Below are 72,089 nucleotides of genomic sequence, written 5' to 3' on the forward strand. Positions count from 1 at the left end.
TGATTGAATTATGTTTTTATATTTAATTTTCAGCTGCTGCCATGTTCTTTTAATGCCTGCAGGATTGCACCTACATGAAAATTAAAATTAGGTTGAATAACATATACTGTTCTTCCAGTTTCACCTCTGATATTATAACAGTTGAGCAAGTTACTTGTATTACTAACTACAAATGACATCTTCAACAGTGTAATTAGATTAATGTCTACTTATTACTAATTACTAAATCCCATATCAACCTCAACCACTTGAACAATACAAGGAGAGACAAGAAACAGCACTTTTAATGCTTTCAAATAAACAATATACAATTGCATGAATTATTTATGAGAATTAAATAAATATGAGAAGGTTATATTAAAAATATACCTTTTAAAAATGTATGTTAAATATACAGAATTGTTCTATAGTCTAATGAAATTACATCAGATTTGACTTTAAATTACAGAAGAATTAAGAGTAATCCCTTTAATTAAAATTACAGTATTAATGTTCTAATACTGTAAAATTACAGTAATAATGTTCGCACTGGTGAGAAATATGAAGAACCTTTTTTTTGTCTGGCGCTGTTGATTGGTGACTCGTAATATCTGTGCTCCATTGATAATGGCTTTTTATAGTTGTGGTGCACGCGCTAAATTCAGAGTCAGTCAACTCAGAGTTGATTGAACTAACTCAATTCAGCTGTTCTGTAACCGAAAACTCAGAGTTTCCCATCTCAGGGTAAGTCAACTCAGAGTTCAAGTTTTAACTCAGAGTTGGTTGAACCTTTTTTTCAAAACAGGCCCCAGATCGAATCCAGTTTGTTCTGATCGACACCCTACTGAGGAAAGCTAGAAATAAACCATCACCTATTACAGTCCAACCTTTTCAATTCTAATATCGAACATGTATAGTTGACCTAAAACCGAATTAAATAGTGCTAACTAAATTAATATTAATGGCTAAATGATGATGTAAACATTCATGTAAGAGTATAAAGTATTGAACTGATTTTCTAAAATGGGCCTCAAAGTATATACAGTTTACAGACCACAGTGTCTATTTTTATATCCCCAAAAGGCGATGTATCCTGGGGGATACAAACATTTACAGGCAGATTATGAAAAAAGTAAAAATTAAATTAATAAAATTTTGACATAAGTGTAATTGTCACACCTGCTGCTGGCTGATCAGTTAAATAGTATTCATTTGAAAAGAAACAAACAGAAACAATCCAGCAAACAAACAAAGATCACTTTCAGGTAGCAACATTAACACAAGACAAAGTACAGAAGCTAACTGAGGGTATAAATACACAGTGGTAAAGAGGGACAGGTGAGACTCTAATCAATTAGGCAATGCCGAATGACAATGGCAACCAAGGAAACAAGAACACACCAGGGCCTGGTTTTTCAAAAGGTTTAATCCGGATAAAGGTTTAATCGCGGTGAGTACATAAAGACATTTTCAATGGATCGCCGATTTCATGAGTCACCATGGAAACCCAGGGAGAAAAAAAGCGAGCTACATACTTAGGTTAAACTGAGTTGGAGGTTTTAATGCTTGCTTATGGAGACTATAAGCCCATTATAAAAAAACAATAAAAAAAAACAATACTGCTGCATCAGCAAAAGAAAGAGAGTTGGCTTGGCAAAAAATAACGGACAGAGTAAATGCACGAGTTTATAAAATTATAAATGGGCTATTTTCCCCTTTCATTGTGACACAAAAATTATTTGGGGCATGTAGTAAAAATAGACAAGTATTTACTTGTTGGCCTCCATACATTTCTTAATATTACAGTAGTAATGCACATAATTGGCTAGTAATATGTTGGCTTATTGTTTTATCAGGTGTAATCCTTCTGGAGCCAGAAGAAGTGTGAGCCAAGTCAAAATGAAACACAAAAACATTCTCCAGCAAGGTAATATTTTCTAAACTTGTTACTGACACCATGTAATTTAGTTTTCTATGTAGCCAATAGAAAGAAGGCTGAGGCCCGTAAAACAGGTGGGGGTCCACCTTTACCTTCCCTCACCCCAGCTGAGGAGCTGGCACTGTCCCTTAATAAAGGGCGACCTGTGGTCGATGGGATTCCAGGGGCAGTTCATCGGACTCAGCTACCAAGACAAGTGGCTTAGTAAAATGTAGGTGTACCATATTAATACTTATGATTTATTGATGTTTTCACTGTTTTTGTCAGAAAATCATCAACATTGTCACCATTTTAAATAGGCATTTTGAATGCATTTTACAGTCATTGATTCACTTGTGCAGTAAGCATGCTGCTTTGACTGCATATTAGATGTTCCTAATGTCCTTCTTTATTAGTTGTATTTGTTTAAGAATATACATTGAGTATTGAATATGCATGATTATCTTATTGGTTTAATTATCTTGCAGTTGCTGATGGCCACATTGTATTATTGGATCCTCCTGCAACACCACACTCTGTCACAGTTGTAAGTGATTTTTGTCTTTAGGTTTCTGTTTGCTAGACCAAGCATCCTTCCTTATTTTCACTGTAGGATGACGATGAAGAGACCACTTCTGCTGTGACAGAAACAGAAAATGTGGGGAGGCCCATGGGTATGGTGCATAGAATGCATTCCCCCTTTTTTACATAAGAGAATAAATAAATTGTCATTGTCATTTTACAGAATATGGCAGGAGATTTGAATACAGATGAGGGTCCATCTACCTCCACACAGAATCTTAGCAGTGTAAGAAATGTTCTGCAGTTCTCCTTCCTCATTTAAATATTTGGTCTGTGTTTGTATTACAGACTTTATCAGTCATGTTTAATTATTCTGTCTTTCTAGTTGCCTGCCAAAGAGCTGTATAAGGTCCACCTTCAAAAGCAAACCAGAAAAAGTGACATGGAGATGGACCTTATACAGCTTCAAATGGAGGAGAAAAGGCTTAACCTAAAAAAAAAGGCCAGACTTGAATTTCTGGAGCACCAGCTTAAGGTGGGAAAAAGTATGTGAACATTAATCTGTCATTGGTTGATGAATGAAATCTAAAGCAATAAATACAAATGTCTTTTGTTACAGGAAATAAAGAAACAATGAACAACACTTGACTGTTAACTGGTTTTAATTAAAATGATTTTGGCAAATCATGTCTCGTACCACCCTGCCATCTCTTTGGTCTACTGGGTTCACTGGGGGTTCCTCTTGGCCATCTTCAAGAGAAGGGGGGGCCCTCTCACCTCTCAGTGTGGCAATGTTGTGAAGAACAACACAAGCAGCTGTGATGTCACATGACCTTTCTGGGTTGACCCTGAACCCACGCAGAAACTGAAACCTTGCCTTCAGGATGCCTATGGTCCATGTTCTGCTGTGGGCCAGGCTCAGGTTCAGGGTAGGGTGTCATCATATATGGCAGACAGGGGTACCCTCTGTCCCCCAGCAAGTAACCACTGAAGTGTCATATAAAGGTAGTTAAAGTGTATAATTGCATAAAAACAAAAAAACAAACAAAAAAAAAAACATTGTGAAAGGCAAAACATACCCTGTTGAAATTTGTGGCACAATGATGACTCCCTAAACATTCTGGCATCATGTACAGACCCTGGCCATTTGGCTTCAACATTAGTGATGAGGTGGGTTGCATCACATATTACCTAGTTAGTGGGGACCAGTACTGAGGGTGATTTAATGGTTTAAACACCCAAACATTTAGCACCCAAAATATCTATTGTCACCTGCACATTGATGCTATGGATTGACTTCCTATTAACATGTATACATCAACATTCATTGACTGAAGGAGCTTTAATGGGAATGTGGGTTCCATCAATGCACCCAATCACATTTGGGAACCCCGAAATTGAAAGTTATATAATTAGAAACTTTTAAAATTATTGTGACTGTCACTGTATACAGTATGGATAGATTAAGTATAGTGCTATGTAACTAAAATGGTCTTTCATAGAATATCATAGAATGGACAAACCTGCCACTCTGTGGAATTCCTCTTTAATGACCCTCAGTGGTTTATGGCCAGGGAACTGCACAAAAGTGTGTAGGAACCGTTTGAGTGCAATGCATACTGTACGAACAGCCCTACACACAGTTGCCTTTCCCACATGCTCTGCATCGCCTATTGTATACAAAAAACTCACCGTCGCAAAAAAGTTAAATAAATGGAGTTAAATATTTAACTCAGTTATCTTCGTTTAATAAATTAACGATTCTTTTGAAAAACGGCAACGCTCCCGCAAATATTCATTTGGATTAGAAAACACATTGATACGTGGTCGTATCACCCTCTCACGGCGGAAAAGAATTCGTATTATCTGTGCTTCCACATCCACTGGATCGTCTTTAAAACGGCACGCCATGCTCAGTAACCTTCTGAAACAAACTAACCGTGGAACATATCCTGCTACCGAGCAGGTTATCTTCAGAGAGTAAGTTCCAATGGTTACATACATACCCAGAAAGTTACCTCCGTTTTTGGAACCGAAAGTTGAGGTTCCCTTACGAGAACGTTCTCTCGTACTGCGTTGAAAACGCTGTGGGAAAACTCCTTTTCTTGAGAATATTGAAGCCTTTATTTTAAAACGCATTGCTGCAGCACATGCGAGAGCTAGAAGCTCGCGAGAGCGTGCTGATTGGCTTGTGCAAAGCAACTGCACGAACCAATGGCGGATCAGCAGAGGAGCGCGGACCAATCGGGGCGCTTGGCACTCTGCCAGAGTCAAGCGCGCGAAACCGCACGTGACTGAAGAGTATAAATACACAGAGAATCCGCCATTTGACAGATTTTATCTCCTTCAGCTTTCGACTCACCTCGTCGCTGATTCTCTCCAGAGTGAAGCCGCTCGTCGTCGAACAGCCTTCCAGCGGAACTGCTTCGCATCTCGGCATCTGCCAAGCTGAGCGTTTCCCTGTGGCATCCGACGAGTATCCTTTTTTCTAACTCAAAAAGAGCATTCTAAGAGAGCAAATCGCTGTTTTCACAGCGCGCGGCGTTGTTTCAAATGCCGCTCACCGTGTGTGACTCATGCGGGGTCTCCCTGCACGCCTCTGACACAAACTCTCCCCGCACGCTTCGCCCGCGCCTTCATCTCCAGTCCTGTTCTCCCAGAGCGACCAACGCCCCTCTTCTGAAGCGGCAGGTCTCGTCTCTTTCGGTCTGTCAGCAGAAGAACTGGACGACGCTGTTTCTATGGCGGCATCTGAAAGTGAGGAATGGTCAGGCTCCGCGGACCCCGCCCCCCTCTCTCAGCTGGATCCCACTGACACTCGAGCGAGCATTGACGCCGAACTCTTCCGTGTCATGTCTCGCGCTGTCGAAGAACTGGGACTCGACTGGCTTTCCCCAGCTGAGCCTACCAAAAGCCGCCTCGACGAATGGTACCTGCCGGGGCGCCAACAGGCCCCTCGTCAACGTGCCGCCCCCTTTATGCCCGAGGTCCATGATGAGCTCACTAAAAGCTGGCGCGCGCCCTTTTCAGCGCGAACGCGCTCTTCAGCTTCTTCAACGCTCTCCTCTGTCGACGGCGCTGAAGAGAAGGGGTATGTTTCTCTCCCTCCATTAGAGGAAGCGGTCGCTGCACACTTATGCCCCCCCACTGCTGGGAGTTGGAGGGCTAAAACCGTGCACCCCTCTAAGCCGTGCAGGACCACTTCGGCTCTCGCCAGCCGCGCTTATGCTGCCGCCGGTCAAGCCGCCTCTGCACTCCACGCTATGGCGACCCTGCAGGTGTTTCAAGCTAAGCTCCTCCGCACTATGGACGAGTCTGGCCCGGACCCAGACACCTTCAAAGACCTCAGGAGTGCTACAGATTTGGCGCTGAGGGCCACAAAGACCACCGCGCAAGCACTGGGCCGCAATATGTCTAGCCTGGTTGTCTTAGAGCGCCACCTGTGGCTTACTTTAACGGAGATCAGGGACGCTGACAAAACTGCCTTCCTCGACTCTCCAGTCTCTCCATCCGGTCTATTCGGCCCTTCTGTAAATGGCTTCGCTGATCGCTTCACGGAGGCTCAGAAAGCTTCAAGTGCTATGAGGCACTTCCTTCCCAAGCGCTCTAGCTCGGTCCAACGGCGCCCCTTTAGAGCACGCCGCGACCGGAAAAGCCCGCGTCTCAAGTTCTCCAGCCCCGCCCCGCGGCTGACACCACTCGACGCCTGAAGCGTGCAAAACGATTCCCGTTTCCCAGGCGCCAGGGCCCTCGACCGAAGCTGACGCTCGACCATGAGCCCAAGAAGCCGTCCTAACCGGCAGAAAAAGGGGTCTATGTCCCACCGCGGCCGGACCAGCCCAGAAGATAGCTCAAGTGCTTCTCACAGCCCCCTCTTCAGTTCAGGCGGCTGGAGCAGCTGTATATGCAGACAATGGGCCCGTCACGTGTTACGCACCCCTGCACCCAAACCCTGTTTTAACAGCGACCCACACAGAGCACAAAACGAGCAAAATTTCTCCCCTGACTTCATATCAGTTCGAGCCCCCGTCTCTGGGCGTTCCAGATATGATGATGCCTCTGGCTCTTCGGACTCTAGCCTGGCATGCTATCCCAGGAGTTTCAGAATGGGTGATAAACATCATAAAGCACGGCTACTCGCTTCAGTTTGGCGCGCTTTCGCGCTGTGGTTCAAACCTCGGTCAGCAGCACACTGTGTCATGTCCTCCGCACCGAAGTACTAAGTCTGCTAGCAAAAGGGGCTATCAAGAGGGTTCCCCCTTCCCTAAGCGTGTCAGGCTTTTACAGCCGTTACTTTCTCGTTCTGAAGAAAGACGGCGGCCTGAGGCCCATTTTAGATCTCAGACATCTGAACAAGGCTCTCATGTCACGGCCGTTCAGGATGCTCACGACCAGACATATACTGGCGCAAATTCGCCCAGGCGACTGGTTTTTCTCAGTAGATCTGAAAGACGCTTACTTTCACATTCAAGTGAATCCCCACCACAGGCCATTCTTGACATTCGCCTTCGAGGGGCAGACATACCAGTACACGATTCTACCGTTTGGACTGGCTCTGGCACCTCGTACATTCACGAAGTGCATGGATGCAGCTCTCTCCCCCCTGAGACAGCGGGGAATGTGCATTCTAAACTACCTCGACGACTGGCTCATTCTGACTCAGTCAGAGGCGGAGTCACATACTCACAAAGCCTGGCTCCTCAGCCATCTAGAATGTCTAGGGCTCAGGGTGAACTTTTCAAAGAGTATTCTGTCACCCAGCCAACGTATCATGTTCCTGGGGACAGTATTCGACTCCGTTCTTATGAGAGCATGGCCCTCCCCGGCCTGTGCTCTATCGATTCAGCGGCTCGCCGCATCGTTCACGGAGGGCTCTCATGCACCCCTCAGAACGTTTCAGAGGATCCTTGGCCTTATGGCCTCAGCATCATCAGTACTCCAACTAGGCCTACTGCGCATGCGTCCTCTTCAGCTATGGCTAGCACCTCGGGTGCCACCCCACGCCTGGCACTCAGGCCGATTGATTATCAAGGTGGATCAGCGCTGTGTTCAAGCCCTGGCCCCTTGGACGAACGCCAGCTGGTTTCAGCAGGGCGTGAGTATGGGGGTGGTCTCCAAGAGGAGGTTGATTTCAACAGACGCTTCCAACTTAGGTTGGGGAGCCCTGTACGAGGGCAGGCCTGCCTCCGGCCTCTGGTCGAGCTCGGAGAAACGCCTACACATCAACTGCCTCGAAATGAGGGCAGTTTTTCTGGCCCTGAAAACCTTCCTCCCATACCTGGCTGGACACCACGTATTGGTCCGGACGGACAACATGTCAGTGGTATCTTACATAAATCGCCAGGGCGGCCTCAGGTCCCGCAACCTGCTTGCCATAGCCACACAGCTACTGTTATGGGCTCACACCAATCTGCGCTCGCTCAGGGCAGCTCACGTGCCGGGCACGTTGAACACAGGAGCAGACATGCTCTCTCGGGGCAGGGTTCCCCCAGAGGAATGGTCTCTCCACCCTCAGACGATTCTCCTACTTTGGGAGGTCTTCAGGAAGGCAGAAGTAGATCTCTTCGCCTCAGAAGACAATCGTCACTGCCCAATCTTCTTTTCAAAGAGCAGGGATGCGTTGGCCCACGACTGGCCCAGCCTTCCCCTCTATGCTTTTCCTCCGGTCTCGATGCTCCCTCAGGTCATCGAACGGATCAGAGACACGAAATGCGCAGTGCTCCTGATAGCTCCTCTATGGCAAACCCAGTCTTGGTTCCCGGAGCTGATACGGCTGTCTGTGACAGACCCTTGGCCAATCCCAGTGAGGCGCGACCTCCTGGCTCAGGCCAGCAGGACTATATGGCATCCCCGTCCCGATTTGTGGGCCCTACACGCTTGGCCACTCAACGGGTACCCCAGGACCTCCCAGAGGGCGTCCTGAACACGATCAGGGAAGCTAGAGCTCCGTCTACCAGACGCCTCTACCACCATAAATGGTCAGTGTTTTCCAGCTGGTGTTTAGCTCGAAACCTCGACCCACACACTTGTGAAATTCCAAGAGTGCTATCCTTTCTCCAGGAGATGCTGGATGCGGGTCGCTCCCCCTCCACTCTCAAGGTATACGTAGCAGCCATTGCTGCACAGCATGTATTGGAAGCCGGAGCCTCCTTAGGAAAATGCGACCTTATAGTTCGCTTCCTTAAGGGCGCCAGAAGGCTTAAACCGCCTCGGCCGCCATCTGTCCCAGCATGGGACCTTTCTTTGGTTCTGCGGGCTCTTAAGGGACCTCCCTTTGAACCACTTCGGTCAGCCGACCTAAAACCTCTCTCCCTGAAAACCGCCCTGCTGTTGGCACTGGCGTCAGTCAAGAGAGTAAGTGACTTACAGGCGCTCTCTACTAGCGCTTCCTGTCTGGAATTCGGCCCCAATGACTCTAAGATCATCCTTAGGCCAAGACATGGATATATTCCTAAGGTGCTCTCAACTCCGTTCAGAGCCCAGGTTATTTCTCTGTCAGCTCTTCCCAGCTCAGAAGAGTTCAGTGATGTTCTCACACTCTGCCCTGTCAGAGCTTTGAGGATTTATTTAGAGTGTTCAGCCTCTTTCAGACAGTCTGAACAGCTTTTTGTTTGCTTCGGGGGCCGAACCAAAGGTCTTCCTGTCACGAAGCTCACGCTGTCCAGGTGGATAGTGGATGCCATTGCTCCGGCCTACACCTCACTGGGCCTTACATGTCCCATAGGTGTTAGAGCTCACTCCACGAGAGGCGTCGCCTCTTCGTGGGCCTGGTCAAGTGGTGTTCCTATCGAAGACATTTGTGCGGCGGCCGGATGGTCCGTCCCGTCCACATTTGTGAGATTTTACAACCTGGAAGTTCCTGCTCTGCAGGCACGAGTTCTCTCTATCTAAGCTCTAGCTCTGCGGACCCAGGCTAGTTTTGACATTCCTTCTGTCACATTTGTGCGATGACCGGCTAGTCTGTTTCGTCCACATTTGTGAAACGTTACAACCCAAAAGTCCCTGCTCCGCAGGTACGAATTCTCTCTAGCTAGGCCCTGGCTCTATGGATCCAGACTAGTTATGAAAATGCCTATGTAGGACGTTATGCGGCGGCCGGCTGGTCTGTTCCGTCCGCATCTTAAACCTCTATGGTACCTGCCTTATAGGCATGAGTAGTCTCTATCTAACGTATGCGGCGGCCGGCTGGTCCGTTCCGTCCGCATCTTAAACCTCTATGGTACCTGCCTTATAGGCATGAGTAGTCTCTATCTAACGCTGGCTCTGTGGACCCAGACTAGTTTTTGACTCAGACACTGGTTGTCATCTCGAGTTGTGGGATTCTTAAGACTGGCCCTTGGCCCAGCTTTATCTGTTTGGATATCTAAGGGCCCGAAGATTCGGTCTCTTTATCCTAGGCTATTCTGTACTTCCTGGAGCTCTCGGTGAGTCAGATTGGCCAAAGACGACAAGCACGGCGTTTTAAATAGTGTTCCCAAAGCGTTTTCTACGCAGTACGAGAGAACGTTCTCGTAAGGGAACGTACTTGGTTACTTACGTAACCTCGGTTCCCTTAGAGATAAGGGAACGAGTACTGCGTTGCCTTGCCGTGCTATTGTCTCTTATGGCAGGTGTCTTTTCGCTTCAGTCGATTTAAACCTGTCAAATGGCGGATTCTCTGTGTATTTATACTCTTCAGTCACGTGCGGTTTCGCGCGCTTGACTCTGGCAGAGTGCCAAGCGCCCCGATTGGTCCGCGCTCCTCTGCTGATCCGCCATTGGTTCGTGCAGTTGCTTTGCACAAGCCAATCAGCACGCTCACGCGAGCTTCTACCTCTCGCATGTGCTGCAGCAATGCGTTTTAAAATAAAGGCTTCAATATTCTCGAGAAAAGGAGTTTTCCCACAGCGTTTTCAACGCAGTACTCGTTCCCTTATCTCTAAGGGAACCGAGGTTACGTAAGTAACCAAGTACGTTATCCACTAACTTACCCTTAAACTTACCCGGGTATGTCACATAACCTGCTTTCTGGAATACCCCCCAGGATCACCAAATCCTGTTTACTAGTGCCTTAAATGGAACCAACAGTGTAGCCTACTGGCTTAGCAAAGAACAACAGCTGGCAAAATACCGGTGGGCACAAATAACCATAGTTTATTTTAATTTTAAGAAACAGAAACACTGTAATAAACAGAAAAAATTTACTTTACTTATTTTGTTATAATGTTAAATTGCAGATTTTGTTGTTTTACCATATCTCATTAGATGTGACATGCTTCATATATGCTTCAAATATGAAGAAATGTATATATCATCAGTAAACATTGATTTTGTGATCATTCACAAAAAAAAAACTCTCTAGTTTTATTTGGTTCGAAAAATCACAACTGAATCCACCCTTCTGATGGGATCAGGATAATCCTGTTTTTTTTTTTTTTGGATCAAATAGATCCCAAACTGAGTTCAAAGTTCTGAAAAACCCAAAGGGCAGGTTTGATCCATCAAATTTAAGATCGGATTACATGTAATGAACTCTAATCTAATCTAACTCTAATCCTGTAACTCTAATCTACTACTGTATTTTCAGTTGTCAGTTAAGGAGTTATATAGACTTCATTTTATTAAAAATAAATAAATAAATAAATAAATAAACAGTAAAAATAGGAATCTTTTATTTATTAATAAAATATTAATTTTATTAATAAAAAGGTACAGAAAGAAAGAATGAGGTGTTTAAACACTGCTTCCTCTTTAAAAAATGGGAGGAGACCGAAAGAAACTCTGGGTTTACCGAAGAAAACCTGCTCCCGACAAGGTTAGGTTCACAGAGTAAGTTACCATGGTAACTGACTCTGAGTATAAGTTACCTCTCTTTCAGAAACGGGCTTGACTTACTCTGCTTTCTCAGGTTTAACATACCTCCCATTCTGAAACAGAAAACTCAGAGTTTCCCTCATTTCAGGGTTAACATACTCAGAGTTTTCACTTAACCTCCTTTCTGAAACAGGCCCCAGTACTGAACACAGGTAAAATAAAAATGAAAGTCTGTAGACACAGAAACAGAGAATACATAAGCTGATGCTTAACAACAACTTTTTAAACACGCAAGTCCCCTCCAAATATGTGAAATATATCAATTTTATTGGAAGGTGACTAGATGTCCCACTACAGGGGGTCATGTTGTATTTAAATGTGTTCTACGAGCTAAACAATGAATGTATGAACAAAGTCACCAGAACTAAATATTCACATCAAACACCCTTTCAATATGAAACAAACTACACTTTTCCTGCCTCTCCCCACAGCCTCTCAAATTCCCTTTTTAACTTTTAGTCTTTCACTTTCATTTCATGAGAAAAGTTTTAATAAGTGTTCAGTTTTGTTTTGTTATAAAAAAGAAAAGAAAAGGAAATGAAATCTTTTTTTTTTTTTGAAAACAGAAATATTCATTGGGAACTACATAGTCCGTGCCAGGTGGTGTAGAATTGAGGAACGTGATGTGTGCCAACTGCTGTTAAACCAATTTCACAAGCACACAAGTGTCCAGCATCTACACTTGAAAATTTTACTTGGAAAAGAAAATGAATGAAAGCATCACAATGCATAGAATTGAACATAAAAGCAAATCTCTAACATAGTCAGCTTATTGCAGATTGCACAGTATGCGGAATTGGTTTAACATCCAAGCCATCCAATACTACGGAATATGAATATATCAAAGCAGTATTAACGTCTTACTGTATTATTTCAGTTTACAGGCATTTCAAATATTGTACTACTGGAATTCTTGTATTTGTTTCAGTTTGATGGCATCTAAACTTAATTGATACTATTATGCATATAAACATATTTTGGCTTATAGCCTACAGTTCATTCTTTATATATTAAAAGCTTTTAAATATGATATTAACACATAGACATTTTTTTTTTTTTTTTAGTTGCAAGGCCTTTTTAGCACATTATAAGTCAACATATTTGTTAGCCTTTTTTGGTCTTTCTCAGTCTCTGTCATTTCTGGTAGGGAAGCATGTGTTTTTCATCAAACGTTTGCATAGATGGATTCATCTTTCAAGGAGCTTTCAGATGACAATGGTCCCACATAATCCTAATTAAAAAGAAGCAAAATATGTTACAGACATTTAAACAAAAAAGATTAGGTTCACTAAATATTACCTTTTAATTATAAATGTAAAGGCCCATGCAGTGTTGTTTTAAAGTCATAGCTTTTGCATATTAGTGTCTGCTTGCAGGATTCTTAAATGTGTTGTTGTCAGTTCTAACAGTTAGCTGATGTGCAAAGAGTTTAGTCGAGTAGATTTTCACACAAACACATTCAGATCACAACAAAATCAACACTCTTATAAATGTCTAATGAATTGTTGCAGTCAAACAGACTTCTTAGTTGTAAAACAGTGTTTTCTTACTGATGTAAATTCGTACTTACCCCCCAGTTGTCATGACCGCCCGGGCAGTTTGTGTAAATATCTTCATCATAGCCTTTCTCTTCTTTAATGCTTTGCATAAAATGTTAGATAAAAAAAATCATTGGTTTAAGTTCTGAAATGGGTATAGGGAACAAACTATATAGAATGATTCCAAAGGTGAGAGAGAGAGAGAGAGAGAGAGAGAGAGAGAGAGAGAGAGAGAGAGAGAGAGAGAGAGAGAGAGAGAGAGAGAGAGAGAGACTTACTTTTTAAAATCGGACCTCTTTGGACTTGTCTTCATTTCATTCTGTTCATTCTTCATTGCAGGCTGTTGTGTAGCTCTGTTCCCACTGCAAGAATGTTTTTTAAATATATATATAAAAAAAATTAAAGTTATTTTAAGGTATTTTAAAGTTGCCAGAGAACAAATGAGAGATAAAAAAGACCCTTACCGGTGCCTTCTCACAACATACACCAAAACGCCAACTAAAACAACTAAAATAGCTGATGCAACAGCAATGTATATTATTATGCCTGTGAAAAGAAACAAACAAATATTTGAATGATTTTTCCCCTCTGCATTAAAACAATGATAGAGTTCTTTAAAAAGACTGGATGTAAATTCTCACCATTTTGAGGAGCTTCCAAAGTGATATAAGAGCCTCCCAAACTGTTATTGGCAAAGCACTGGACAGTCTCGGGTAAACCCTGCCAACTTTGTACTGTGAATGTGGTCAGAGACTCGTTTTGTTTGATGCTGGAGCTGGGGAAGGTTTTCGAGAAATCTGGACCAAACCACTTGACTTCGCTGGGAGGGTTGGAGTCCACAATACAGACACAGACTGTCAACATCGCTCCCTGGCAAGTCGATTCGTTTTTAATTTCAGGAGGATCTAAATTAGATAGATGATAGATATATCTTAAATCAAAACCAGCAATCTTCTTTCACTAACAATACCAATTTAAACATTGATTGTTGAACCTTCACACATACTTACACAATATATTAAGTTTCCTTGGACTAGAACTGTTTCTTCCCACTGTGTTAATGGCTGTACAGGAAATAGTCTCAGTATGACGAGACACTTTCTCCAGTTTATAAGTGGGTCGATTTCCTAGCAACGTCCCATTTAAGCTGAACCACTGGTAACTGTTAGCAGGAGGGTTGCTGTTACTGGAGCACGTCAGTTCTGCAGAGTCATTCTCCTTCACTGAGGGTTTAGTCACCACGGTTACTTCATATGGAGGATCTGATTTAAATAAAATGTTGGTAAAATGTCTTTTTTTGTCAACAAAGGCCTGTCTTTATCAAACATTCATTTTATTTAAAACGCTTTTTTCAAAGCAAAGTTGGTATGTACATAGAAGTTTATGCCACCTTCTGATACAGTTGGATAATGTAAATGTAAGTGTAATCGTGTAGGGACTGTCAATGAACACACCTTAAAGGACTAGATTCAGTGCAAATTAAGCTCCATCATTTCACGATATGCCAGTTGTGTTCAGTTACTGTCAGTTTTCATTGACTTTTAGGGGCTATTTACACCACACCATTATATATATCATCTCACACATCGTTCATCTGCGTTCAGATGTTTCATTTTGCAACAGGACATTTTCTATGCTATAATTTATTTGAAAAAAAAAACATTTATGATATATCTTACATTTCAAACAATGCAGAAGCAAAATGACTAAACTTTTACAGCCATGTTATCTTTGCAAGCACAAAATGTTATTTAGTCTAATTTAATATTAATAATTTAATAGTCTAATTTAATATAAAGTAAATATTTTATAATTAGCATCAAACAAATAATATAGTTCTTATTCACAGTGATTAAAGATTATTAAACTAAAAGATTAAAAAAATTATTGCACAACCACCAAATAGGTGGAGATATTCACAAAGTAGGCCTATGTAAATTGACATGAAGAAATTGGCAATTGGAAATTGACAAGAAGAAGAAAGAGGTAGTATGGCATGCTTTTTCTTAGCGTCTGTGACTCGTCGATTGATCGTTCTTTTAAGAATTTCTTGTGTGTTAATCGTTGACAAACTCTGTGTTGACTGAACTTACTTTCGGACACGTTTTTGGAACCATACCTCGAGTAAGGTTTGGGTTTACCAACCAAGAGTTAAGGGTATGTTTGACGGTAAGATAACCTTGCTTTCTGGAATAACTCCCAGTGCCCACTACTGGCGGAACCCTTATTGCAATATGTTTAAATGGAACATCCTAAGACCTTGATCACTTGGAATCCGCAATGGAGCTATTTTTTTTTATTATTTGCAGTTTTTTTCCTTATGAATTTGTTTTACACACCATATAGGCCTGTATGTACACTTGGGCTTTTGGAGGAATTATAAAAAATGACAAATTATAAATTATAAGAAATTATAACAATACAATAAACTATAACTGTGTTGTGACTAAACGGCTGCCTCTCCCTAATCGCCACTTTTTGCCAGGTTTCCGACTGGAGTGGGTGTGAGAGAGGGGAGGGGCGCTGAAACAACAAGAACTGGAGGTGAGGCGACCTGCAGATAATGAAGCCTCATCACCGCCGCTGTTAAATGCCTCCTCGAGAGACCGGCCTCTTTTCTTTGTGCATGCACGCTGATGTCCTTGCAGGCCCAGGAGGGGAGCAGGCAGGTGAAAAAAATCTAATCTAATCATTCCACAATGACGTAGAGCCACTGGACCTGTTTGCCTATGCAAGGATGCACGCGTCGCCGCCGTCGGGCTGAGAATGGCCGGGCATGCTTTTGACCTCAGCTCCGTGGCCCAGGTTAGATGAGCCAGCCCGATCTCACGGGAAAACGTACAAATTCTACGAGGTGGCTTATTCGTACAAATTCATACGACCTGACTCGTACGAATTAGATTTTTGCAAAATCGTACATATTTTACGAATTGGCCAATTCGTATGAATTCATACGAATGACCTACCCATGACCCCGCCCCTAAACCTACCCATCACGTGGGTTTAGACAAATCGTACAAATTCGTACGAGTGAGGTCGTACGAATTAGTACGAATTAGCCAACTTTTTATCATTCGTACGAATTCGTACGAATTGGTCGTGAGATAGCGTTGGATGAGCCGCTAAAGAAGTGTGCGGCTGCTAGGACCTTTTACCTGGACCATCCTGTCTAAACACTCCCTTTCCTTCACGTGCCTCAGCACAGCGAGGACACCAGATTCCCCATTTATTTGGACACTTTTATCCCCTTTTATCCCCAAGTCGATTCGTTTTTAATTTCAGGAGGATCTAAATTAGATAGATGATAGATATCGTAAATCAAAACCAGCAAACTTCTTTCACTAACAATACCAATTTAAACATTGATTGTTGAACCTTACTTACACAATATATTAAGTTTCCTTGGACTAGAACTGTTTCTTCCCTCTGTGTTAATGGCTGTACAGGAAATAGCCTCAGTATGACGAGACACTTTCTCCAGTTTATAAGTGGGTCGATTTCCTAGCAACGTCCCATTTAAGCTGAACCACTGGTAGCTGTTAGCAGGAGGGTTGCTGTTACTGGAGCACGTCAGTTCTGCAGAGTCATTCTCCTTCACTGAGGGTTTAGTCACCACGTTTACATCATATGGAGGATCTGATTGAGATAAATGTTGAACAAATGTTATGTCAACAACTGTCTGTTCCTTAATTTCTTTTAATTTTATTCAGAGGCACAAACTGACCAAAAATATGCAATTTGGTGCATTTTACAATTTGCTTATGTTTATATGGCCAAAAAAGTAAGATAAAATTCTGAAAATGTAAGGTATATTAAAGAGAACTTTTTAAAAGCAGACTAATTAGATAAAATGCATACAAATATAATTTGTCATTGTAACTTTTTTACATTGTAACACTGTGTGTATGTAGGCCTATGTATACGTATGTGTATTTCACAAGTTCACTCTTACAAATAATCAGAAAGAGTAAAAAGTATGCTTATTTGGTGTGCTGTATGAGGGGAGGGCTCTGAACCCAGTGTACTTCCCCCATATAGGATACTGTTAGGATAGTAACCAGGAAAGAGTGTGGAATCTGGGTGTTGTAGAGATGTGAAAAACTGTTGAGGAACATATAGGTGAGTCAGCTATGTATGTATATATATATATATATATATATATATATATATATATATATATATATATATATGTGTAAGGGTTAATACCCGACGAGGTGTCCATTAATCCGCTTTTACCATGGTCACTTACGGAAGAAAGAAATATTTAATCAATTAATAATACTTTAATGTGTTTTAGAGTAAAAATCGTGAGGGTTTTTATTTATTAATTTGAGCGCACTATTTAATATCTCCCGTATAAAGGCGTTGCCAAGCAACGTGGCCACAGTGACCCGACCGCAGCAGTTGATCAGTGAGTTTGAGCCAGCGCAATCATTTAGAGCTGTCATCAGGCAAATTGACGGGACGCCTTTCCTAGGTGTCCATTATCACTTTTTAATGGACACCCTGCAGCCAATCAGAATCGAGTATTCACCCAGACCATGGTATATATATATATATATATATATATATATATATATATATATATATATATATATATATATATATACACTCACCTAAAGGATTATTAGGAACACCTGTACAATTTCTCATTAATGCAACTATCTAATCAACCAATCACATGGCAGTTGCTTCAATGCATTTAGGGGTGTGGTCCTGGTCAAGACAATCTCCTGAACTCCAAACTGAATGTCAGAATGGGAAAGAAAGGTGATTTAAGCAATTTTGAGCATGGCATGGTTGTTGGTGCCAGACGGGCCGGTCTGAGTATTTCACAATCTGCTCAGTTACTGGTATTTTCACGCACAACCATTTCTAGGGTTTACAAAGAATGGTGTGAAAAGGGAAAAACATCCAGTATGCGGCAGTCCTGTGGGCGAAAATGCCTTGTTGATGCTAGAGGTCAGAGGAGAATGGGCCGACTGATTTAAGCTGATAGAAGAGCAACTTTGACTGAAATAACCACTCGTTACAACCGAGGTATGCAGCAAAGCATTTGTGAAGCCACAACACGCAGAACCTTGAGGCGGATGGGCTACAACAGCAGAAGACCCCACCGGGTACCACTCATCTCCACTAAAAATAGGAAAAAGAGGCTACAATTTGCACGAGCTCAACAAAATTGGACAGTTGAAGACTGGAAAAATGTTGCCTGGTCTGATGAGTCTCGATTTCTGTTGAGACATTCAGATGGTAGAGTCAGAATTTGGCGTAAACAGAATGAGAACATGGATCCATCATGCCTTGTTACCACTGTGCAGGCTGGTGGTGGTGGTGTAATGGTGTGGGGGATGTTTTCTTGGCACACTTTAGGCCCCTTAGTGCCAATTGGGCATCGTTTAAATGCCACGGCCTACCTGAGCATTGTTTCTGACCATGTCCATCCCTTTATGACCACCATGTACCCATCCTCTGATGGCTACTTCCAGCTGGATAATGCACCATGCCACAAAGCTTGAATCATTTTATTTGGTTTCTTGAACATGACAATGAGTTCACTGTACTAAAATGGCCCCCACAGTCACCAGATCTCAACCCAATAGAGCATCTTTGGGATGTGGTGGAACGGGAGCTTCGTGCCCTGGAAGTGCATCCCACAAATCTCCATCAACTGCAAGATGCTATCCTATCAATATGGGCCAACAACATTTTTAAAGAATGCTTTCAGGACCTTGTTGAATCAATGCCACGTAGAATTAAGGCAGTTCTGAAGGCGAAAGGGGGTCAAACACAGTATTAGTATGGTGTTCCTAATAATCCTTTAGGTGAGTGTATATATATGGACCTCCTTTTGTACTGACTGGACAGGCAATTTGAACGTGTTCCTCCTGAACTTTGTTAATAAAACATCATATGTTAGATGTGATAAATCGATCTGACAGCACTACTATTAACAGCAAACAAAAACAAACACACATTTCTATTAGCATCTGATCATTTATTTTTCCTAAACTCACTTAAAGCAGACTTACATTTAACTTTGAGCAATTTGTAGCCTGTCACTGTCTTCCCTTTAAACTCTGCAGAACAGCTGAGCTTTTTATTGTGATCTTCTCTAGAAGGAGTGAAGGTAAGGTTGTAAGATGTAACCTTCCATTGACCGTGACTTTGCGGCTGTGATGGACTCGAGCGATTGCCATCATGGCTCCAGGTGATATGAGGAAGGTCTGATGGACAGGAATGTAACACAGTGCAGGTAGCAGTCACCGGATTCCCTGATGTCACTTCATCTTTCACAGAGACGGTAGGTTGTTCTGGTGACTCTGGTAAAGACACACAGAAGGACATGTGCCATTACTGTAATACGATATATCACAATAATGAGCATGCACGAAATTGATGTCGTAGGCACTTTAAAATACAGCGGAAAGTTATGAATTATTTAGATCTTTAGAATGGATTTTTAAAATAATTTTCCATCAAAATATACAAAAACTGCACGTATGCTACGTCAGAGGCATGCACACTCTGGTGCAGGCTAAACAATGCAAACAACACAGATGCATGACAAGTGAAGGACACGGCTGCATAAAAAACGCACATTGACTCTCTGACAGCAGATAGCGCTTACGAATGTCACGTTTCAGTATGTGTGTGGACTTTCTGTTTGTATTTTTGACCTGTTTATTTGTTCTGTTTCCCTCCACTCCTTTGTCTCTAGAGTTACTGCCATTATGAGTTAATTTGTCCCAGCTGTGTCTGATTAATTATCTCGTTTCTGTTTGTTATTTAAGATGCACCCTTGCTTTCAGTCTTGGTCTGGCCTCTGTTGCATTAATGTGTGTTTACCCTGCATGTCAGCTTGTTCTAGAGTAGGCTATTTGTAAAGTTTGAGTTTGTATCTTTAATAAGAGTCTTCAGTCTGTTCCTGAGATAACCACAGTGTGACAACGGAACCGCAGTAATGCAGCCATTACACCGGTAAACAAGTAAACAAAACAGGCTGTGCTATTTTCTGTTTCTGAATATGTTTTAAACAATCATTTAGATGTTAATCACATCACATTATCAAACACTTAATATTTAAAGACTGTAACGGAAAGCAGATGATCAGGTCTGCCTTTTTGTTGATTAATCAAATCTAATCAACAAACAAAAGGTACTGATTAACCCCTCAAAACAAAACAACAGTGTAAGCAGATGCTCGGTCAGGTCCCCTGAGTTAATCTCATCAACTCAAGAAGATATTCACACTGAAAAGGAAGGACAAAGTTCGCCACGCGGTTCCACGTGTGCACGACTCTGCATACACACACACAAAACACAGACTCCTTATCATGCCCGACCACTTGTGGTCAAAATTACCTTTGTAAAATGTTTAAAATGTATTTCTTGCTGTGCTTATGATCCTTATACCCGAAATACGATATCTATAAGCTTTATTGATATGTAATCAGTTTAATATGCATGTAATCACGAGAAATCCTGTTTCTTTGTGTTGTTGACTAACAGAATTGTCATTCGCGGTATTGTTTTGTTCAGAAGAACACAATGGTGTTGAATATTTAGCACAGAATATTAGAGGATGCATTATTTGATTAATACCAGTTTTATAAATGTTTATGAACGAAGTTTATTCCGCCAGCATTAGTTAGAAGAGGCGTGTACCTTTCCAAATGAAAGGACATGACCACAATACGTCCTCCCAGGCGATTGGGTCACGCACGCAAGGGGGCGTGACTTGAGCTCCTTCAAAACACAGCGGGCTCTCTCACCTCTCTCTCTCTCACCTCGCTCTCATCCTTCCTCCTCTTCTACCGGCGCGACGCTTCCCCGAGGAACATCCCGGAAGGCCTCGGACAAACACATGTTCGAGTCGTAGCAGCCGTTCCTTTGCAACTAAGTTATATTTGCCTCTTCCTTCACGGAAGATGAAGACGAACTTTCTCGGTAACGTTACATTTCAGTGAGCCTTTTCAAGCTTCCCGCGACACCGGAAGACGCAGTCGAAACAGGACCTCGTCCGCGCTTTCAGCATCAACCAAACAGAGAACAGACGTGCAAGTATATTTATCTGATAAAAGCTGCTTTTCTGGGGTCCGACTTTTAGGTTTCTGTATGTAACAATTACTAGCTTTTCCCTTCTCTCTATTTCTCTCTTTATTTCTTTCATTTCATTTTATTCTTATCACGTATGTTATTATTGTTTAAATGTTTGTTTGTGTTTATTGTTTGCATTTTTACGTACGTTTCTATTCGTAGCTCATATAATCTTTAGTCACATTTATTAAAATCCATTTATACTTTTCACTGTCTCTGTGTTTGAAAACCCACCATTCTAAAGTCAATGAAACAAAAGATCTTAAGCTACAAGCTCGATATTAGACTACATTCAGTAGATTTAATTAATAAACTCAGAAGGTTTGATGTCCGTGGCCAGGAGATCAAACTTTCTTGGAGTTTGTAAAGAGATAACCCTTCTTAACTGTGATAATCTCACCGTTATTCGCTGGACGAATAACGATTAGATCAGTTACAGAACCAGTTAATCTCTATAATTGATAAAATAAATGTATATGCGACTTATGAATTATGACCATGAGTCATAATTATTAATATTTCCAAAATTCCCTATATTCTTGAGCTAATTCAAATTTACCCAAAGTCGTATTCGCTACATTTTGGTGGAGAATGCGGGCAGTTTCAAACTTTATTTGGTGGGCAAAATTCAGTTTCAGTGAATGTGTATTATTGGTATTAATAATTGTAACGTTACACGCGCGTTTTGAATTGTGAGGTAAGTCGCTATAAAGCGAACTCACTCAGCTGACGTTAGGCACAAAGGCAGCTCAGCTCTTCAAATTAACAGTTTCAAAAATGTCTAAGCATTTTTAATCACTGTTAAGTGCTAAAACTGCAGTTCATGATATTACATTTGTCTCTGTAAAGACGAAGCAAAACTCTTTACAGTTAGTTCATGTAATACGATTTAAACCGACTAAATGAAGACGAAAGGATCTCTTTTAGGACGAAGACGTAAATCTGACCTGAGCAGTGACTCAGTTTTTCAGTCGTAATAGGCCTTATTATATACAATACGTTAACGATAAGCTCCTGGTCAGAAATTGGCCTCGCGATCCAATTTCGTAAACCTACGCATTATCATAAAGTGCTATTTTGATTAATGCTTATGGGAGAGGAGCAGATGCAATAATTCCTGTTCCTGTAATGAGCAGATGTTTAATTCCTGTTCATAGCTGTAAGTAAACAGAAGAAAAAATTCCTGTTCACAGCTGAAATAAACAGAAGATAATCCCTGTTTATTCAAACCGTTTCATGTGTAATGTGTAAGTAAACCGAAGTCTAATGCCTGTTTACTCACAGCTCGATTAATTAAAAACGGAAGTTTTAATGCCTGTTTTATTTAAACCGTTTCAAATATAATATGTAATTAAATAGATGTGTAATTCCTGTTAGTCACATGTTATGAAACTCGTGTAATTTTCCGCATGCAACAGAGCGCGAAATACTCGTGATTTCCACAGATAAAAAAAATCTGCTGTCTAAATTGCTGAATCACGTCACCGACACTAGAGGGCAGCCTCTAGGTGTGTGGCAGTTCTCAAATCACGCGCGCCCCACCGACGTCATCCTGCGTGAGTGTCGCCTCCCACTGACGTCAGCCTGCGCGAGCACAATTACGCCCTCTGGTGGCGTCCTCAGATAATACCTGCTTTCAATTTCTTTCCCTCTCTCTGCATTCATTTTCTCTCTCAAATACTTAACTGCATTCAAAGCTTAGCTTATGCTGATATTATTTGGAGTTAGACATTTCCTTTTTTTTCCCTGTTTTTGACTGTCACACTTTAAGTGAAGTTCGAAAAAAAAAAACTTTTTCGAATTAAAGCTTAGACTTGATTCACTCAGTTATTGATAGTCCACCCAGTCCCAGTCTGCATGGAAGTGCTTTATTGCTACCCTTTTCGTTTGATTATTTTTATAAGCAATACTAATAACTTCAGTGTTATTGTAAGGATTATAGGAAGTCATTCTGAATTTCAGTTTAATTAATTTTAGTATTGATACATCACTGTCATCATTCTAATTTTCTTTCCTTCCTTATTTTTATTATTTTGAACCTCCCCTTGCATGCTTAGTTGAATTCCAATTCAAACTAGTTTGAATTTTAATTCAAAATTGTCTAATCAGCCAGGGAAGACCACTGAGAAGACATACGGCCCTCACCCTAGTGGCACAAACCCACTGCCGGGGCCTATCCCTCTGCCTGCGTCTCAAGCCTGTGTTGTTATTCACATTTTCTTTCATTGATAATTTTCTCTTTTTTTCTCTTTCTTCCCTCTTTTCTCCAAGGGGGAGGGGGGGGGGGGTAGGTTATTCTGATAAATCACCATCAGTTATCATAATTTCCCTTTTGTTGTATCACTATTTTAGTAAAGCCTTTGCCTCGGACTCCTGCATACATATGTACTCAATTTGATGAAACCAGAAAGCCTTAATTTACATTGAGTCTAACATCTTAATCCCTTATTGTGTATCTATTGGCAGGACTCAGTCAGTGTTTATAGGCTTAGGCCTCTTTATTTTTATTTTATAACACTCCCCTTGTTATTGCTTGTGACATTTCATTGCAGACCAATTCACTTCCTTGGGTTGTGTTTCCCTTTGATCTTCCCTACCTTCAACTTTGTTTTTATTTTAATTTTTCTCCATTTCTGTTGTGATTTGTTTCTCTCATTTCACTGACAGACAGAACCTAAGAGAGACCCCAGGAAAGTGAATAGAGTAACGATCAGAGCCGGCGTCATTAGACGACCCCCAGGCTACCGCCTGTCAAAATCTCTATTGTGGGCTTTATCCATACCCACGAAATTGGCTCCGCTAACTGTCGGCATCAGTTAGCCCCAAAATTCTCATAAACAGCCTAGCCCATATGAGTATAGCTCATTTGACCCTAAAACAAACTTGCATTTTGTCTCTTTTTGTGTGTGCTGTGCTTCTCTCGCCAACAGTGAGCCGAGATGTCGAGCTCACCCTGTCCTGCAGTCCGCTGGGACGACCTTGAGGCATGGCTGAGAGACATAACAAAGACCGTGCTGCCCCAGGACTCACATCGCTCGAGCCAAGAGCAACGGGACACAGACCTGAGCCAGTTCGAGTCCCATGATCCAGCCCAGACATACAGCCACGAGCAGCTGTCCAGAATCTTCGGAAACCTCGCACTCAAACTCGTCGTCAAGACCCGGGTCAGCGAACGAACCACCCTCGAACTGGAGCAGAAGGTAGCCGCACTACAGCTCCAGGCCACGGAGGCCCTGGAGGACCGAGCACACACACAGAGCCGTCTAGACCAGCTACTCTTCCTGACCGAGGAAGAGGACGAGACGGACACGACGCTGCAACAGGAAGTTGAAAGACTTCAAAATGCCCTAGACGATCTTCATCGACACACAGACCAAAGAGAACAGTTGGAGAGAAAAACCAGAAAAGAACTCAACGAAAGGCTCCAACAGGCTGAAGCTCTCCTTGAGAGAGCAGAGACTAAAATCCATCAGCTCACTCAGCAGGGACACGAGCTCCAAGAGGAACTTGACACTGTTCATGCAGAACTAAAACATGCTTACAGATTGCAGAGTGTCTGGAACGGAGAAACACGCATCACAGAGTTTCTCCCGGTCAGCCAAACACCAAAAGCTGAAGGGGGCGGAGCTGTAAAGGGTCAGACTCCTCTCCAGACGGATTGGGCCCCCAGCAACAGCTCTCCTCCCAAAAGCCTTGACAAGCTAGCCCGCAACATTCCTACGTTCAACCCAGATCCTGCAGGAAACCATGACATTTTTGCTTACTTACAAGACATTGATTTTCACTTGCAAACTGTCGCCAACGTGACCGCTTGGGACGCATTGTATCTGCTACGAATAACTGCAAATAGAGATGTGCGTAAATTCCTGGATCGCCAACCAAACCCTGTCAAGGCAGATTACAAGCAACTGCGACAAGCTTTGATCATTGCAACATCGAACCTGGAACCACTCTCCCCAGAACACTGATGAGCCAGAGTATTTTTACACAACAGATGAAGACAGTGCAGCCACGTCTGACACAGACACAGAAAACGAACACTGACACCTGCTGCTTCAAGGTCCTGGACTGAACTGCAGTTGAGTAACCAGACCAATGTCTGCGCCACACACAGACCAACCACCCTCACGATTGCAGTGACTACACAGCCCAAAACGAACTTTACCAACTACACTGCACGCCTCAGAGCTGCTTACGCTACCTCCGCTGTGTTAAAAAGGTCATGCGGGCCTCTGACGAACAGACTTTTTCTATGCCGCCACTTACCCCTCCACCACCCTCGCAAGCCATCTGAGCTCACTGGCAGCCAGTGCCTCAGACAACTGTCTGCCACCACGCACAAGCTGCGTTCACAGGACTTCAGTACGCATTGTGCACCTGTGCCATCACAGCGCCACAGCTTGTAAGGCCACAGCGCACAAAGGGGGGTCAGGCGTGCCGAGAACACATCATGTGCTGAACACCGCAGCACCAAACCCACGCATGGCACACCAAAGCATGTGGCATACCAACCTCAGCGAAGCAACAAGATGCCCTAGCCAACCAAGGACATCCATCTCTGAAGTTTATCCTCCCTTTCTCTCTCTCTCTCTTTTTCCTCCAACAGGATGCTGTGGTGGTTCGTTAGAAAGCAGCCACAATCGGACATCACCAGATCCGGCATCCGGCATCGCATGGGGAGAGAGCAACCCCGAGTCCTGATTACCAAAGCAGGACTCACACTCCGAAAGTGTACATTCGACTTAAACCCAGCAACGTCGAAAGAGCACATTACCTCAACGAAATGTGAACATCCACAGCCAAGCTCACAAAGCCGTGTCCGGCGGTTTCCTATGGAACCCCGAAAAGGGGGGATCCCACACTATCGACCCCCCTCAACCTCATGTGAGCTGAGTCATCAGCCTAGCAACCACCTGCCATCTGACCATTGTTACCGTGATGAGTCAACTAGGCCCATACACGCCCTATCAACTCATCAAGGGGGGACTGTAACGGAAAGCAGATGATCAGGTCTGCCTTTTTGTTGATTAATCAAATCTAATCAACAAACAAAAGGTACTGATTAACCCCTCAAAACAAAACAACAGTGTTAGCAGATGCTCGGTCAGGTCCCCTGAGTTAATCTCATCAACTCAAGAAGATATTCACACTGAAAAGGAAGGACAAAGTTCGCCACGCGGTTCCACGTGTGCACGACTCTGCATACACACACACAAAACACAGACTCCTTATCATGCCCGACCACTTGTGGTCAAAATTACCTTTGTAAAATGTTTAAAATGTATTTCTTGCTGTGCTTATGATCCTTATACCCGAAATACGATATCTATAAGCTTTATTGATATGTAATCAGTTTAATATGCATGTAATCACGAGAAATCCTGTTTCTTTGTGTTGTTGACTAACAGAATTGTCATTCGCGGTATTGTTTTGTTCAGAAGAACACAATGGTGTTGAATATTTAGCACAGAATATTAGAGGATGCATTATTTGATTAATACCAGTTTTATAAATGTTTATGAACGAAGTTTATTCCGCCAGCATTAGTTAGAAGAGGCGTGTACCTTTCCAAATGAAAGGACATGACCACAATACGTCCTCCCAGGCGATTGGGTCACGCACGCAAGGGGGCGTGACTTGAGCTCCTTCAAAACACAGCGGGCTCTCTCACCTCTCTCTCTCTCACCTCGCTCTCATCCTTCCTCCTCTTCTACCGGCGCGACGCTTCCCCGAGGAACATCCCGGAAGGCCTCGGACAAACACATGTTCGAGTCGTAGCAGCCGTTCCTTTGCAACTAAGTTATATTTGCCTCTTCCTTCACGGAAGATGAAGACGAACTTTCTCGGTAACGTTACATTTCAGTGAGCCTTTTCAAGCTTCCCGCGACACCGGAAGACGCAGTCGAAACAGGACCTCGTCCGCGCTTTCAGCATCAACCAAACAGAGAACAGACGTGCAAGTATATTTATCTGATAAAAGCTGCTTTTCTGGGGTCCGACTTTTAGGTTTCTGTATGTAACAATTACTAGCTTTTCCCTTCTCTCTATTTCTCTCGTTCTTTCTTTCATTTCATTTTATTCTTATCACGTGTTATTATTGTTTAAATGTTTGTTTGTGTTTATTGTTTGCATTTTTACGTACGTTTCTATTCGTAGCTCATATAATCTTTAGTCACATTTATTAAAATCCATTTATACTTTTCACTGTCTCTGTGTTTGAAAACCCACCATTCTAAAGTCAATGAAACAAAAGATCTTAAAGGTCCCATGACATGAAATTTTCACTTTCTGAGTTTTTTTTAACATTAATATGAGTTCCCCTAGCCTGTATATGGTCCCCAAGTTTCTAGAAATTTTAATCGGTGTAAATCGAGCTTTTGCTATCTTTCTCTGCCTTTGAGAAAATGGACGCTCAACCGCGCTGATCTTGAATCTCCTCCTTATGACGTTATAAGGAGGAATGTTACCTCCCCTTTCTTTGCTTTGCCCGCCCAGATAATATTTTCCGCCCATGAGAAAATGAGCTAGGAAGTAGGAACGCGCGCGCGCGATTTTAGTTTGTCCACGAGAGATATAATGGCTTTTGAGCGAGCGAAGCATAATAATTGCTCAATAATTGGATGTACAAATGAACACCGAAGGGTTAATACAGAGCTGGGCTTGCTGAACGTCTGAAACTAAAGTTTGGATCAGTACCAACTCTCTTTGGCTCAGCTAACGTTACACACCTCGGACAAGTAAGTCAACTAATGATACAAGTTGTTGCTTTACTGTTTATGGTTACCTAGCTTGTTACATGTAGAATGTGGCTTTAACATTAGCTATGCAGTTACTTGCGCTAATGTAAAGGTAGATAGCATCAAGTATGTGTGTGAATACACACACTGTAACGCGAGTGTTGTACACTTCTTTGTTATTTGGATAGCGTTTTCCTGTTGGTTATACGGCGAGCGCGATATCCGCATTTCAAGATCGCAGAGCTTGATGTAATTGTAATAAGATAAACTACAGACGTTACAGATCTCTCGTGAAAAGGCAACAGTAGGTTAGCGTTAGCTACATGATAATAACTAAACCATCCGAATAAAGTACCGTATCCAGACATAATATTTTAAACTAACCATTCGGAAACGTCCTGATGGAGCGGCTGAGTTGCAACTTGTTCATCCGTTGCTTCTCCATCCGGATCAGATTCTGGGTCAAACTGAAATGCTTGAACGACTGCGTGTCTCCGTGCCATTGCAATATATCCAATGTAAACATGCATGGTCTACCGTTGCGCAAGATGTTCAAGGCCACACCCACCCTCCACCTTACGCCGCCTTTCTCCTCCTCATTAACATTTAAAGCTACAGACACCGAAACAGCCCGTCTGAAGGAAGCTCATTCTGGGACTGGCTTATAGTGGCTATAATTCTGCACCGAGACTGAATTTTTGGAAAGAGATTTCAGATACAGTACTAGGGACCACTAAGGCCTATATTAAAGCCTACAAAAAGTAGCATGTCATGGGACCTTTAAGCTACAAGCTCGATATTAGACTACATTCAGTAGATTTAATTAATAAACTCAGAAGGTTTGATGTCCGTGGCCAGGAGATCAAACTTTCTTGGAGTTTGTAAAGAGATAACCCTTCTTAACTGTGATAATCTCACCGTTATTCGCTGGACGAATAACGATTAGATCAGTTACAGAACCAGTTAATCTCTATAATTGATAAAATAAATGTAGATGCGACTTATGAATTATGACCATGAGTCATAATTATTAATATTTCCAAAATTCCCTATATTCTTGAGCTAATTCAAATTTACCCAAAGTCGTATTCGCTACAAGACTTAAAGGGTTAGTTCACCCAAAAATGAAAATTCTGTCAGTAATTACTCACCCTCATGTTGTTCCAACCCCGTAAGACCTTCGTTCATCTTCGGAACACAAATTAAGATATTTTTGATTAAATCTGAGAGCTGGATCACTCCTCCATAGGCTTCTAAGGCATTATAACTTGCTGGCCCAGAAAATGTTTTAAAGACATTGTTAATATAGTCCAAGTGACTACAGTGGCTCAATCTTAAGTTTATAAAGCGACGAGAATACTTTTTGTGCGCAAAAAAAAAACAAAAATAACGACTTTATTCCACTATTCATTTCCTTCTCTCTGGGCCTCGAGTCTTTTCACGTAGTATAACTGCACAGCGCTTCTGGGTTGTACGTCACACGTAGGCTCACTATTGGCCGACACTGGTCATGTGTGGGATGTGTGTGACGTACAACACAGAAGCGCTGCGCTGTTACACTACGTGAATTCATTCAGGCCCACACAGACGAAAATGTATAGTTGAATAAAGTCGTTATTTTTTTGCGCACAAAAAGTATTCTCGTCGCTTTATAAACTTGAGCCACTGGAGTCACTTGGACTATATTAAAGGACAAATCCAGTGAAAAATGAACCTGGGGTTAATTAACACATGGTTACAGAGTCGATCGTTCCCTGCGATGCGTTTTCATGAAAATCGAATGTAAAGAGTTTTAACTTTAAAAACATTTTAGCTCATAACAGTAGTATATGGGGCACAGAGTAAGTAAAAATAAATAGCTAGTTAATACCACTAACAAGGCTCAAAATAGCCTCACACTAACACGGTAACATAATGAGGGTCCTTACATACAAACCGAAGCATTGAGAACTTTGTAAGTGTACAGACAGTTTAATAACAAGATACTTTATAAAGACAGTACATTACGCGTTGACATGCAGGATCCATCTTGGAAAACAGTCTCGACTAATCGAGCCACGAACGCCGTGCTACGTTAGATTTCACAAACGTAATTCCTATCGACCAGCTATCCTATCGACGGCGTTCGTGGCTCGATTAGTCGAGACTGTTTTCCAAGATGGATCCTGCATGTCAACGCGTAATGTACTGTCTTTATAAAGTATCTTCTTATTAAACTGTCTGTACACTTACAAAGTTCTCAATGCTTCGGTTTGTATGTAAGGACCCTCATTATGTTACCGTGTTAGTGTGAGGCTATTTTGAGCCTTGTTAGTGGTATTAACTAGCGATTTATTTTTACTTACTCTGTGCCCCATATACTACTGTTATGAGCTAATCTGTTTTTAAAGATAAAACTCTATACATTCGATTTTCATGAAAACGCATCGCGGGGAACGATCGACTCGGTAACCATGTGTTAATTAACCCCAGGTTCATTTTTCACTGGATTTGTCCTTTAACGATGTCTTTAATAACTTTTCTGGGCCAGCAAGTTATAATGCCTTAGAAGCCTATGGAGGAGTGATCCAGCTTTCAGATTTAATAAAAAAATATCTTCATTTGTGTTCCGAAGATGAACGAAGGTCTTATGGGGTTAGAACAACTAACCCTTTTAAAATCTGGAATAAAACATGTTATTGACTGAAAATGTTGATTCTTTATAGTTCTTTTGCTCTTTAATCTGTTTAATCTCAGGACAATACTTAAATTGTGTAACTTAATTCATACCGTGATTGAACACAATAATTTTATTGAACAAATTTCTCTTACCTTTCACTGTTATAGAAACTTTTTTCGCCCCATAGGTATACTTGTCCAAATTTTCAATCTCAATCCGGAACATGAATGGCCCAGTGTCGCTCTTACGCAGAGAGCTGATTTTCAAAGAACAATCGTTTTGGTGCAGATCACCAATGAGGTTAGTGCGTCCTTTGAATGCCTCACTGATTTTTGAGGTATCTGTATGGAATACGTTTGACTCATAATTCTCCGTGTACCAGACTCCTGTGAATCCTGTGTATGTCTTTCCTTTTGCCGCTGGGTAGTTGAACGTACAGGGAATCTCCACACATGAGCCAGACAAACCCACCACTGATGCAGGCACATCATTGTTCCATCCGTTAGCATTAGCAGGTGACACTGAAAGAAGAATGATTCATGTTTTATCATTTTTTATATGACAATTTAGTGACCAATTAAAATATTGTATATAATATTTTCTAATGTTTATTTTAATCGTATATCAGTGACAGCACATCATGTAACATTCGCACAGGTTTCCTTTATTTTATTTTTATTTATTTATTTTTCCAATGATTGTTTCATCTTAGTTTGAGTCTAAATTAATTTCCTCCCCTAGACACTCATATTGGTACACCTAATAGTTTCTTTCTCATAGATGTCTGTAAGTAGACTGTAATTCCTATGTCTGAGGAATGACTCATTTTACTTTATTTTTAATACTGCATGGCCTAAGATCTGAGAAAATTAACTGAGAATTAAAGTCATTAATTGTGTAAAATTCACTAAAACAGGAGAAAAAAATTATTATTTACGACATAAAAACAGCTGTCATACATGATAACCATTGTCATTCTACTAACCTCTGAGCCAGAGAAAGAGTGACAATAAACAGCAACAGAAAACCATTTCTGCATCAAAGTTCAGCACCTAGGAATACATTTGGTCATAATTTACAGCTAGTGCTAATACTAATAATCAGAATTGTTTTGGAATCACATTGTTTTCATTTTTTTGAAACATGAACCTTGTTTAATTTCACTGTTTATGGAGCACAGTGCAACATTTGCCTTATTTATTAAGACATTTAAATAGTCCATATATAGATATAAAATGTAATATTTTCACTTACTTAATGTCGTGTCCTCAAACAGTGCCTAAATTCATCAGAAGTCAACCGGTGCGCTAAATATTTGAGAGCTTCCTTGCCGCTATATTTGGCTGAGTGTAACGCCTGTAATCCTGTTCACTTCCTATTTTAAAGACTTCTGAAATATGGGCTGTACCCATCAGAATAAAAGTTTCTTAAAGTGTTAAACTGTATAAGTTTTTGGACACCACATGTTTTTCATATATATTACAAAATTATGCAAATATTGTACTGAAAATAAATAATATTTTACTACAGCACAACAAAACATTTTTGATCTGCTATTTGAAATTAAATAACATGAACAGCATTCTTGAACTTTTCCAATTATGGCCTAAATTTAATAAGCACTTTTGTACCTTTATCTACCTTGTTTTTCACGCAAGAGCGGGCGTAAGCCACTTCCGCTAATCGTAGTTGTGAACCCATAGTTTTGCGTCGACTGTGTAGTTTTGACTGTCTAGATAACTTTTAATATGGACTACAAAAAGACTGGCATCCTTTGCGCAGTTAGGGTGTGCCATAATAGCTGGTTCAAACATAAAAATACCTGCAAGAAATTTGTTTTGACCATAATCCACGCACCAGAGCTGAATGTGGATGTGGGGCACCCTATGATCTGCACGCTGCTAAGCTTGTCGGCTTTGGTTAAAAGCATTATTGCAATGTGTGAATACGCTAGCAATGCGAGTTGCTTGTTATTTTTATGTTTTAGTCAAATAGTTAACTGTGGCTGCTTCTCAGTATCCCTCCTCATCTCCTGGCTCCTCCATCCTCCATCCTATGACCCGGAAACCAATTGAGCTCAGCCATCTTGAAAGACATCTTAATTCTCGAATTGCTCCACGAGGAGGCGAGGAGTGAGGAGGATTCCTGAGGAGTCATTTGCGAGGATACACAGGTGTTACAATTCTCCTCCCCCATCATATCGGTCTCAATAATTTTAATTTATACTGTACTTTACCTTTGCAGTTTCAACCTGATCTCACGGCAATTCGTAACAATTCAACGAGGTGGCTAATTTGTACGAATTCATACGACCTCACTCGTATGAATTAGTAAGATTTTTGCTAAATCGTTAATATTTTACGAATTGCCCAATTCGTATGAATTCATACGAATGACCTTCCCCTGACCCCGCCCCTAAACCTACCCATCACGTGGGTTTAGACAAATCATACAAATTCGTACGAGTGAGGTCATACGAATTCATACGAATTAGCCACCTTTTTATCACTCGTACGAATTCGTACAAATTGTTCGTGAGATAGTGTTGGCAGTTTATATAAACCACACATCTCACATATTTCAACAGGGTATCTTGCTTTATTATTATTTATTATAAATGTCCTAACTAACCAAACTAAAACAACCTAAGGGCAGATCCTTTGAGCACAGCTGATGACGCTATGAAGGGACGCTCAAGTGATCGAGTATTCCAATGTATAAAAAAGCTTTCATTCGATTCCTCTGTCCTCATTTTCTTTCCTTGCAGCCTTCCCTCGCATCCTACAGGGGCTGGAGCTGAGACGTGAGGAAAGGAAGCAAGGGAAGGAAACGAGTATGCACAGATAAGAATTGAGAGGCACCCAGTGTATCTGTTGCATTAACCGTTCAATCACCTTTCTGAGTTATTCGCATGCACATGCTTAATGTGACACAAATGCAGTACATGTCAAATGGTTTATGTTAAATGATGTTATTAAGGTTCTAAATGCAGCAGTAGTTTATGTATTTCTCTTGTGTAACACAAGGGCTTAACGGTTTGTCATAGGGTCATATTTGCATGTTTTTATAACATCCAGTGGCAAACATGGGAGGCAAACGTGAACTAACAAGAGAGAATAGGCAAGCTCTAAATAATGAAGGCATTTCCTCCAGAAAAATTGCCCAGAAACTCAAAATACCAGTGAGTACTGTAGCATAAACCATGTTGTCTGGCCTTAACCTTTCTGTCAAATTAATCCCATATTAACCCGATAGGGTTGAGTTCAGGTGACTATGGGGGCCATGTAATCATTTTCAGCTTTCCTTCTTGTTCTTTTTTCTTCAAATAGAATAAGTGGAGGCAGAAGTATTATGGTATTGGGGGTGTTTTGTGAGCTCTAGAGTTGGTGACCTATTAGGGTGACCGGAATTTAACAAAGAGGGTTACCTAGTATTCTCCAGAGACATGCCATACCATCTGGCTTGAGACTAATTGGACAGTCCTTCATACTACATGAGGACAATGATCCGAAACTTGCGTAATGTGTATAAGCTTTGCCAGAACTATTTGAAGAAAAAATGAAGAAGGAAAGCTGAAAATGATGACATGGCGGCCCCCAGTCACCCGACCTTAAACCTATCGAGTTAGTATGGGACGAACTTGACAGAAAGGTTAAGGCCAGACAACCAACCAGTGCTGAGCATCTGTGGACACTTCTTCAACACTTCTGGAGTAAACTTTCAGAACAATACTTAGAATCCTTACTTGAGTCTAAGATATAGGTTTTTCATTAGACAAAGTATGTATTTTTGTTCTTTATTTATTTTTTCCTGTATTATTGTTTATATAAATGCATTTCCAGTGATCGTAATGGTATTATGTTGTTTCTTAAAAATAAAACATGAAAGTTTCACAGTGTCCAAAAGCTTTTGACTGGTAGTGCAAAGCCTATATAACTAAACAAATGAATTCTATATATGTTCAAAATCCTATTCATCTTAGCTTCACAAATATTGAAAAATATAAAAAATATATATAAAAAAACATATAACAGGGGTATAACAGCCTAATAAATATATAATTGTTGTTCTTTTGTACTTGCTATTCATAAACAATCCTGAAAACATATGCTCCATAATGATTTCCACACTTCATTAAGCAGCACAACCATTTTCAATTGTGATTATAATCAGAAATGTTTCTTGAGCAGCAAATCAGGATTAGAATGCTTTCTGAAGGGTCATGTGACACTGAAATCTAGAGTAATGAGCTTTGCCATCACAATATTTTTTTTTAAACATTAAAATAGAAAACAGTTGATACAAATATTTCACAATATTACTGTTTTTCAGATAAATGTAGTCTTGGTACCTTACTTAAAGGTACCTTACCTTAGAACCTTACTAATATCAAACTTTTGAACAGTAGTGTATATATTATTATATCAAAACCATCACAAGCACACCTTGCAATCAAAACATTAAAACATATATATTGTTACATTATTTTGCCAGTATGTATTTTTGAACATCAAATTGGTTGCTTATTATATTCCGTAAAATAATGTTAAGTGTTTTATCATTTACAGTAACCTAAGTGTACCACATGTAATTATCCATTAGCAAATTATAACAATTAGTAATATACACAGTTTTAAAGCTTCGCAAGGTGCAATTTATACGACGAGTTGAAGTTTGCTGTGCTTTTTATATAGGCCTACACGAAGTGAATGCCTGCAATCATTCAGTCATTGATGAATGCACAAAACGTGCAAATTAATAAAAACATTATAAACTTTAAGAAACGATACACATTGTAGTTTGTTCGCGCTGAAACTATATTTACATTTTTTTTTAAATAATCCATTAAACCTGCTGAGAAAGGAGCGTGAACTAAAATGATCAGATCCGCGTGCATGCCCGGGAAACTCATGAATATTCATGTAGGCTCCGCCCATTGCCTCTACAGATGCACAACTCACTTTTGCTCCACATTTCACATCAATGGTGCAAAAGGGTTATTCACTGTCAAAGTGATGCCAAAATGAATGGGAGTCAATGGAATGCTAACAGCAGGTGATGGTCTGCTAGTCAATGGCAGCGCCCGGGGAAGCTTTAGTGTTTTCTAAAACATTGGCCCCCTGGTTTTGCACCATATTCATTGCAGCAATGTAGCAAAAATGTGCGTGTACGAGTTTCTTAGTAATTTGTAGAATAGGATTTGACCACCTGAATGAAGAATTTGAGAAGGTGTAACTGTTGTGTTGTGTTTGTGGAAGAGAGACAAAAGTCCTCAAGTTTGCAACTCTTAAAACATTTCTCTCTGTGACTTCTCCAGACATCCCAAGTCTCCCGGAAGTTCCGGGAGTCTCCCGCATATTGATAGCGGCTCCCTGATACCCGCAAATGAGTTAAAATCTCCCGGAATCTAGGGCGAGCGAGCCAGAGCGCGCGTGCACAGCAGAGAGGGAGAGGGAGCGAGAGACCTTGCGTGTGTGCATCTGTGCGCATGTAAGATAGAGAGCATCTGATTGGCCTGTTTCGGTAAATCAACCAATCAATTGTCAGTGTGGGCGGGTTTTATCTCTTATCCCGAACCCAGTGTATCTAGAAACAGGAGCGCCATGGCAAAGGGAGAGTGCCACAAAAAACATGCAAAAAACGAAAGTATAAGATACATTTTACGGCAGACTACATGAAAGTGTACCCCTGTCTTATAAGAGTAAAACATAATGATAGTCTTGCACGCTGTACAGTTTGTAACAGTGACTTCAGCATTGCCCATGGCGGGTTAAATGATTGTCAACAAGTTTCATTTCATTCGTGCATATTATTCCTTAGACCTGTTTAAAGCTGCAATGGAATATAAATAAAAGCAGTTTACATGAATAGTAGCCTATAAGCAGCTCATAAATGGTAAAGTAATCTACACATTGTAACATTATGAACAAATAAATGCATAGGCCTATAGCCTATAGAAATTATGTATTATACTTTTATATTTTTTAGGGGGGGGGGGGGGGGGTGTACCTCCCTGAAATGAACTTTTGTAGGTTGGGATGTCTGCTTCTCTGTGACTATGTGTTGCTTGCTATTCTCTACAACTACACATTTCACTGTCCCAGGCGTTCGGTTGATTTGCACCAAAAATACCTTAGTTCTCTGTTCCTCTTTTAAAATGAATGCGCTGTCGATATCTTCTATAACAGACGCGATGGCGGAATCTACACATGATGTTTCATAAACAAAGTTTGGGAGGAACATGTTCATATAATCAATCCAATCAACTTGTCATCAAATAATAACCATGTCTACCCTATCAGCATGAGAGGAAGCATTTATTCACTCTGTCAACTCACCTAACATCTATCTATCTATCTATCTATCTATCTATCTATCTATCTATCTATCTATCTATCTATCTATCTATCTATCTATCATCTATCATCTATCTATCTATCTATCTATCTATCTATCTATCTATCTATCTATCTTTTTTCTTTCTTTTCTCTCTCTCTCTTTCTTTCTTTTTTCTTTTTTTCTATCTTTTTCTTCATCTATCTATCTATCTATCTATCTATCTATCTATCTATCTATCTATCTATCTATCTATCTATCTATCTATCTATCTATCTATCTATCTATCTATCTATCTATCTATCTATCTATCTATCTATCTATCTATCTATCTATCTATCTATCTATCTATCTATCTGTCTGTGAGAGACGATATAATAAGATGCCGTATTTTGAGAGTTTTTGTACTTTACTCTGTTATCCTTTTAATTTACACTCATGTGTAGAAGGTGTAACTGTTGTGTTGTGTTTGTGGAAGAGAGAAAAAAGTCCTCAAGTTTGCAACTCTTAAAACATTTCTCTCTGTGACTTCTCTGTGACTATGTGTTGCTTGCTATTCTCTACAACTACACATTTCACTGTCCCAGGCGTTCGGTTGATTTGCACCAAAAATACCTTAGTTCTCTGTTCCTCTTTTAAAATGAATGCGCTGTCGATATCTTCTATAACAGACGCGATGGCGGAATCTACACATGATGTTTCATAAACAAAGTTTGGGAGGAACATGTTCATATAATCAATCCAATCAACTTGTCATCAAATAATTACTATGTCTACCCTATCAGCATGAGAGGAAGCATTTATTCACTCTGTCAACTCACCTAACATCTATCATAATCTATCTATCTATCTATCTATCTATCTATCTATCTATCTATCTATCTATCTATCTATCTATCTATCTATCTATCTATCTATCTATCTATCTATCTATCTATCTATCTATCTATCTATCTATCTATCTATCTATCTTTTTTCTTTCTTTTCTCTCTCTCTCTCTCTCTCTCTCTCTTTCTTTCTTTCTTTCTTTCTTTCTTTTTTCTATCTTTTTCTTATCTATCTATCTTTTTCTTTCTTTTTTCTCTTTCTTTTTTTCTCTTTCTCTTTTCTTTTTGTCTTCTTTTTTCTATCTTTTTCTTCTCTCTCTTTCTATCTATCTATGTATCTATGTATCTATCTGTCTATCTATCTATCTATCTATCTATCTATCTATCTATCTATCTATCTATCTATCTATCTATCTATCTATCTATCTATCTATCTATCTATCTATCTATCTATCTATCTATCTATCTATCTTTTTTCTTTCTTTTCTCTCTCTATCTTTCTTTCTTTTTTCTTTTTTCTATCTTTTTCTTCATCTATCTATCTATCTATCTATCTATCTATCTATCTATCTATCTATCTATCTATCTATCTATCTATCTATCTATCTATCTATCTATCTATCTATCTATCTATCTATCTATCTATCTATCTGTCTGTGAGAGACGATATAATAAGATGCCGTATTTTGAGAGTTTTTGTACTTTACTCTGTTATCCTTTTAATTTACACTCATGTTGTCTTTGCAAGTTGTGTATTTCTTTGACTAATGTTTTTTTTTTCTTTATAGGTCACATCTAGAGAATTTTTATGTAGAGGTTTACAACATAATTATTTGCAAAAAAAAGCAGTAAAATAAAGTATACATTCTTTCTAAATACATCTTTTTTGTTTTCATATATATTTTTTACTACATTAAAAGTTTCTGAAATTCACTGTCACATTTTACTGTAGCATTTTGGAGATACGTCAATTTATTCGACTTCAGAGGCCTATAAAGACCTAATTTCTAATAAGTAGAAAAAACTAATGGTCAGTTCTTATAGGGGACGTCCCATACAGTATGCACACCTCATATCAATACATTTTACTGCAGCATTTTGGAGTTTTGTAACATTTTACTACTTCAGAGGCCTATAAAGACCTCATTTCTAATAAGTAGAAAAAACTAATGGTCAGTTCTTATAGGGGACGTCCCATACAGTATGCACACCTTATATCAAAGCATTTTACAGTAGCGTTTTGGAGTTTTGTCACATTTTACTACTTTAGAGGCCTATAAAGACCTCATTTCTAATAAATAGAAAAAAGTAATGGTCAGTTCTTATAGGGGACGTCCCATACGGTATGCACACCTCATATCAATACATTTTACTGCAGCATTTTGGAGTTTTGTCACATTTTACTACTCCAGAGGCACATAAAGACCTTATTTCTAATAAGTAGAAAAAAACTAATGGTAAGTTCTTATAGGGGACGTCCCATGCAGTATGCACGCCTCATATCAAAACATTTTACTGCAGCATTTTGGAGTTTTGTCAGATTTTACAACTTCAGAGGCCCATAAACACCTCATTTCTAATAGGTAGAAAAAACTAATGGTCAGTTCTTATAGGGGACGTCCCATACACACCTCATATCAAAGCATTTTACTGTAGCGTTTTGGAGTTTTGTCACATTTTACTACTTTAGAGGCCTTTAAAGACCTCATTTCTAATAAGTAGAAAAAACTAATGGCCATTTCTTATAGGGGACACTCCATACAGTATGCACGCCTCATATCAAAACATTTTACTGCAGCATTTTGGAGTTATTTCACATTTTACTACTTCAGAGGCCTGTAAAGACCTTATTTCTAATAAGTAGAAAAAACTAATGGCCATTTCTTATAGGGGACGTCCCATACAGTATGCACACCTCATATTAAAGCATTTTACTGTAGCATTTTGGAGTTTTGTAACATTTTACTACTTCAGAGGCCTATAAAGACCTCATTTCTAATAAGTAGAAAAAACTAATGGTCAGTTCTTATTGGGGACATCCCATACAGTATGCACACCTCATATCAAAGCATTTTACTGTAGCGTTTTGGAGTTTTGTCACATTTTACTACTTTAGAGGCCTATAAAAACCTAATTTCTAATAAGTAGTAAAAAAACTAATGGCCATTTCTTATAGGGGACGTCCCATACAGTATGCACACCTCATATCAATACATTTTACTGCAGCATTTTGGAGTTTTGTAACATTTTACTACTTCAGAGGCCTATAAAGACCTCATTTCTAATAAGTAGAAAAAAGTAATTGTCAGTTCTTATAGGGGACGTCCCATATAGTATGCATACCTCATATCAAAGCATTTTACTGCAGCATTTTGGAGTTATTTCACATTTTACTACTTCAGAGGCCTATAAAGACCTTATTTCTAATAAGTAGAAAAAACTAATGGCCATTTCTTATAGGGGACGTCCCATACAGTATGCACACCTCATATCAAAGCATTTTACTGTAGCATTTTGGAGTTTTGTAACATTTTACTACTTCAGAGGCCTATAAAGACCTCATTTCTAATAAGTAGAAAAAACTAATGGCCATTTCTTATAGGGGACGTCCCATACAGTATGCACACCTCATATCAATACATTTTACTGCAGCATTTTGGAGTTTTGTAACATTTTACTACTTCAGAGGCCTATAAAGACCTCATTTCTAATAAGTAGAAAAAACTAATGTTCAGTTCTTATAGGGGACGTCCCATATAGTATGCACACCTCATATCAAAGCATTTTACTGCAGCATTTTGGAGTTATTTCACATTTTACTACTTCAGAGGCCCATAAACACCTCATTTCTAATAAGTAGAAAAAACTAATGGTCAGTTCTTATAGGGGACGTCCCATACGGTATGCACACCTCATATCAAAGCATTTTACTGTAGCGTTTTGGAGTTTTGTCACATTTTACTACTTCAGAGGCCCATAAACACCTCATTTCTAATAAGTAGAAAAAACTAATGGTCAGTTCTTATAGGGGACGTCCCATACGGTATGCACACCTCATATCAAAGCATTTTACTGCAGCATTTGGGAGTTTTGTCACATTTTACTACTTCAGAGGCCTATAAAGACCTAATTTCTAATAAGTAGAAAAAACTAATGGTAAGTTCTTATAGGGGACGTCCCATACGGTATGCACACCTCATATCAAAGCATTTTACTGCAGCATTTTGGAGTTTTGTTACATTTTACTACTTCAGAGGCCCATAAACACCTCATTTCTAATAAGTAGAAAAAACTAATGGTCAGTTCATTCATTCATTTCATTTATTATACAGGAAAAGTTAAAAGTAACAATTAAGTCACCGTCAAACGGGCCTGGCTCAGTTTAAGCAACTGGTTTACAGCAGGTTCCTGTTCTGCAGCAACATAAAACAATGAACAAGCTCAGTACATTTTTACAAGACATAGACATAGACTGAACAGAGTACCGACCAATAAAACAATAAAATACATAAAGACAAATCTATAAACAAATTAGTGTGTGCAAGTATGACTATCCCAGAGAAATAGTTTATATGTTTTTTTAAAAAGTGTGATAGAAGATAATGTTCGAATATGATAGGGAATGTCATTCCAAATTTTGGTGTAAGTATAGAAAAAGGATCTCTTACCAAAATTATTTTTGTAAGACGGAACTGGGATAAGTTCCTGAGAGACTGACCTAGTGAGACGTTGTGGTCTCATCTTGTGTGTCGGAAGAAGCTCTGTGAGTGCTGGTGAAGTGCTGTTTAGAATCTGAGAGTAAAATGTAATGGCATGACAGTTTACATAGTTCTGGAAAGTCAAAGCTTTTGTATGTGTTAGGGCATTGCAATGATGAGACCATCTTGGGAGGTTACTATGAATCTTGAGTGCTCTGTAGTATAGTCGTGCTATCGGTTCGGTGATTTCTTTTGTAGTGAGAGACCATATTGGCAAACAATAAGACATTGTTGAGAACACAATAGCATGTAGGTAAGTTTCAGAGATTGAAGAAGAGAGATACGACCTTATCTTATTATAAACATAGATTTTCTGATTCAGCTTTTTTGTTAATTTGGAAATATGCTCTTGGTATGTGAGATGCGAGTCCAGTAGAACACCAAGATAGTTATAGGTCTTTGTGATAACAAGATTTTGGTTTGCAAATTTGATACAATCATTAAAAGAAAAACATTTTCTGGGTGAGTGAAAATACATGCATTCAGTTTTTTTTACATTAATGGTCAGATGGTTCTTTTTCAACCAGTCATGTAAGAGATGAAGGTCAGATGATAATTTGGAGTTTATGACAGTAGGATTTGAATCAGAAAGAAAAATAACAGTATCATCCGCATACAATAAGCATTTTGAATGTGTGCAGACTCGTGAGAAATCATTAATGTATAAAAGAAAAAGTAGGGGTCCAAGAATGCTGCCTTGAGGCACGCCCATATTACAGCCTAATGGCTGCGATAAGACATGTTTAAAATTAACTATCTGCGATCTGTTTGTCAGATATGAGGAAAGCATTTCAATCACTGATGGAGACAGTTCAAACGAGTGGAGTTTGTTCAGCAATATCTGATGGTTCACTGTTTCAAATGCTTTGCGAAAGTCAATAAAAATAGCTCCCGTGATGTGACCTTTATTAAGAGAGTCACGTAATTGTTCAGTGAAGAGAAGTAGTGCTGACATAGTTGATCTCTTAGCACGAAAACCGTGTTGACAGTCACTGAGCAAGTTATTGGATTCAAGGTATGCACTTAGCTGGTTATGCAGGACTTTTTCCAGCAATTTAGACATTGCTGGTAGTATTGCAATTGGTCTGTAGTTTGAGACAAGAGTGCGATCATCAGATTTAAAAATTGGAATAACTTGTGCTGCTTTCCACTCAGTAGGAAAAATGGAAAGCCTGATACAAAGATTGGTTAAATGTAAAAACAGAGGTATCAGGCTATTACCATGAGTCTTTACAATTTTTTACCGTATAGTTTAAACCGTTTATATCATGGGCATGAGAATTTTTTAACATATGTAGTACTTGTATCACCTCATTCTGTGTTATCTCAGAAAAAGAGAACTGGTCAGATGTTGAGTAGAGGATTGGTGAAGGCAAAGAGGGAGTAGCAAAATCCATAGCTAATTCTCTAACTGATGATACAAAATAATCATTAAAAGCACATGCAATTTTTTCTGAGTCAGAGATCAGAGTACCCCGTAGAGAAATTTGAGTGTTAGCATTATTTTTCTTTTCAGATTCTTTTTCACCAGTAATGGCCTTAAGAGTCTGCCATAATGTCTTTGGGTTATTAGCAGACTGAATAATTTGCTGTTTAAAATAGACCGCCTTAGCTTTACGCAGCTCAAGAGTACTTTTATTTCTAATTTGTATAAAATTATTTTTAGTCTCAGGTGTTCGATTTAATCTATATAATTTAAGAAGAGTGCCCTTCAGTTTAAGGAGTTGGAATAATCCAGTGTTCATCCAAGGTAATTTATTTTTCCTTGGACGAACCTTGCTAGTTGTAGTATACTTATTCTGTATTTTCTGTAGTTTAGAATGAAACTGTGTTAGGATTTGTTCAGGATCTTATAATGACAGCTCATCATTCCAGTCAGTAGCACTAAGATCGGCGTTAAATTGTGGTAATTTTGAGGTTGGTATTTTAGGAGCAGAGTGAAGTGCATGAGTTTTTTTGGGTTTTAAAATTCGTCTAACTGCGTAAATTAGTGAATGATCTGAAATAGCCACCTCTATAACACCCGACATTGTGTATTTTGAGGGCTGATTTGTAAAAGTGAGATCCAGAATGGAACTGCGGGTTTTGCTAACTCTCGTTGGTTCCTTGATTAGTTGATACAATCCAAGTTTCAATGCAATAGCTTTCAAAGATTTTGATGAGTTATCATCCCAGTCAAGGTTGATATCACCTAGAATTACAAGCTCTTTTGTTGTAACAGATTTAATTAGATCAGAAAGCTGAGATGGGTAAAAACTTTCACTCACATTAGGTGGCTTGTAGGTGAGAATGATGGTAATTGCGTGTTGCGGAGTAAAATGTACAATAAGTTTTAGTGTTTCAGTTTCAGTTTCAGAAATTGATATTACATGTGCATAATTCCGACTCACATAGAAAAGCCACTCCGCCGCCGATTTTACTATTGCGGTCTTTACGATACAATTCATAATTTTCAATTGAGAGAAAGGAATCAGGAATATTGGGGGTTAACCATGATTCAGAGATAGCCATTACATGTGCTTTTGATTGTGCAAGCAAGATTTTAAATTCGTCTAATTTCGGAACAAGGCTACGGATATTTAAGTGGCAGATTTTAAAGCCTCTGGTGCTACCAAGTTGATCTGGGTTAGCTGGACTATTTCTTGGATGAGATGATCTCTGAATTTTAACAGTTTTAACTAAAGGATTAAAAGAAGGTGGTTCATAATCAGGAGATAAAATCGGAAAAGGTGGAGAAATAAAAGTAGTCGGACCTAAAATTCTAGAATGGGGAAAACAGCCCCAAGTTATAGGTATACCCGTACATTGTGGCTCTGATATGGCAGTAAAAGTTCTTATAGGGGACGTCCCATACGGTATGCACACCTCATATCAAAGCATTTTACTGTAGCGTTTTGTACTTGTCACATTTTACTACTTTAGAGGCCTATAAAAACAGTTTTTACAGGGGACGTCCCATACAGTATGCACACCTCATATCAAAGCATTTTACTGCAGCATTTTGGAGTTATTTCCCATTTTACTACTTCAGAGGCCTATAAAGACCTTATTTCTAATAAGTAGAAAAAACTAATGGCCATTTCTTAGGGGACGTCCCATGCAGTATGCACACCTCATATAAATACATTTTACTGTAGCATTTTGGAGTTTTGTAACATTTTACTACTTCAGAGGCCTATAAAGACCTCATTTCTAATAAGTAGAAAAAACTAATGGTCAGTTCTTATAGGGGACGTCCCATACAGTATGCACACCTTATATCAAAGCATTTTACTGTAGCGTTTTGGAGTTTTGTCACATTTTACTAATTTAGAGGCCTATAAAGACCTCATTTCTAATAAGTAGAAAAAACTAATGGTCAGTTCTTATAGGGGACGTCCCATACGGTATGCACACCTCATATCAAAACATTTTACTGTAGAATTTTGGAGTTATGTCACATTTTACTACTTCAGAGGCCCATAAACACCTCATTTCTAATAAGTAGAAAAAACTAATGGTCAGTTATTATAGGGGACGTCCCATACAGTATGCACACCTCATATCAAAGCATTTTACTGTAGCGTTTTGGAGTTTTGCACATTTTACTACTTTAGAGGCCTATAAAAACCTAATTTCTAATAAGTAGAAAAAAGTAATGGTCAGTTTTTACAGGGGACGTCCCATACGGCATGCACACCTCAAATCAAAACATTTTACTGCAGCATTTTGGAGTTTTGTCAAATTTTACTACTTCAGAGGCCCATAAACACCTCATTTCTAATACGCAGAAAAAACTAATGGTCAGTTCTTATAGGGGACGTCCCATACAGTATGCACACCTCATATCAAAGCATTTTACTGTAGCGTTTTGGAGTTTTGTCACATTTTACTACTTTAGAGGCCTATAAAGACCTCATTTCTATAGTAGAAAAACTAATGGTCAGTTCTTATAGGGGACGTCCCATACAGTATGCACACCTTATATCAAAGCATTTTACTGTAGCATTTTGGAGTTTTGTCACATTTTACTACTTTAGAGGCCTATAAAGACCTCATTTCTAATAAGTAGAAAAAACGAATGGTCAGTTCTTATAGGGGACGTCCCACACAGTATGCACACCTCATATCAAAGCATTTTACTGTAGCGTTTTGGAGTTTTGTCACATTTTACTACTTTAGAGGCCTATAAAGACCTCATTTCTAATAAGTAGAAAAAACTAATGGTCAGTTATTATAGGGGACGTCCCATACGGTATGCACACCTCATATCAAAGCATTTTACTGTAGCGTTTTGGAGTTTTGTCACATTTGACTACTTTAGAGGCCTATAAAAACCTAATTTCTAATAAGTAGAAAAAAGTAATGGTCAGTTTTTACAGGGGACGTCCCATACAGTATGCACACCTCATATCAAAACATTTTACTGCAGCATTTTGGAGTTTTGTCAAATTTTACAACTTCAGAGGCCCATAAACACCTCATTTCTAATAAGTAGAAAAAACTAATGGTCAGTTCTTATAGGGGACGTCCCATACAGTATGCACACCTCATATCAAAGCATTTTACTGTAGCGTTTTGGAGTTTTGTCACATTTTACTACTTTAGAGGCCTATAAAGACCTCATTTCTAATAAGTAGAAAAACTAATGGTCAGTTCTTATAGGGGACGTCCCATACAGTATGCACACCTTATATCAAAGCATTTTACTGTAGCGTTTTGGAGTTTTGTCACATTTTACTACTTTAGAGGCCTATAAAAACCTCATTTCTAATAAGTAGAAAAAACTAATGGTCAGTTCTTATAGGGGACGTCCCATACGGTATGCACACCTCATATCAAAACATTTTACTGTAGCATTTTGAAGTTTTGTCACATTTTACTACTTCAGAGGCCCATAAACACCTCATTTCTAATAAGTAGAAAAAAATAATGGTCAGTTCTTATAGGGGACGTCCCATACGGTATGCACACCTCATATCAAAGCATTTTACTGTAGCGTTTTGGAGTTTTGTCACATTTTACTACTTTAGAGGCCTATAAAAACCTAATTTCTAATAAGTAGAAAAAAGTAATGGTCAGTTTTTACAGGGGACGTCCCATACAGTATGCACACCTCATATCAAAACATTTTACTGCAGCATTTTGGAGTTTTGTCAAATTTTACAACTTCAGAGGCCCATAAACACCTCATTTCTAATAAGTAGAAAAAACTAATGGTCAGTTATTATAGGGGACGTCCCATACAGTATGCACACCTCATATCAAAGCATTTTACTGTAGCGTTTTGGAGTTTTGTCACATTTTACTACTTTAGAGGCCTATAAAGACCTCATTTCTAATAAGTAGAAAAACTAATGGTCAGTTCTTATAGGGGACGTCCCATACAGTATGCACACCTTATATCAAAGCATTTTACTGTAGCGTTTTGGAGTTTTGTCACATTTTACTACTTTAGAGGCCTATAAAGACCTCATTTCTAATAAGTAGAAAAAACTAATGGTCAGTTCTTATAGGGGACGTCCCATACGGTATGCACACCTCATATCAAAACGTTTTACTGTAGCATTTTGAAGTTTTGTCACATTTTACTACTTCAGAGGCCCATAAACACCTCATTTCTAATAAGTAGAAAAAAATAATGGTCAGTTCTTATAGGGGACGTCCCATACGGTATGCACACCTCATATCAAAGCATTTTACTGTAGCGTTTTGGAGTTTTGTCACATTTTACTACTTTAGAGGCCTATAAAAACCTAATTTCTAATAAGTAGAAAAAAGTAATGGTCAGTTTTTACAGGGGACGTCCCATACAGTATGCACACCTCATATCAAAGCATTTCACTGTAGCGTTTTGGAGTTTTGTCACATTTTACTACTTTAGAGGCCTATAAAAACCTAATTTCTAATAAGTAGAAAAAACTAATGGCCATTTCTTATTGGGGACGTCCCATACAGTATGCACACCTCATATCAATACATTTTACAGCAGCATTTTGGAGTTTTGTAACATTTTACTACTTCAGAGGCCTATAAAGACCTCATTTCTAATAAGTAGAAAAAAATAATGGTCAGTTCTTATAAGGGACGTCCCATACGGTATGCACACCTCATATCAAACTATTTTACTGCAGCATTTTGGAGTAATGTCAAATTTTACTACTTTAGAGGCCTATAAAAACCTAATTTCTAATAAGTAGAAAAAAGTAATGGTCAATTTTTACAGGGGACGTCCCATACAGTATGCACACCTCATATCAAAGCATTTTAATGCAGCATTTTTGAGTTATTTAACATTTTACAACTTTAGAGGTGTATAAAGACCTCATTTCCAATAATTAGACCACAGCCAGGACTGCCTCCCACGGCGGCGGCGCAGGAGGCAGTAGCCATGGAGTGAAGAGTCCAGACGCCACCATGGGGACTGCCGGTGGTGACGACAGTGATGGATGTGGAGCACACCGCGTAGCCAGAGAAGCCATGAGGCAGTGAGACACAAAGACCTATGCGACCGTGTCTGGGCCGCAGCGACGACCCCCTGAGGTGGAAGCAGGGATCCTGAGGTTAGAGGCTGAGCTGGAGCGACCATATGTGAAGGTGGAGCCTGAGGGAGTGCGGGGCTAGCCAAAGCTGAAGAGGTGGAGGGCCACAGGGCAACAAATGGGCCACAAGTCCATGGCAAAAGTGGTGCGATGACCAACCCAAGTGGAGCCGACGTGCCGAGGGAGCCCGGCGAGGCCGAATGGCCAATAGTCCACGTTGGAGTCGAGGGTGGTAAGAGCACAGGAGCCAGGGCGATGGGTAGAGGTGGAGTGGAGGCGGTGCACTCAGAGGCTGGAGGCGGAGCCACAGTCTCCACACTCCCAGGAGGAGATGGCTCCCAGCAGGCCCAAGATGTAGCCGTGCCACTGAGAGGAGGCTGAGATGCACTGCGGGACAAATGGGAGGAGGAGATGACTGGGTGGCAGGAGTGTCTTGGGACTGCAGAAACATACAGATACTGAGGAAACATACACATTTATTACAAGTGGTTTGGAGAGGTGGTGGGAGAGGGAGGTTGGACGGGACAAGTGAATTCATTCTCGCTGCTTTCGGTGGGCTCATGCTGCTGATCCTCACAGTCTGGGTGATCTTGGCTGGGAACTGGGTTGTGGGTGGGACTGGCATTGTTGTCCACAGTTACGACGGTGAGTGGCGTCACAAGCATTCACAAGATGCCAGCAACCACTCTACAAATTCTGAATTTCTACTTATTTAAAATGAGGTCTTTATAAGCCTCTGAAGTAGTAAAATGTGACATAACTCCAAAATGCTGCAGTAAAATGTTTTGATATGAGGTATGCACACTATATGGGACGTCCCCAATTAGAACTGACCATTAATTTTATCTACTTATTAGAAATTCGGTCTTTCTAGGCCTCTGAAGTAGTAAAATGTGACATACCTCCAAAACGCCACAGTAAAATGGTTTTATATGAGGTGTGCATACTGTATGGGACGTCCCCTGTAAAAACTGACCTTTACTTTTTTCTACTTATTAGAACTGAGGTATTTATAGGCCTCTAAAATAGTCTAATTCGACATAACTCCAAAATGCTGCAATAAAATGCTTTGATATGAGGTATGCATACTATATGGGACGTCCCCTATAATAACTGACCATTACTTTTTTCTACTTTTTAGAAATGAGGTCTTTATAGGCTTCTGAAGTAGTAAAATGTGAAGTAACTCCAAATTGCTGCAGTAAAATGTTTTGATATGAGGTGTGCATACTGTATGGGACGTCCCCTATAAGAACTGACCTCTACTTATTAGAAATAAGGTCTTTATAGGCCTCTGAAGTAGTAAAATGTGACATAACTCTAAAATGCTGCAGTAAAATGCTTTGATATGAGGTGTGCATATTGTATGGGACGTCCCCAATAAGATCTGACCGTTAGTTTTTTCTACTTATTAGAAATGAGGTCTTTATAGGCCTCTGAAGTAGTAAAATGTGAAGTAACTCCAAATTGCTGCCGTAAAATGTTTTGATATGAGGCGTGCATACTGTATGGGACGTCCCCTATAAGAAATGGCCATTATTTTTTTCTACTTATTAGAAATGAGGTCTTTCCAGGCCTCTAAAGTAGTAAAATGTGACAAAACTCCAAAATGCTGCAGTAAAATGCTTTGATATGAGGTATGCATACTATATGGGACGTCCCCTATAAGAACAGACCATTACTTTTTTCTACTTTTTAGAAATGAGGTCTTTATAGGCTTCTGAAGTAGTAAAATGTGAAGTAACTCCAAATTGCTGCAGTAAAATGTTTTGATATGAGGTGTGCATACTGTATGGGACGTCCCCTATAAGAACTGACCTCTACTTATCAGAAATATGGTCTTTATAGGCCTCTGAAGTAGTAAAATGTGACATAACTCCAAAATGCTGCAGTAAAATGCTTTGATATGAGGTGTGCATATTGTATGGGACGTCCCCAATAAGATCTGACCGTTAGTTTTTCCCACTTATAAGAAATGAGATCTTTATAGGCCTCTGAAGTAGTAAAATGTGAAGTAACTCCAAATTGCTGCCGTAAAATGTTTTGATATGAGGCGTACATACTGTATGGGACGTCCCCTATGAGAAATGGCCATTCTTTTTTTCTACTTATTAGAAATGAGGTCTTTCTAGGCCTCTAAAGTAGTAAAATGTGAAAAAACTCCAAAATGCTGTAGTAAAATGTTTTGATATGATGTGTGCATAGTGTATGGGATGTCCCCTATAAGAACTGACCATTAGTTTTCTCTACTTATTAGAAATGAGGTCTTTATAGGCCTCTGAAGTAGTAAAATGTGACAAAACTCCAAAATGCTGCAGTAAAATGTTTTGATATGAGGTGTGCTGTATGGGACGTCCCCTGTAAAAACTGACCATTACTTTTTTCTTCTTATTAGAAATGAGGTCTTTATAGGCCTCTGAAGTAGTAAAATGTGAAGTTACTCCAAAATGCTGCAGTAAAATGTTTTGATATGAGGTGTGTATACTGTATGGGACGTCCCCTGTAAAAACTGACCATTAGTTTTTTCGACTTATTAGAAAAGAGGGTTTTATAGGCCTCTAAAGTAGTAAAATATGACAAAACTCCAAAATGCTACAGTAAAATGTTTCGATATGAGGCGTACATACTCTATGGGGTGTCGCCTATAAGAAATGGCCATTAGTTTTTTCTACTTATTAGAAATGAGGTCTTTATATGCCTCTAAAGTAGCAAAATGTGACATATCTCCAAAATGCTGCAGTAAAATGTTTTGATATGAGGTGTACATACTGTATGGGTGTCCCCTATAAGGACTGACCATTAGTTTTTTCTACTTTTTAGAAATGAGAACTTTATAGGCCTCTAAAGTAGTGACATAACTCCAAAATGCTACAGTAAAATGTTTTGATATGAGGTGTGCATACTGTATGGGACGTCCCCTATAAGAACTGACCATTAGTTTTTTCTACTTATTAGAAATAAGGTGTTTATAGGCCTCTAAAGTAGTAAAATGTGACATAACTCCAAAATGCTGCAGTAAAATTCTTTGATATGAGGTATGCATATTGTATGGGACGTCCCCTATAAGAACTGACCATTACTTTTTGCTACTAATTAGAAATGAGGTGTTTATAGGCAACTGAAGTAGTAAAATATGACATATCTCCAAAATGCTACAGTAAAATGTTTTGATATGAGGTGTGCATACCGTATGGGACGTCCCCTATAAGGACTGACCATTAGTTTTTTCTACTTATTATAAATGAGGTCTTTATAGGCCTCTGATAGTAAAATGTGACATATCTCCAAAATGCTACAGTAAAATGTTTTGATATGAGGTGTACATACTGTATGGGACGTCCCCTATAAGAAATGGCCATTAGTTTTTTCTACTTATTATAAATGAGGTCTTTATAGGCCTCTAAAGTAGCAAAATGTGACATAACTCCAAAATGCTACAGTAAAATGTTTTGATATGAGGTGTGTATACTGTATGGGATGTCCCCTATAAGAAATGGCCATTAGTTTTTTCTACTTATTATAAATGAGAACTTCATAGGCCTCTAAAGTAGTAAAATGTGACATAACTCCAAAATGCTGCAGTAAAATGCTTTGATATGAGGTGTGCATATTGTATGGGACGTCCCCTATAAGAAATGACCATTAGTTTTTTCTACTTATTAGAAATGAGAACTTTATAGGCCTCTAAAGTTGTAAAATGTGACATAACTCCAAAACGCTGCAGTAAAATGTTTTGATATGAGGTGTGCATATTGTATGGGGTGTCCCCTATAAGAAATGGCCATTAGTTTTTTCTACTTATTAGAAATGAGGTTTTTATAGGCCTCTGATAGTAAAATGTGACATATCTCCAAAATGATACAGTAAAATGTTTTGATATGAGGTGTGCATACTGTATGGGACGTCCCCTATAAGAAATGGCCATTAGTTTGTTCTACTTATTAGAAATGAGGTGTTTATAGGCCTCTGAATTAGTAAAATGTGACAAAACTCTAAAATGCTGCAGTACAATGTTTTGATATGAGGCCTGTATACTGTATGGGACGTCCCCTATAAGAACTGACTATTAGTTTTTTCTACTTATTAGAAATGATGTCTTTAAAGGCCTCTAAAGTTGTAAAATGTGACAAAACTTCTAAATGCTGCAGTAAAATGTTTTGATAAGAGATGTGTATATAGTATGGGACGTCGCCTATAAGAACTGACCATTAGTTTTTTCTACTTATTAGAAATGAGGTCTTTAAAGGCCTCTAAAGTTATAAAATGTGACAAAACTTCAAAATGCTGCAGTAAAATGTTTTGATATGAGGCGTGTATACTGTATGGGACGTCGCCTATAAGAACTGACCATTAGTTTTTTCTACTTATTAGAAATGAGGTCTTTATAGGCCTCTAAAATAGTAAAATGTGACATATCTCCAAAATGCTACAGTAAAATGTTTTGATATGAGGTGTGCATACCGTATGGGACGTCCCCTATAAGGACTGACCATTAGTTTTTTCTACTTATTATAAATGAGGTCTTTATAGGCCTCTGATAGTAAAATGTGACATATCTCCAAAATGCTACAGTAAAATGTTTTGATATGAGGTGTACATACTGTATGGGACGTCCCCTATAAGAAATGGCCATTAGTTTTTTCTACTTATTATAAATGAGGTCTTTATAGGCCTCTAAAGTAGCAAAATGTGACATAACTCCAAAATGCTACAGTAAAATGTTTTGATATGAGGTGTGTATACTGTATGGGATGTCCCCTATAAGAAATGGCCATTAGTTTTTTCTACTTATTATAAATGAGAACTTCATAGGCCTCTAAAGTAGTAAAATGTGACATAACTCCAAAATGCTGCAGTAAAATGCTTTGATATGAGGTGTGCATATTGTATGGGACGTCCCCTATAAGAAATGACCATTAGTTTTTTCTACTTATTAGAAATGAGAACTTTATAGGCCTCTAAAGTTGTAAAATGTGACATAACTCCAAAACGCTGCAGTAAAATGTTTTGATATGAGGTGTGCATATTGTATGGGGTGTCCCCTATAAGAAATGGCCATTAGTTTTTTCTACTTATTAGAAATGAGGTTTTTATAGGCCTCTGATAGTAAAATGTGACATATCTCCAAAATGATACAGTAAAATGTTTTGATATGAGGTGTGCATACTGTATGGGACGTCCCCTATAAGAAATGGCCATTAGTTTGTTCTACTTATTAGAAATGAGGTGTTTATAGGCCTCTGAATTAGTAAAATGTGACAAAACTCTAAAATGCTGCAGTACAATGTTTTGATATGAGGCCTGTATACTGTATGGGACGTCCCCTATAAGAACTGACTATTAGTTTTTTCTACTTATTAGAAATGATGTCTTTAAAGGCCTCTAAAGTTGTAAAATGTGACAAAACTTCTAAATGCTGCAGTAAAATGTTTTGATAAGAGATGTGTATACAGTATGGGACGTCGCCTATAAGAACTGACCATTAGTTTTTTCTACTTATTAGAAATGAGGTCTTTAAAGGCCTCTAAAGTTATAAAATGTGACAAAACTTCAAAATGCTGCAGTAAAATGTTTTGATATGAGGCGTGTATACTGTATGGGACGTCGCCTATAAGAACTGACCATTAGTTTTTTCTACTTATTAGAAATGAGGTCTTTATAGGCCTCTAAAATAGTAAAATGTGACATATCTCCAAAATGCTACAGTAAAATGTTTTGATATGAGGTGTGCGTACTGTAGGGGACATCCCCTATAAGAAATGGCCATTCGTTTTTTCTACTTATTAGAAATGAGGTCTTTATAGGCCTCTAAAATAGTAAAATGTGACATATCTCCAAAATGCTACAGTAAAATGTTTTGATATGAGGTGTACATACTGTATGGGACGTCCACTATAAGAAATGGCCATTCGTTTTTTCTACTTATTAGAAATGAGGTCTTTATAGGCCTCTAAAGTAGTAAAATGTGACATAACTCCAAAATGCTGCAGTAAAATGCTTTGATATGAGGTGTGCATATTGTATGGGGTGTCCCCTATAAGGACTGACCATTAGTTTTTTCTACTTATTAGAAATGAGGTCTTTATAGGCCTCTGATAGTAAAATGTGACATATCTCCAAAATGCTACAGTAAAATGGTTTGATATGAGGTGTACATACTGTATGGGATGTCCCCTGTAAAAAAATGTCCATTAGTTTTTTCTACTTATTAGAATTGAGGTGTTTATAGGCCTCTAAAGTAGTAAAATGTGACATAACTCCAAAATGCTGCAGTAAAATGTTTTGATATGAGGTGTACATACTGTATGGGGTGTCCCTTATAAGGACTGACCATTAGTTTTTTTTACTTATTAGAAATGAGGTCTTTATAGGCCTCTAAAGTTGCAAAATATGACATAACTCCAAAATGCTGCAGTAAAATGTTTTGAAATGAGGCGTGCATACTGTATGGGACGTCCCCTATAAGAAATGGCCATTAGTTTTTTCTACTCATTAGAAATGAGGTCTTTATAGGCCTCTAAAATAGTAAAATGTGACATATCTCCAAAATGCTACAGTAAAATGTTTTGATATGAGGTGTACATACTGTATGGGACGTCCACTATAAGAAATTGCCATTAGTTTTTTCTACTCATTAGAAATGAGGTCTTTATAGGCCTCTAAAATAGTAAAATGTTACATATCTCCAAAATGCTACAGTAAAATGTTTTGATATAAGGTGTGCATACTGTATGGGACGTCCACTATAAGAAATGGCCATTAGTTTTTTCTACTTATTAGAAATGAGGTCTTTATAGGCCTCTAAAATAGTAAAATGTGACATATCTCCAAAATGCTACAGTAAAATGTTTTGATATGAGGTGTGCATACTGTATGGGACGTCCCCTATAAGAAATGGCCATTAGTTTTTTCTACTTATTAGAAATGAGGTGTTTATAGGCCTCTGAATTAGTAAAATGTGACAAAACTCTAAAATGCTGCAGTAAAATGTTTTGATATGAGGTGTGCATACTGTATGGGACGTCCCCTATAAGAAATGGCCATTAGTTTTTTCTACTTATTAGAAATGAGGTCTTTATAGGCCTCTAAAGTAGCAAAATGTGACATAACTCCAAAATGCTACAGTAAAATGTTTTGATATGAGGTGTGCATACTGTATGGGACGTCCCCCATAAGAAATGGCCATTCGTTTTTTCTACTTATTAGAAATGTGGACTTTATAGGCCTCCAAAGTCAAATAAATTGACGTATCTCCAAAATGCTGCGGTAAAATGGTTTCAAATGAGGTGTGCATACTAGGAGGTACATTGAATTCCAGAAACTTTTAATGTAGTAAAAAATATATATGAAAACAAAAACCAAAAGATGTATTTAGAAAGAATGTATACTTTATTTTACTGCTTTTTTTTTTTTTGCAAATAATTATGTTGTAAACCTCTACATAAAATTCTCTAGATGTGACCTACAAAGAAAAATAAAAAACATTAGTCAAAGAAATACACAACTTGCAATGACAACACGTATATTAAAAGGATAACAAAGTACAAAAACTCTCGAAATATGGCATCTTATTATATAGTCTCTCACAGAAAAAAGAAAAAAGATAGATAGATAGATAGATAGATAGATAGATAGATAGATAGATAGATAGATAGATAGAGAAGAAGAAGAAAAAGATAGAAAAAAAGAAAAAAGAAAGAGAGAGAGAGAGAGAGAAAAGAAAGAAAAAAGATAGATAGATAGATAGATAAAGAAGATAAATATAGAAAAAAGAAAAAGAGAGAGAGAGAGAGAGAGAAAGAGAGAAAGAGAGAGAAAAAATAAAGAAAAAAGATAGATAGATAGATAGACAAGAAGAAAAAGAAAGAAAAAAAAGAAAAAAGAAAGAAAAAAAAGAGAGAAAGAGAGAGAAGAAAGAAAAAAAGATAGATAGATAGATAGATAGATAGATAGATAGATAGATAGATAGATAGATAGATAGAAAAAAAGAAAGAAATAAAAAAGATGATAGATAGATAGATAGATAGATAGATAGATAGATAGATAGATAGATAGATAGATAGATAGATAAGAAGAAAAAAGGAGAGAGAGAGAGAGATAGAGAGAGAGAGAAAAGAAAGAAAAAAGATAGATAGATAGATAGATAAAGAAGAAAAATATAGAAAAAAAGAGAGAGAGAGAGAGAGAAAGAGAGAGAAAAAATAAAGAAAAAAGATAGATAGATAGATAGATAGATAGATAGATAGATAGATAGATAGATAGATAGATAGATAGATAGATAGATAGATAGAAAGAAATAAAAAAGATGGATAGATAGATAGATAGATAGATAGATAGATAGATAGATAGATAGATAGATAGATAGATAGATAGATAGATAGATAGATAGATAGATAAGAAGAAAAAGAGAGAGAGAGAGAGAGAGATCTGGGCAACTCAAGCGCTCTGAAAGCGTGTTCTCTCTGCTGTTACTGAAATTACCGTATTTACAGTAATAGGCGCACACGCTTTTTTTTTTGGCGGCTGGCTTGACCGTGTATTTTCAAACCGCGGCTGGCTTGACCGCGGTCTCCAACTCACTCTTAGCTTGTTCTTCTACAGCCTGGAATACGGGGGGAGTACTAGCTGGGTTCGGGCCGAATACCGAGCCCTCTCCTCGGACAGCACGCCAAATATGCATTATCTGACTTATTTGTAAGTGTGAAATCTCAATTCTCCAGCGGCAGTCATCTTTGTTGTAAACTAATTCAACCCAAGCGCTCTTTGGTGATGTGTATGATTACGTTACTGTAGATCATCTGTCCATCATCGTATAAAGTCCGCCCTGACAATTTGATTGGTCCGAACAGCTCTGGTTCAAGCATAATTGCTCCACAACGGATCAAGTCCAGACCGAACTTCCCGACATAAAAATGTTGTGGGCGGGGCTAAGTTCGGCTGGCATCCAGGCTACTGAGAACCCCTGCTCTAGGTGACTACACGTAAAGGCTCCACATGACATAAGAATAATGCTTAATACAATAAACTTTTATTACTACAGTTTGCTTCATTTGCTAAATGTAGATGAACAGGTCTGCTTGAACAAATAAAAAAATAGACATACATGAATGGATTACATTTACAAACAAATGGCCTAGTTTTTTTTTTTTTTTTTACTCGAACTTCATGCAGCTTTACGCAATCAAACGAACCGATGCTGATTTGCAGCACCGCAATGGAAAGACTTAAAGGATAAAGGAGAAGAACAGCACAATTTAGCAGCTGTATCTGTTCGGCTGGATAGTTCGAAAAAATACTCTCTATCCTCACATTCTGTCCTCAATTTAATATCTTTATTTTATTTAATTAAAAATAATAAAAAAAAAATAATAAGAAAATGTGGACCTGTCCGTATAAATTGCCACCATGATGACGCGGGGCATTGTAGGTGATTGCCAGGGTTTTGCCTGTTCTTAATGTTTTCTTTACTGCATTGCTATGGGGTTGTTAGGCTGCATGTGGTACGGGTGTTTTGGGTGGTTGCTAAATGTTTTGCTTTTTTAGCCAGGCCCAAATCAAAGGAGGCAACTTATGATAATGGCCTGGTTTCACAGACAGGGCTTAGATTAAGCCAGGATTAGACCTTAGTTTAATTAGGATATCTAAGTAGCTTTTATAAATGTGCCTTAGAATAAAAAAAAAAAAATACTGGCATGCATCTTGCAATGCAGTATGTCAATTGTGTGTGTAATTTCTTTAAAGAATTTGAATGAAAGCATATTTTCAACTAATCATTTAAATATAATTTGCACAGCCACAACAATATCCTGTGTTTAGACATCACACAGGAAGTTTCGGGGGGCGGGGGAAATCTCGTTCCACCGAGCACTGCAATTCAACAGAAAAGGGCACTTTCGCTTTCGTGATCTTAGGGGCTCAAGCACTAAGAAAAGTTTGTTTACGTACTAAGAAAAGTTTCTGCTATTGCCCAATGCTTTGTGAAAGAGAACAAATTTGTGCATGATAAACTATCTCCACCACCATAACACCAACCATATGACTTCTTTCTTTCTTTTTCTTTCTTTCTTTCTTTCTTTCTTTCTTTCTTTCTTTCTTTCTTTCTTTCTTTCTTTCTTTCTTTCTTTCTTTCTTTCTTTCTTTCTTTCTTTCTTTCTTTGCTTTATACACATTATCAGATGCATTCAGAAATGTGGCGGACACAGAACAGCAACTTTTCAAACAGATTGAGTTTCATTAAGCTGATGTCTATAATAGTGCTATTAACCTTTGACATTCATTGGGTGAAAGATAAATACTAGTGAAAAGATAAGAGATGGGGTTTTCCTGCGGAAAACTCGCTGCAGTGATGTGAGACCTCTCACTTGGACAAAGTGACACTTCACTATCATTGTCGGTTAATTACTAAACATCTGGGGCTGTATTCACAACACATTTTATCTTACCACTACACTAAGAGTTCTCTTAAATGGCAGCAAAAGGTCTTAGTTAAGAGTTTTCTTTTAAACCTATTTACAAAGCTGCTGATATCAACTTTTACTAAGAGAGAGAAGTTACTAAGAGAAAGGGCGGGGTTGAACTCATTGCTATGGATAATGACGTCAACACGCTTAACTATGACAACAGTGATTGGCTGATGGGGGGAGGAGTCTCTGTCAGTGATATAAGTATTGTAGAATGAGGTATCATGTTTCCAAATGCAAAGATTTTTAAAATGAAAATGTTGCCATATTCAAACAAAGATTTTAAAATACAAATGTTGCCATATTCAAACAAAGATTTTTAAATACAGCGTTGCCATATTCAAAATGGTTTGGGCTAACTTCCAAGCTTGGAGCCCTCGATCCCCTTGGACAGCACGCCAAATACGCTTGGATCATTTGTAATTGTGAATTCGTGAAAACAACTGACACAGGCAGTCGGACATTATTTATTATTTGTTTATTTAATAAATATTTATTTTTTACTTTGTATCATAGATTAAAATCTATAAATCAAAATATTGCATTTATGATGAAAAGGTCCAAGGCTCTATAGCTATTGCCTCTATACGCTACAGTGTCTTTGGACGGAACAGCCGTTAAGATTGTTTGTAATTTTGTCTTGACTTAGGAGCTACTTTTAGCCTTACATCGTGAATATGGCTCCTGGACAGCTAAAACGAACTTTGTAAGGTTCAGTTGTATTTATCACAATCTCCATTAGTTTACAAAATCTTTCAATATTTATTTTTTGCTGTACATTTAACATTTACTTATTAAATTTGGCCACAAAAAAGTATTGGTAACACTGAAAATGTCAGAATTTTGGTCTCAAACAAGTAATTTTTTTTTTAAAGATGGTTACTGCATCATTTTAAGATCATATTTTATTCAAAACAGGGGATTGTTCAACGCAATGGATTTATTCTTCAGATACAACAGATGCATAAAACGTTGCTTTGGCCTTGTGACAGACATGGTTTGCAGAAATGCAGTTCATCAAAATTCATGGCTTACAACACTGACGATGAAAAAGGGGAAGTTAAATTGTATGGACAAAAAGGAACTAGCCTACTCAGTAATGATTTAAAGATTTTTAGTGGAAAATAACTTGCTGAATTTTGAAAATGACTATTATTATGCTGCCTTCATGTGATACATACATTTCCTACTTCCTACTTCTGAGGTTGAGATTATACGAGCTTGTCGCATTCAAATGCTTGTTGTCAGAACAGAAAACACGGAAGACACCAGGGGCCCAAACTCACAGGGTTACAGGATAAGTGGAGTTGACAAAACCAAACTTGAACTTTGTCATTATACATAGTACAATGAAATTCTGTCTGGTGAATGAATCTCAGTTAAATAAATAAATAAAAATAAAAAAACACTTTTTTGACACAACAAACAACAACAATAGGCAGCATCAAACAGCAGCAATTACTTTAAAATAAAGTGCCATTATCTAAAGTGCAATTATGTCCCTAGCTGGAAGGTATATGTGCAGGGGGTGTAATAGAGATAACAGCTCTCGAAGCTGAAAAGAAGCTGTTTCTCAGTCTATTTGTTCTGTTTGTGTGTGTTCTTATAGTCCTGTATCTCCGTCCTGAGGGCAGTGGGACAAACAGTGTATGACCCCGATGGGATCTATGCCTTTTTCTGGAGACGTTCTGCATACACAGAGTCCAGATCTGGATTCCCCACAATCCTCTGCGCTGTTTTAACCACACAGGGCCAAGTCCTTTCTGTCATGTGCTGTGCAGCTGGCATACCACACAGTCACACAGTGACAAAGGATAGTCTCTATGGTACTCCTGTAGAAATGTATCAACAGCCGAGAGGAGAGTCTGACCTGCTTCAACTTCATGAGGAAGAAAAGTGTCACAGGTCGGGGTGGAGCGCCAGCGGGCCGCCCACCCCCTTCGCTTGCGTGCCGCCCCTGAGGAGCCGGCCGTGGACACGAAGGAAATGGCAGACACAGCATTCAAAATAAATATACTCTTTATTAAATAATAAAAACAGTGTTAAAAGTCTCTTCAGTTCAAGTTATCTCTTCATGTATCTCTTCGCATTTCTCAGCACCTTCGGACAGAGAGAGGAATGGACATAATCCACAGCTTCCGCATTCTCTTCAGCGTTCTCTTCGCGTTTCTCAGCACCTTCGGACAGAGAGAGGAATGGACATAATCCACAGCTTCCGCATTCTCTTCAGCGTTCTCTTCGCGTTTCTCAGCACCTTCGGACAGAGAGAGGAATGGACATAATCCACAGCTTCCGCATTCTCTTCAGCGTTCTCTTCGCGTTTCTCAGCACCTTCGGACAGAGAGAGGAATGGACATAATCCACAGCTTCCGCATTCTCTTCAGTGCTCTCTTCGTGTTTCTCAGCACCTTCGGACAGAGAGAGGAATGGACATAATCCACAGCTTCCGCCTTCTCTTCGCGTTTCTCAGCACCTTCGGACAGAGAGAGGAATGGACATAATCCACAGCTTCCGCATTCTCTTCAGCGTTCTCTTCGTGTTTCTCAGCACAGCATTAGCAGACTCTTCACTGGACTCAGACAGAGGGAGGAATAGACACGTGTAACTCACAGCATTAGCAGGCTCTTCCAGTATTTGCAGGCTCTTCAAGCATTAGCCGGCTCTTCAAGCATTAGCAGGCTCTTCCAGCATTAGCAGGCTCTTCACTGGACTCAGACAGAGGGAGGAACAGACACGTGTGACTCACAGCATTAGCAGGCTCTTCAAGCATTAGCGGGCTCTTCACTGGACTCAGACAGAGGGAGGAACAGACACGTGTAACTCACAGCATTAGCAGGCTCTTCAAGCATTAGCAGGCTCTTCCAGCATTAGCAGGCTCTTCACTGGACTCAGACAGAGGGAGGAACAGACACGTGTAACTCACAGCATTAGCAGGCTCTTCAAGCATTAGCAGGCTCTTCACTGGACTCAGACAGAGGGAGGAATAGACACGTGTAACTCACAGCATTAGCAGGCTCTTCCAGCATTAGCAGGCTCTTCACTGGACTCAGACAGAGGGAGGAACAGACACGTGTAACTCACAGCATTAGCAGGCTCTTCAAGCATTAGCAGGCTCTTCAAGCATTAGCAGGCTCTTCACCACAGTGTACCAAGGCCTCCGCCCGCATTCCAGCCGAAGTTCCCTCTGGCTCTCTCATCTGTCTCTCTCATCTGTCTCTCGTCCTCTCTCGTCCTCTCTCGTCAGCAGCCTCCCGCCGCGACCGCGGCCACGGCCGCTCACGTGCTGCGCGCCTCACCTCTCCCCCCTCGTCGTCTCCCTCTCTCCTTATATCCCATCCTAATAACAACGTGTCTCATAGTGCACAGCTGGCGGCAATTTCGGCTAATTATCCTGAGTGCGGAAGATTTGCGCTCGCCCGGAACTAAGCCGGTGTTCTCGTATTTTGGGTGCGGCGGGAAGCAAATCCCGGCGGACATTAGTTCCGCCTTGACTCAACCTAGAATTTTCGTCACCCTGTGACATACCCCCCCACCAATCACGCCGAAGAAAAGGAAAAAAAAAAGGAGAGGAAAACAAAAAAAAGAAACAAAGCAAAAATAAACAAAAAAAGGAAAAAAAAACTGGTCGCCATACCTTCGGCCCACGGTTGCTCAACTCAGGGCGGCATCCTGCCGACTACGCCACTTTATGTCACAGGTCGGGGTGGAGCACCAGCGGGCCGCCCACCCCCTTCGCTTGCGTGCCGCCCCTGAGGAGCCGGCCGTGGACACGAAGGAAATGGCGGACACAGCATTCAAAATAAATATACTCTTTATTAAATAATAAAAACAGTGTTAAAAGTCTCTTCAGTTCAAGTTATCTCTTCATGTATCTCTTCGCATTTCTCAGCACCTTCGGACAGAGAGAGGAATGGACATAATCCACAGCTTCCGCATTCTCTTCAGCGTTCTCTTCGCGTTTCTCAGCACCTTCGGACAGAGAGAGGAATGGACATAATCCACAGCTTCCGCATTCTCTTCAGCGTTCTCTTCGCGTTTCTCAGCACCTTCGGACAGAGAGAGGAATGGACATAATCCACAGCTTCCGCATTCTCTTCAGTGCTCTCTTCGCGTTTCTCAGCACCTTCGGACAGAGAGAGGAATGGACATAATCCACAGCTTCCGCCTTCTCTTCTCGTTTCTCAGCACCTTCGGACAGAGAGAGGAATGGACATAATCCACAGCTTCCGCATTCTCTTCAGCGTTCTCTTCGTGTTTCTCGGCACAGCATTAGCAGACTCTTCACTGGACTCAGACAGAGGGAGGAATAGACACGTGTAACTCACAGCATTAGCAGGCTCTTCCAGTATTTGCAGGCTCTTCAAGCATTAGCCGGCTCTTCAAGCATTAGCAGGCTCTTCCAGCATTAGCAGGCTCTTCACTGGACTCAGACAGAGGGAGGAACAGACACGTGTGACTCACAGCATTAGCAGGCTCTTCAAGCATTAGCGGGCTCTTCACTGGACTCAGACAGAGGGAGGAACAGACACGTGTAACTCACAGCATTAGCAGGCTCTTCAAGCATTAGCAGGCTCTTCCAGCATTAGCAGGCTCTTCACTGGACTCAGACAGAGGGAGGAACAGACACGTGTAACTCACAGCATTAGCAGGCTCTTCAAGCATTAGCAGGCTCTTCACTGGACTCAGACAGAGGGAGGAATAGACACGTGTAACTCACAGCATTAGCAGGCTCTTCCAGCATTAGCAGGCTCTTCACTGGACTCAGACAGAGGGAGGAACAGACACGTGTAACTCACAGCATTAGCAGGCTCTTCAAGCATTAGCAGGCTCTTCAAGCATTAGCAGGCTCTTCACCACAGTGTACCAAGGCCTCCGCCCGCATTCCAGCCGAAGTTCCCTCTGGCTCTCTCATCTGTCTCTCTCATCTGTCTCTCTCATCTGTCTCTCGTCCTCTCTCGTCCGCGGCCACGGCCGCTCACGTGCTGCGCGCCTCACCTCTCCCCCCTCGTCGTCTCCCTCTCTCCTTATATCCCATCCTAATAACAACGTGTCTCATAGTGCACAGCTGGCGGCAATTTCGGCTAATTATCCTAAGTGCGGAAGATTTGCGCTCGCCCGGAACTAAGCCGGTGTTCTCGTATTTTGGGTGCGGCGGGAAGCAAATCCCGGCGGACATTAGTTCCGCCTTGACTCAACCTAGAATTTTCGTCACCCCGTGACAAAAGTCTTCGTTTAACTTTCCTCACCAGGTGGAAGGTGTTAAGAGCCCAGGTCAGGTCTGCTGTGGATACCCAGAAACTTGATATTATCCACACGCTCCACTTCCAACCTCTGTATAAGCAGTGGATCATGTACTGTCCTTCCAGATCTTCTGAAGTCCACAATAACAAACCACTCCAATCAGGCATTGGTGGTACTGTAGCTCCCCCCAGTAATTTCACAAGCACAAAGATTCTCTGATGACTGGCAATTTATTGAAAGGTTCACCATCAGGATAATGATCCAACTAAACATGCCGTGAGAAGAAAAGACATAAAATAAACACAAAATACAAACGTAACAACCACACGGAATGAGGGGGCAGAGAACAGTACACCAGAATGACAGTAACACACAATTCTTTATGAATGATTAAGGGCCCTGTAATACACCCGATGCAAGTGTCTTTTGCTAGTTTCAGCCCGACACAGTTATCATTTTCACGTCCTGCGGCACTTTGTTAAAATAGCAAATGCATTTGCGCCCATTTGTCACATAAGTCACTTCAGTACTGGCTTCAACAGAGAGACTGGAAGGTTGCCGCTCAGGCACGACATGGCAAATTTCAGCAGTATGCAATCTCCAAGTTACAAGGTAGTGATCAGTGATATCATCACTTTGCGGTTGAATATCTATATCAATAGGATTGGTTCCATGCGACATAATTAAATCTAATGTATGATTAAAACGACGGGTGGGTCCAGTGACATTTCACTTGACCCCAAATTAATTTAGTAAATATGTAAACGCAGCCCCTAATGCATCATTTGAATTATCTACGTGAATGTTAAAATCTCCAACAATCAATGCTTTATCAACGTTGACGTTGATCTGAGAGAAAATCCGCAAAATAGACTCGTTGAGACCGAAACAATCATTTGATTTAAGCCAGGTTTCGGTGAGGCAGAGTACATCAAAACTATTATATATGATCATTTCATTTACAATAACTGCCTTAGGTGCGAGCGATCTAATGTTAATGAGACCTAGCTTTAGAAATTGTTTTTATTCACTAATTTTGAGATTTTCTGGTTTAATCACGATTAGATTTTTTCTAGATCCTACAGTAGATTTATTGTTTGACCTCACTAATCGAGGAATATACACAGTTTATATATACTGTACTATACTCACACTTCTATCAAATAAATGGATAAAATAAAGACTGTGATTTGAGTTTTGATTTTCTAGTCATACCGTGCGTAGCGTCTTGGAGATGTTACCTGACAGAAGATCCGCTCCGATTCTGCTGGGGTTTAGGCCATCAGCACAGAAAAGCCTAGGTCACTCCCAGAAAAGATTCCAATTATTTACAAAGAGCAGTTTCTGTTCATTACACCATGACATTAACCATTCATTTAGAGCAAATAATCTACTGAACCTTTCATGTCCTTGTTTGTATGTGGGAAGCAGTCCGGACACGATGATCCTCGTCGCGGGTGATGTGCTGCATACCCTCTTGATCAGGCTCCTGAAGTCCCTCTTCAGAACCTCTGTCTGCAGCAGCCTGATGTCGTTCACCCCCGCGTGCAGTACGACAGCTCCGATGCTCTCATCATCATTCAGAATCTCGGGTATCTGAGCAGCAACATCAAGAACACAAGCACCAGGAAAACAGTGACCTTTCCTTTAGCTGAGGTAGTGTGGATGTGCCGGACGATGGAATCGCCGATGAAGAGGGGAGAAGCGGTTCCGAGTGGAGATCTCGAAGACTGGGGCCGGCGGAGGCGGAGAGGTTCTGGCCCGCGGCCTGGCTCGAGTCTTCCGCTGCTGGATCATCCAAGGCCTGTGGTGTGTCGGAGCCGGTGTGAACGATGGCTGAGATAATCGCATTCTGGGTGCGTGGTTTCTGTACAGAGAAACACACGGAGTAGAGGAAGTAGGAGTGATAACATTACTTAACACAGACTTGTGATCGTCAGCCCGCGATGTTTCAAGCTCTGATTACCGTTCCCGAAGCTCAGTCTGCTTCTCTAGTAGGTCGTGGACCTGCTTCTCCACGGCCTCCAGCTACAACTGCACCACGTGCAGCTCGACCGTTTCCTCACCTGCACTCAAAGGTAGACACCCAACAGATACTAGCGAGCTAAAGCTAGAAGCGGATGTTCAGAGAGTTGGATTCAAGTAGTGATAAAAGCAATCCGATTGTTTTCAGTATAGAATATTATCAGGGATATGTTCACCCGCTGTAAAAGCAGAAACATATTACTTTATAAAACTGGTATAAAGAAGAAATCGAGGATTAAGATTAAATTGTTTGAGCTCCAAACTCAAACCGCTCAGCAGCAACAACACGAAGTGAGTGACCTAATGAAATTGGGTGACGTAACAATATTTGTCCACTAAGTCACTCAGTAGGAAGAGTTAGTCCATCAGGTTCAGCATAATCTCTCTGCTCAGTTCCTGGGGTCTCAGAGTTGCTTGTCACTTCTATTTGTGCCAATAAGGAGCTCTGAAATTTTACCCCCCACTAACTGACTATCTTCACTGCCGGAGACACTAATTGTCCCGAGCGGCCGTTTAGAAGTGAGAGCTCCCAGTGCACAAAAACTCCCCCAGCATGTCCTTGAGTAATACTCAAAAATTCCTTAAATAATCAGCTTCACACACATAAGCTGTACACATTCATTTCATTAGGGAGCACCCATTCATATTGATTGAGGGGGCGTGTTCGTTAAACATACTCTCATGAGCGTGCCAGGCTCTCACTCACCTCCGCACTCATTCACCCGCTAACACTCTCTGGTGTGGTGAACAAATGAGTCCCACTGAAGAGATGGGTCCCAGCTTAGGACCCAAGCAATCCGATTGGTTCAAAGCACGTTTTATGGGTAATCGCTTTAGTGCCTGGTTACAAATCATACAAAATCATTTTATTATAGAAGACGTTTGAACTACGTTATAACGAGTCATTAATGTATTTTAACTTATATGTTTCATATACTAATATATAGATTGTGAAAATGTCTCGTTGTTAGTGTTTTTTTTAGTTAGCTTAGATAGTAGCATCCCAGCTAACACAGAACGTTGTGACAACGTTGTCAGTTAGTCGTCGTTTGGTCAGCGTGACATTACTTTATGACAATGCTGTGAGGACGTTGTGGTAAAGTTCAATTTTTTAGAATATTGGCTAACGTTACAGGAACGTTGTGGGCACGCCTTCAAAAGACGTCGCTAGTTTATCCCATGGAGAATGTTGTAGACGCGTGGTCCACTGGTCTCTACAACGTATCCTTAGGACCTATCATGTTTTTCCTGTCAACCACAGTTGGAAAGGAGATTTTCCAGTCACTAAATCTGAGTGGATCTCCATAGAATGTTGCAGGTTTTGGTGTAGGAAGTTGATTTGAACTGATGGATTCTGATAACATCCTAACAAGGTCTGAAGTGTTATCTTCTTGATGTGATTTCGTCACATTTTTCTGTGGAGGTGTGTGTTGGAACAAAGAGCTGCTTAATATAGGCATGCACCTCTTCTGCACAGGTGCACAGTCATGAAGTAACTCTCGGGTTTCATCTTTTGGGTCTTCTTTCTTCTCATAGACTTGCATCCGTGCCTTTGCTGCATTTAACTTCTTTAGTGTCACCCTCTAGCTCTCTGCAATTGTTTTCCAATGCCTTCCGTCTAGCAGCATTTTCGGCTTCAAACTTGACATGCAGTCTAGCTTCTTCTCTTTACAGTCGCCATTTATAAGCTTCCACTCTTATTCTGCTTTTTTTACTTAAATTTTTATTTATTTATTTTTTTTTTGGTGTATCAAAACAGATGTTTTCCTTCACAGTAATTATAAAACCTGCACATGCATAAATCATTCATCATGACTACACACACATTACATTCAAAATTATAAAGAAAATAATTGACTTTACCTGAGATGATTTTGAATGGATATCCCTTTTGGTTCACAATATACAATTTGGCAAAAAAAAAAAAAAAAAAAAAAAAAAAAAAAAAGATGAGCACACTAATAAACTTCCTGTTTGAGTGGTATGAACAGTTATCTGTTGTTGTGTCCAGCTCCTTTTCCCTTGCTCTTCCTCTCCTCTGCTCTTCCTCTCCTGTTCCTCTCCTCTGCTTTTCCTCTGTTCATTGTTTGTTCATGTTACTTCACAGTGCATTAACTATGTTAACAAATACAACTTTTGATTTCAATAATGTAGGCTATTAGTTGCCTAAATATTAAAATTAACATTAACAATGCTGTAGAAGTGCAGTTTATTAATAGTATTTTAACTAATGTAGTTAACTAGAGTTTAATAAATGGAACATTATTGTTGTAACGATGCAGGCAGGAATGAAGCGGAGAATGAATCCAATCGCAAGCACTTTAATAAACAAACAAACAGGTAATCCAGGGTACACGACAGAACACTCAGAACAGGAACCGGGAACTTAGGACGGGAACAAGGAGACAACAGCAAACGTTACAACATCAAGAACTCACAAGGACTGAACTAAAACACAGGGCTTAAATACAAGGGAACACAAGCTAAACAAGATAACAAGGGGGCGTGGTTAAACTGAAACACCTGGGAAGACTAATCAACATAACAGGGAACAGCTGAACATGGGACAAGACAAATGGCAGGATCACATGACGCAGGGAATTACATGACAGACAAGAACAAGGAAAAAGACACAAAACTCACACCGTGACAATTGTAAGCGTTACCGATTTTTTTTATACACCGATTCAGACGTCTCGTGAGCTCAGTGTTGGACAGATCAGTTGTTTTAACCATTCATTAAAGTGAATGGTTCAAAGGATGCGTATCAGACGTGTCATTAGTGGACGTGTAGCTTACGGCACGCATTGTGTGATTATCTATGGACATCGCACAAGATTTGTGTCAACACAGAAAACATTTCATCACTGGATAGGTTTTTTCGTTTACTGAAATTGTGGTTTATGTCAGCTGAATGGGCAGAATGCTTTTAAGGCAACGTTTTTTTTTTTTTAGCACAATTCACACCCCGCGGTAATTCAGGAGAAAAAAATCTCCAAACTGCGGTCTTCCGACCTTTTACTATCGTGTCAACTGATTTTGATTAATTCTTGACCAGTTGGTTGTTGTTGTTGCGGTGTGCCGAGTCAAAACAGTGCAGTCATGTTTCTCTCGTGTATATTCTGAAACACAACAGAATAATATATGTTATTATAGCATATTGATGCAGACATAACATAAATTGGCGACGAGAATAAAGTTCCCACTAACAATATTGAGCCTTCAGTCGAACGGAAAGGATGGCTACGATCGTCGGACATGTCGAGGCATTCGACGAGGCAAGAGAGCAATGGTCTACGTATGTAGAACGTTTTGAACACTTTGTGGAGGCTAATGGCATTAGCGAAGGGAAAAGAGTGGCAGTTTTTCTCAGTGTAATGGGGGAATTGAGTTTTTTTTTTTACGTAGTCTCATTGCACCAGTTAAGCCCGGAAATATGGAATATGATGAGATTGTGAACACCCTCCAAGCACATTTTACCCCCCGCCCATTGTGATTGCAGAGAGGTTCAAGTTTCATAAATGGAATCAAGCAGAGGGGGAAAGTGTCGCACAATATGTGGTGGTGTTAAAGGCACCATATGTAAGATTGTGGCCAAAACTGGTACTGCAATCGCTTTCAAATTACTGTAGAGTGGTGTATCCCCTCCCCCTCCCCCTTGACTCGAGGTTGCCAGATAGGCTGCAGGATCCAGAAGGAACGTAGGCTGCTACAAGGAGCTTCCAATGGCAAGTGACGAGTCTCCTATACAAATCCTTGTTTTATTTCGGACTTTGTCATGACGTATTTCGGATTCATAACGAGGTCTTTTAGGTTTCGTAACGTTAGACATTTTTTATCCGACAAGTTTGTAGCTGCAGCTGTGGTAACTAGAGCAGAGCTGGCAACCCGGATGCCGAAACACTACTGACTTCGTTATTGGTAGATAGGTGGAGGGTGGGGCATCAGGCCAAAACACAACATGACAACATCAACATCAGTTGTGGGCTGCAACTTCACTTTTAAATGACAATATCCTGGCCGGACTACTGTTGTCAGTGATATAAGTATTTGAAATGAACATGATTTCTTAACCCTTTCGCACGTACGATCACACCGGTGTGATCAGTCTAGGCTGGTCCCTGGAGCGTACGATCACACCGGTGTGATTAGAACGGTCAGTGCATCACGTGATCAACTGCTAAATTCAAATATGCTTTCGCGCGTTGGCTGGCGCTGATCCAGAGACAGGCGCGCTCAGAGCTGTCATATATCACAACTTTTCAGTGTTTTCAACCACATAATGCTTATTTTAGGTTTCAGACATATAAGTACTAAAAAAACAATGCATTTAGAGTTTGTAAAATACACACTGATGTCAAAGGAAGAGGCAATAATAATCCTTTCCATTATAATTAGACACGTTTTATTCATATAAGATACACATTGTGTAAGTAACTTTAAAGTTTACTCTATTCTTCTCCCAGTTCACCGGCCACTTACTTTCATGTACTTCGGGAGAAGTGGATGAATTCACGTGTTGTAAATCCAACAGATCTGATTCTCTGAACTGTGTCTGCGGGCCAAACTAACATGGCGGCGCCCATCGCGCATACAGCTCAACTAACGCGATCGTTATAAAGGTGTTTAAACAACAAAACACTTCCACTTGCATATATTTGACAATCGGAATATCAGATATTTCATGACATATCTAACAAATTTGTGAATATTTTGAATAAAAAAGGAAAAATGACATAAAAGCAGATCATCATTCATTCAGCTCTGTTGTTGCTGCGGTGTGTCACGTGACAAGCAATGACGCGTCACCATGGAAACCATAAAGTGACACGTTCTAAATAACGGTCGCCTTGAAAAACTCACGCTGGGGGGTCAGCCAGAATATTTTAAACTTACGTGTGAAAGGGTTAATGTCTAGAGACATATCAGGGCCATTTTATGATTAACCCTCAGAGGTCGGAGATCACGCCGGCGTGATCTGCTCGCTTTTTTCCTTATGAGTTGAATTGAGACCCAAAATACTCTTTTGACTTTGATTTTACAAAACAAGTTTCATACATCAATCGATTCTGTTAAATGTGTATTATTTTTGTGAATACTCACAATAAAAACAAAGTGTTGTGCTTTTTGCCAAATAAAGAAAAATAAACACGAGGCGAGTTCTGCCTTCTCTCTGCCAGTGTAGACCATTCTGAAACGCGTCCGAAAATCTGTCGTAACTCAGCGAATACTTCTCACACAGGCACGTGAGATATGTCTTTATGAAGCTTGGAATCTCTTCTTTAAAATGAAGTAATTCATATAAAAAACAAATATTCCCATTTTATGTAATCCAAGTGTAGCAGTAGGCATTAGCTCCGCCTATTAATGCTCGGCTGGATGGTGATTAGCTCTAGTTATGGTGACTATAAATGCGGTTGGTGTACGTTACCTGTGAGGGCATTACACGTGACGTCATGTCGTTGTTCCGGCACGGTGTGCAAGAGCTGGAGAGGTAAGAGCTGCCGGTTAGCGACTCTGTTGCAAATGATTCCTGTGGCACTGGGTAATATAGACTTCTTTGTTATAGTGGACAGGGGAACTAATCGGCGTACACTCGGCGGCGCTCGTTGTTGTGCGAACTTCTAGAAACAAGGATGAGTTTCGTGGTTCTTTAATGACGTGCTGTTCAGGTATGTTTTTAACCTTTTATATTTAATGCCTTAGTCCAACTCAAGTCCGCTTGATGAGTTTCCTTTGTTTTAATCCAGGTGTGTTTTATATGCCTGTTTAAGGTTATGGTGGGCTGTCGTCATCATTGTCGTTCACTGGACGTTTTGATCAACAGTCCGGTTCAACATAAACTGCTGAGCGACCACAAATTTACTGCGTGCTGCTGTTTGGCTTGATTTCACGGATATATGAATGCTGAGCGACCACAAACTTACTACGTGCTGCTCTGCTGTGTAGCCTTATTGACTAGCGTCACTGCGACATCTCCGATCTCAACGGCACTAACAACGTTAACTTTTCTCTTTCATTCCATGAGGACTGGTGTGGATGTTTTCATTGCCCGGGGGTTGATATTGGGTACTCAGAATGTAAAGAGTGTATATAAAGTGGCTTTTTGATGCTCATTCTTAGTCATCACTGTTCATTGTTTTGATTTAAGTTTTCCTTTTTTTTTTGGGTTTATTTATTATTATGTGAATGTGTGTTTTGTTTAATTCTTTCTTTTTGGCTCAAGTGCGGTCTTTGTGGCCCGGTACGAGTTAACCAAACACTTGGTCTGTATTTTCCGGATGCTGTCTAGGATATCCGGTTATCCAATGGTTCTCATGAGAGTACCCTGTTGGATTTTACACGTTCACCACTTAAATCAATGTTGTGAGGTGACGATCATCTGGAATGTATCTGTCTATGATGAGAATGCTTGTTATCATACTGGTTTGAGACGAACATTGTGCATTTGGGTCAAATAATTGTTTTTTTGCCTTTTTTTTCCCTTTTTGTTTTCTTTATTTTGTGGTGTATGAGTCTGATGTGTGTTCTTTATTGTAGGCCTGGGCGGCAAGGAAACTAAGGGCGGCAGCCCTCCTCATCTTGGTGGTGGTATTTTGGAGTGATTGCTGTGCC

At 39.9% G+C, this 72,089-nt stretch overlaps 1 protein-coding gene across 3 annotated transcripts; it reads right to left on the bottom strand.

Moving 5' to 3' along the window:
- Nucleotides 1–11,519: 11,519 nt before the first annotated feature.
- On the bottom strand, nucleotides 11,520–31,672 carry LOC308693261 (myelin-associated glycoprotein-like). Of its 3 annotated transcripts, XM_081370055.1 has the most exons (11): nucleotides 31,561–31,672; nucleotides 31,292–31,358; nucleotides 30,459–30,827; nucleotides 18,843–19,133; nucleotides 16,195–16,446; nucleotides 13,821–14,072; nucleotides 13,452–13,715; nucleotides 13,275–13,356; nucleotides 13,089–13,172; nucleotides 12,843–12,912; nucleotides 11,520–12,503 (listed from the first exon to the last, which is right to left on the bottom strand). In XM_081370055.1, the coding sequence occupies exons 2-11, from the start codon at nucleotides 31,335–31,337 to the stop codon at nucleotides 12,438–12,440; spliced, it is 1,776 nt and encodes a 591-aa protein (XP_081226181.1). In that variant the 5' UTR covers nucleotides 31,338–31,358; nucleotides 31,561–31,672; the 3' UTR covers nucleotides 11,520–12,437. The 3 variants fall into 3 exon arrangements, with proteins under 3 accessions (XP_081226181.1, XP_081226182.1, XP_081226183.1); XM_081370056.1 differs by lacking the exon at nucleotides 31,292–31,358 and having other exon boundaries at nucleotides 31,561–31,657; XM_081370057.1 differs by lacking the exon at nucleotides 18,843–19,133 and having other exon boundaries at nucleotides 11,521–12,503; nucleotides 31,561–31,660.
- Nucleotides 31,673–72,089: the final 40,417 nt, after the last annotated feature.

This window comes from Scardinius erythrophthalmus, assembly GCF_964197995.2.
Source record: "Scardinius erythrophthalmus genome assembly, chromosome: 7".
NCBI classification, from domain to species: domain Eukaryota; kingdom Metazoa; phylum Chordata; class Actinopteri; order Cypriniformes; family Leuciscidae; genus Scardinius; species Scardinius erythrophthalmus.

Coding starts and splice junctions, on each gene's coding strand:
- LOC308693261 (XM_081370055.1), bottom strand. CDS start 31,337: ATGGTTTTCTGTTGCTGTTTATTGTCACTCTTTCTCTGGCTCAGAG. Junction 30,828..31,291: donor ACTCTTTCTCTGGCTCAGAG/GTTAGTAGAATG, acceptor TTCTTCTTTCAG/TGTCACCTGCTAATGCTAAC. Junction 19,134..30,458: donor AGTTTCTATAACAGTGAAAG/GTAAGAGAAATT, acceptor TGTCTTTACCAG/AGTCACCAGAACAACCTACC.